The 60057-nt window shown below is 43.4% G+C and overlaps 1 protein-coding gene across 3 annotated transcripts; it reads right to left on the bottom strand.

The window, feature by feature from the left end:
- Positions 1–19010: 19010 nt before the first annotated feature.
- On the bottom strand, positions 19011–56970 carry LOC120298171 (pleckstrin homology domain-containing family M member 1-like). Of its 3 annotated transcripts, none has more exons than XM_039321623.1 (10): positions 55293–56966; positions 46373–46468; positions 43128–43369; positions 41827–42465; positions 40545–40962; positions 38079–38319; positions 36986–37906; positions 35352–35497; positions 28228–28385; positions 19011–19746 (listed from the first exon to the last, which is right to left on the bottom strand). In XM_039321623.1, exons 2-10 carry the CDS (start codon positions 46424–46426, stop codon positions 19632–19634), a joined length of 2934 nt encoding a protein of 977 aa, XP_039177557.1. In that variant the 5' UTR covers positions 46427–46468; positions 55293–56966; the 3' UTR covers positions 19011–19631. The 3 variants fall into 3 exon arrangements, 2 of the variants coding, with proteins under 2 accessions (XP_039177557.1, XP_039177558.1); XR_005553977.1 differs by lacking the exon at positions 19011–19746 and adding an exon at positions 31256–31319 and having other exon boundaries at positions 28249–28385; positions 55293–56969; XM_039321624.1 differs by lacking the exons at positions 19011–19746; positions 28228–28385 and adding an exon at positions 30555–31319 and having other exon boundaries at positions 55293–56970.
- Between the last annotated feature and the right edge of the window lie 3087 nt (positions 56971–60057).

Below are 60057 nucleotides of genomic sequence, written 5' to 3'. Positions count from 1 at the left end.
ATTCAGCACACAACAGAGCAAATCTGTTAGTTAAAGTGCAAGTTACTTAAAGTTATCCCAAGCTACCAATATTCCCTAGAGGGCACAGAGTGAACTTACCAGAAGCATTCACTCACTCAAGCTGAGCACTAAGCTGTTCCAGCTTGAGGGAACTTAGACAGAAGAAATCAAAGCCAAGTCTCTTTGCTTATTATCACAGCTGATGACCCAGGGTCACAGCCTGCACTCAAAGGTAGCCAGACGAGAGTGTGTACCTCTACATTCTCTCAGTGGCCACTAGTAGTAACGTGATAATAGGAAGAATTTGGCTGGCCTTTCTTCAGATGCCCCCTAGTGGTTAAAGGAGGCACTACATGCAAGCCTTTAACTGCCCCAGAGAAGCCCCTCTAGTGGACAAAGGGTGAACCTCGAAGCCAGAGCACCCTGGTAGCTGACCCACAGCAATTGACCCCTAGTGGTGAAGGGGTGAACTGCACTGAAGTACCCACAAACGCAGGAGAACACACCCAGTGGCATCTCCACCCACAGACAGCACCTCAGAAGCTGATCTACAAGTAGCAACCCCTAGTGGTCAAAGAGAGAAGTTCTCCAAATTTTCTTCGAAATCGCTGAGAAGAACACTGAACCTACCCTAACCATGAAGGAGTGACTTATTAATTTGGATGAAGGGGGTCAATTAACCAGCCTAGTTGAGACACCCCAACCAGCCAGTCAAGGAGAGATGCTGCAAACAGCCAACTTTGACCTGCACATAGAAGCTGAAACTCAAGCCTCAACAAAGCCAAAAATGTCTCAGGGTCAATACGATCTTAGACAATGCAGAAAGCTCACAGAAGCCATGCACTCACATCTGATGGAGAAATGGCACACCATCCACAGGCACCATGAAAGAGGCTGGGAGAGATTATACAAACTCTACCATGAACAGAAGGAGGAACTCTCCCCAAAATGGGCACACGCAGTGGAAGGAGATAAGGAAGACGCCTATGTGCAATGGATGGACTCTGAACAGCAACTCAAGGACATTCAGGAACAATTAAGAGACCTAAGAGTCGACAGCGAGATGCAAAGCCTCAAGCTAATAAACGAGAAATGTAAGAAGCTTCTAGTGAGCTCACATGGTTCCCCACAGCCCGAACCTCACCAGAAAGGCAGACCGGTCGACAGAGCAGAGTCCGAAGTCTCCCGCTATTCACATGCACCATCCCAATGGTCGCACGCAGATCCATCCCATGTGTTTGGAAAGGCCTCATCTTTTCGCCACATGTCCAAGGCACACTCCAGCGTGTCCCAACAATCGCATATCACAGGACCCTCCCGCCATTCAAAGGCATCTTCTCACCAGAGCCATGCATCTCGAGCCTCAGGAGCAGAGATCATTGCCGCCCATCTCACGGAAGCACGGATCAATTCCACAATGGCTAACGTTGCTGCACAAGCAGCAGTAGACGACAAGCTACATAGAGAAGACTTGGCCAAAGCTCAGGCCAACTTTGAGATTTTCCAGCGACAACAGAAAGCAAAAGAAGTAGCCGCAATAGAAGCAATCCTGCAGAGAGAGTTAGAAGATGCCATGTCAACGCCCAAGTTGGAAAGTCTAGGAAGGGAAAGTTCTCACAGCCGCGTATAGGCCTATGTGGACGACCAAAGTGCATTCCAGAATGCACAGATGAGAGTGCCACAGCCAGCCACAAGCCCCCCAAGACCGAGTAGACGAACAGAGGAATCTCAACAACCTGATTTGCCGGTCAATCACAGAGCTGATGTCACGACACCTAGGTCATGAGATCCTCCCGCCGTTGCTGCCACATTGAACCTGATGGGATTACCAGCAATGGCAATGACTGCACAGCGGGGAGTGCCACAAGTTCTTTTCACCATTATTACCCCACAGAACCCACCAAACCATACCACTAATGGCAATCGGATGGATCCACCTGTAGCGCCAATGGCCCTACAGCAGAACCAGCCATCGCTCAGGGAAGAGGTTGAAAGAGTTAGAGCCACACTAAAGTCACTAGAGTCCCTGCTGTGCCAACAGGAGGCAGCGTCCGAAGGAACTGCCACCAGTCTTGACTACAGAGGACAGCCTTGAGCATCAGCTCTGCCAGCCTACCAGGGAGCTAGCTACACTCTACCAGAAACACAGACCCTCCAACTCGTAATCAAACAGGAGCCTGGGCTCTCTCAGCTCAATGCCACAGCAGAGGAGTTCAGATCAAGCCAACAATACGCCGGAGGAAGTTACCAGCCAGCCATGGTGCACGCCCCCACTCACGGAAGGGATCCACCACCTCCACCAAGCTACAGCCTACACACGGGATCGATGTATCCCCCAATGTATATTGGAAGAAGGTTGGACTTAGCAGCCAGAGGGGTACGGAAATTCTCCGACAAAGCTGGAAGAGACTACTTGTTGTGGAAACATATCTTCAAGCGCGCCATCAACGAAGAAAAGACTGGGTCAGATGAGGAACTTGTTCAGCTGACAGCATGGTTAGGCCCAGAATCTGTAAACACTGTGAACGACATCTTTGCATCCAATTTGGGCGACCCCAACATCGGCCTTGCAGAGGCTTGGGCCGCATTTGACGAGGACTACGGTGATCCCTCAGTGACGGAGTCTTCGCTTCTGGACCGCGTTCTTAATTTCCCCAATATAAGAATCAATGACCACAAATAGCTGAAGACTTTCTCATCACTCATTACTCAACTACGGTCAGCACAACAGGACCCTACCTTGCCGGGATTAGCTTGCCTCGACCTGCTTAGAATACAAACTTCTATCATCCAAAACCTACCACAGTTGATATGTGAACAATGGATTGAGTTTTCTCAAACTTACGGGGAAGACAATCAAAACAAAATTCCCCCCTTTGCGGTTCTCGCTAAATTTATCAGCAAGAAGGTTAAACTCCACAATGACCCCTGGTACCTTCCCATCAGAGAAGCACACTATCCAACGACTGGGCGAAACAGTCACAGCCCTGATGTAACCAAGGGATCTGGCCAAGCTACGGACAGAACCACCCCTTCAGTATATAAAGCAGACATCACGCCTCCCCCAAAGAATGCTCCAGACGAATGAACACCGAGAAGCGTTCCTTCAAATCCGCATCCAACTACAAAAGGCCTGACTTGCCCAATGCACAAGTCTTCTCACTCTCTAAATCAGTGGTTCTCAACCTTTCTAATGCCGCGACCCCATAATACAGTTCCCCATGTTGTGGTGACCCCCAACCACTTATAGATCACTGGGTGCCAGGGGCGTGGTCAAAGAAAAGGGGGAAAAATGGCAGACAGCCTTGTTTGGCGACCCCCGTGAAATGGTCGTTTGACCCCAAATGGGGTCCCGACCCACAGGTTGAGAACCACTGCTCTAAATGATTGCAGAGAATTTAGGAAGAAATCCCTAGATGACCGAAAGAACCTACTCAAAGAGAATAGGATATGTTTCAAATGCTGTGACTCTATGGATCACACGGCCAAGGACTGCACAGCTAAGGTGAAATGCCACCTGTGCAACAGCAACAGGAACCCAGCAGCCTTACACCTAGAACCTAAGACGCTGTCTAAGGAGTCACGACAAGCAACTAGCTATACACCAGACTAATCACTGACCGAGTCCTTTTGCTAAAGAAGACCAACTTAGACAATTGAATCTCTTCTGCTCAAGCTGTTGTTCCTGATTCTTCAGTTCCAGATGTTTCTGATCCTGATTCTTCAGCTCCAGCTGCTCCTGTATTTCCAGATTCAGCTGTTTATGTCTTTACAGGTTCTTCAGTTCCTGAGTATCCTGTGAATCCAGTTCCCCTCGTTCCAGAGAAGCTTGGGTTCCAGTTTTTTCTGTTCCAGATTTGGTTCCAGTTTCCTTCACTGGAAGAAGAAGACCTTGTCTCACTGGGAGACAAGACTGCACACCAGAACTATTGGCCCACGGTTTTTGCCCACCGGGCCCACCCACTTGATGAACTAGTTTGCCCAGCTGAAGTCCAGATCATGAAGCCACGTGAGTCAGGTCGTGACTCAAAGACACGTGTACCAGGCTGATCACCGATTTGGTCCATTGCTGATGAAGACTGAACCAGAAGATTAAACCTCAAATTATGTATTGTCTTATGCATTATTTGATGTAACACCTGCCTTTTTCATAATCATGCATGTTTTATATTTACCTTATAGTTATGCATGTTTGATACCAAGTTTTTACCTATTTAGTCACAAGTTAGTTAACCTCTATGTTGGAGTGTCTGGCAGTTATTGTGTTGAATGCTAGGTATGTGGATGGGTTAGTGGGAGGAGTTCCAAAGGTCATTGGGAGACTTCCTGGACACAAGCCACATGGGAATCTCTTTGTCTGTAAGAAGCATGGGCCATGGAAGGTCACACTATAAGCATAAAGATGGTATGAAGAGCAGCAACACTTTCTTACCTAAAGGGATGATCTAAAAGATGAACAAAGATGTATTTCCAGCAGCACCAATCACAAATTGAACGCAAGTAATCTTTCTCATTAAAATATATTTTGTTTATTATAAGATCGTTTCTTTTGAGTTAACTATCTGACTGGATTTAAAAGAGAACACTTTAAGTTTGTGTCAGAATACCCACACTTCTTTTTTTTTATTGAAAATTTTTAAGATTTTACAATACAAAAACAAAACAATTTTCCCCATCCCTCCCCAACCCTCCCCTTCCCTCCTCCAACTATCCCAGAACTGGATATAGGCTTAATTAGAGTTTCTTCAAAAAATCTTAAGAAAAGTATAAAATATAAATAAATCTAAATACATTACTTAAACGAATTACTAAATAATTAATAACAATATATATGTAAAAAAAGAAAAACATAAATACCAGAAAAGAAAAAAAAGGAAATACATAAAAAATATGAAAAGAAAACTAACTTTTCAATATAAGTTATAAAACTATAAACAAATCTAAATACATTACTTAAACAAGTTATAAAATAATTAAAGATAAAATATATATAAAAAAAGAGAAATAGAAAAAAGAAAATAATAATAATAATAATAATAAAGAATACCCACACTTCTTGAGTTGTTTTCCCTTTTAGGATTTTTATCCATAAAATTTTGCTTAGGCTCTTTCTGAGTTTGTTAAAATCACCTTTTTAAAGGTTAAGACACTGGTTGGATTATATTCTATTGATTATGTTTGCATTATATTGAATTCCAGTGTGATGTAGTCACTCTCTCCTAAGGTTCGCAACTTCAACTCATTCTATCACTTCTTCTCTATTAGTAAGAATGAGGTCCAGTATAATTCCCTCCTCTATATTTTGGATGACAAAGTTGTTAGCTAAGTTGGTTAGGAATCTGTTAAAACACTGGAGAAGTACCTGAAGATTGGAAAAGGGCTGGGGGTTCCCATCTTCAAGAAAGAGGGGGGGGAAACAGACCCAGTAAACTATAGACCAATCAGTCTAACACCAACACCTGGGAAGATCCTGGAAAAGATAATAAAAAAGAGATCTGCGAACAACTAGAACCAAACAAAGTTATAACTAGTACCCAGCATGCGTTTGTTAAAAACAGATCATGCCAAACCAATCTTATTTCATTCTTTGTTACTAAATTAGCAGACCGACAAAATGCTGTGGACATAGTATACTTAGATTTCATTAAGGCATTTGACAAAGTAGACCACTATCTACTGCTTGGTAAATTACAAATAGGTGGAATATTATCACCCACCAAATGAATTTGTAGCTGGCTGTCAAACCGTACTCAATGAGTAGTCCTCAATGGTACTATATCCACATGGAGAGAAGTAAGCAGTGGGGTACCACAAGGCTTTGTCTTAGGCCCAGTACTCTTCAATACCTTCATTAATGACTTAGATGAGGGAATAGAAAGGGAACTCATCAAATTGCAGATGACACTAAACTGGCAGGAATAGCCAATATCCCAGAAAACAAGCTCAGGATCCAAATAGATCTTGACAAAGTTGAACAATGGGCCCTATCCAATAAAATGAGTTTCAATGTGTAGAAAAGTAAAGTTTTACATTTAGGCAGGAACAATCAAAGGTTTAAGTACAGACTAGGCTAGACTTGGCTCAAAAACAGCAACTGTGAGAGGGACCTTGGAGTCCTAGTGGACAATCACTTGACGATGAGCCAGCTTGTGCAACAGCAGCCAAAACAACTAATACAATCCAGGATTGTATAAGCAGAGGCATAAAATGAAGATCACATCAAGTATTAGTGCCACTTTAGAAAACCCTAGTGCAGTGTTTCTCAACCTTGACCATTTAAAGACATGTGGACTTCAACTCCCAGAATTCCACAGCCAGCAATGCTGGCTGTGGAATTCTGGAAGTTGAAGTCCACATGCCTTAAAATGGTCAAGGTTGAGAAACACTGCCCTAGTGAGACCACAACTGGAGTACTGTAACCAATTTTGGTCACCATACTACAAAAAAGATGTTGAGACTTTGGAAAAAGTACAGAGAAGAGCAACTAAGATGATCAAAGGCCTGGAGACTAAAACATATGAAGAACAGCTGCAGGACTTGAGTTTGGCTAGTCCACAGTTGGCAACCCATGGCTCCAGAGCCACATGCGGCTCTTTGAGCCTTCTGAAGCAGCTCTGAGCCTCCTCCGCCGTTTGCAAAGAGAAAGACAGAGAGAGAAGCACTTGTGCTTCTCTTCTCTCTCTCTCTCTCTCTCTCTCTCTGACTTGCCCTCTCGTGGGGCTCCTGATTGGCCGTGTGCCCTGATGCCCCACCCCCTGGGAGAAGCACAGCCAGGAAGTCCCTTTCCCAAGCTGGCACCATCCAAGGCGCACATGTGGGAAAGCCCTGGGAGCCCCACTAGGAGCAGCCCACCAGAGCTTCCACTGAGCAGGCCAGTCCTCTCACAAGCCACAGCCCTGAGGGAGAGTAGCCCCTGCAATCCCCAGATGGCGTGACCATTGGTCCCGCTGGCCGGGAAGGCGCGCTGGAGTCTCAGCTGCCAGGAAGCAAGAGGGAGACGCAGCAATGTCAGGTCGAAGAAGTGCGGCTCTGCTCTGATGGCTTGCACATCCGGGTGAACACACAGGAACTCGAGCAGCCGCAGGTTCTGCCCTTCTTCATGCTGACGATGATGGCCTGTGGGAACTTCTGGTTGGAGTCGCTGGACATTGGCAGAAGAGCCCTGGCCAGACCTGTGGGGGCACCTCCTCCTCCTGGGCCCCAACACCAGCTTCCTCACCCTCCTCCTCCTCCCCCCTTTTTCCTCCTGCTGCCCCCTCGGCACCTTGGGTGGGTGCTGGGGCAAGAGGGGTGCCAGGGGGCAGCCGAGCCTGTGGAGGGGCTGGCAGGGGCCAGTCAGGCAGAGCAGCCATAGTATCACAGCCAGAGCCAGCAGCCCACACAGCACCAGCCCCCTCAGCAGCCCACCACGGCTATATCCCATGGGCAGAGGGCGAGCCCAGGCAACGCAAAGTCCCAGCTGAAGCATCAGCGGCTTCCTCTTCTTCCTCTTCCTCCTCCCCTTTTTCCTCCTGCTGTCCCCGGGCAGCAGTCCTGGCTGGGGCAGTAGCGGCTTCCTCTTCCTCCTCTTCCTCTTCCCCTTTTTCCTCCTGCTACCGCCAGGCAGCAGTCCCGGCTGGAGCAATGCCGGCTTCCTCGCCCTCACCCTCCCCTTCTTCCTCCTGCTACTCCTGGGCAGCAGTCCTGACTGGGGCGGCGGCTTCCTCACCCTCCTCCTCCTCCCCTTCTTCCTGCTGCCCCCAGGTGGCAGTCCTGGCTGGGGTGGTGGCGGCTTCCTTGCCCTCCTCCTCCTCCGTCCCTTCTTCATCCTGCTGCCTCCTGGGTAGCAGTCCCAGCTGGGGCAGGGGCCGGCAGGAGCATCGCTCCCTGGGCTGTCCCTGGGACACTCCCTGGGCAGCCAAGCTGGCCACATGTCTCTCCAGGTCAGTCCTTGGTGCCCTGAGCGCCGTTCAGTGCCTTCTGCTGCCTCCTGCCCCCTCCCCTCCCCGCCCCGTCGGCACCATCTGCCTTTCATTTTCTCTCTCTTCTCATCTGGAGAGAGAGAGAGAGAGATGGAGGGAGAGGAAAGAGAATGAGGGAAGAGGGAAGAGAGAGAGAGAAAGAGAGAGAGGAAAGAGAAAGAGAAAGAAAGAGAAAGAGAAAGAGAAAGAGAAAGAGAAAGAGAGGGGGGAGGAGAAGGAGAGAGTGAGAGAGAGGAAAGAGAGAGGGAGAGGGAGAGAGAGGAAAGAGAGAGGGGGAGGAAAGAGAGAGAAAGAGAGAGAGAGGAAAGAGAGAAAGAGGGAGAGGGAGAGGAAAGAGAGAGAGAAAGAGAGAGAGAGAAGAGAGAGAGAGGAGGGAGGGAGAGAGTGTGGGGAAATGCAATTGCCTATTTCTCTCACACACACACATACACTGAGTGGGGGAAGACAACTGGCAGACGAAGGGCAGAAAGAGGGACAGGGAGAGGAAGGGAGAGAGAGACTCTTTTGACATCTAAAATGAAGATAACACTGATATAACACAGCCCCCTCAGGAGAAGGGGCTAACAATCAACTTGTGGGTGCCACAAATTCTGGGGAGGATGTTAAAATTACCCCCATTGAAGAGAAAATAGAAAGGGGAGTTAACAAAGCGATACGAAAGATCGGGAAACAGGATGATACGAACACAATGGAATCCTGGGCTACGGAGACGAACAATGAGGATATAGTTGTGAAGGAGGATTGTAGACAGAGAGATAGGGGGAGGAGAACGAAAATAGGAAATACTAAGAGGGAGGATGAGGGGAATAAACAACATAAACACAGACAGTACACATTTAATTACGTAGAATTAAAGCCCCCCCCCCCGACTTACAGTTATACGAAGAAGGGAGGAAGAGCTGTCGTATTGGCACAAGCAAGGAAAGTGAGGAAATTACAGCTTGCAATACAGAAACTACGATCAAAACGCAGGTGGATTGGCTGGGACCTATGACGAGGTCAAGAAGCCGGGTGCAAAGAGCGCCACATTTATAAATAGCTTCTCCCATCGATTGGACGCTACCCTGATGATGCTGGCAGAAGCCAGCGAAAGCTTGGTTTTATTCTATTAAAACTTTTTATAGTTTTATAACTTCCTGGTGTTCATATATTTTATTATTTAACATGACTCTACCCAGGAATCACAGTTTTGTTTTTAATATTCATATTCATATATATATATATATACATATATACACACAAACATATATATAGGTCTTTGGTTGTTCGGGTTTTCTCCCGCGTAAAATTGGAAGTGTCTTGGCAACGTTTCGACGAAGTCACATTCGTCATCTTCAGGCTGGTGTTTTTAGCTTCTTGTTTTGAGCAGCCTGAAGATGACGAATGTGACTTCGTCGAAACGTTGCCAAGACACTTCCAATTTTACGCGGGAGAAAACCCGAACAACCAAAGACCTATATAACATACCCGCGAAAACCTCAGACAAACATATATATATATATTATATATATATATATATATATATATATATATATATATATATATATATATACACATATTCAATAATGATGGTGAAAATGTGACTCCCGGGCATAATTATAAATGGAATGAATAAAGCGTGTTCACCAGGAGAGTTTAAAGTTAAAATACTTTAATTAAAGTATTTTATTATATTAAAAGGTTGCCAAGCTTTCGTTGGGAAAACTCCCCAACATCTTCAGGGCTGAGAGACCGTTTCTAACAAGGTGGTTTAAATGGGTTCCATAGACGTCTGCGCGTGGTTCCTAGACCGTGCTAGCATTCCCCGCTGAACAGCTGATAGGTGGGAGGGGGAATCGGAGTAAAGATTTCTTCCGTCGTTCTCTCGAGCACTTGTGTTCACATCTCCGTTGATCTCAGGGGGTATTGTTAAAGCTATGTTCCGCCCTCTCCCGGCAGCACTGGCTCTTGTTGCAGCGGGGGGATTTAGTTCGATGTCATTGTGTATCCTACCATGGAGGCGGGGCTTCATCGGCTTCAATTTAACATCTTTCCTCTGCTGCGTGCTCCCATATTTATCTTCGCTCGCATGTACAAGCATCAACTGGATGTGGTATTTTTCAATGTTTGAATCATCCTCCTCCATCATGGTGTCCCCCATGCTCATCTTCCCTCATAGGTCAATATTCAAGTTAAATCCCCCCCATTTCTGTGAGCAAAAGTCTGTTGGTATTTGGGCAGATTCTCCGCTCATGTTACTTTCCCTTTTATCAAGCGAACGGGTCGTCATCACATGTTTTTTCTCCCCTCTCTGTATGGGATATCCACCTTTATTATTATTATGGGTAGTGCTAAATTGAGTGGTTCTATCCTCAAATTTCTTAAGCGCTCCAATGTCATTATTGTTGTTTTCTCCAATTAAAGGGGGTGTGGGTTCCCCTTGATATTGTTGGGAGGTTTCTGGGTAGTCTATATCAGATTGTTTCTGGTAGGGAGGAGGTGTAGCTCCTGGTTTAGAATGTTGTGGATGTTGATTGTAAGGTTTGTGATATAAAGGATGATGGTTTGATTTCCATTTTCGTAGCGCTTGTTGTGCTGGGTGCAAGTCAATGTGACGATTGATTGAGTTGTTATTCGAGAACCAGGCTTCTTTTAGCAGCCGACCTCCCTTCGTGGCATCACTGGCTACGATAAGGGTGTTATTGAAGTCAGACTGATGGCCTTGTTGTGCCATATGCATCCAAAGTTGTGAGTGTGGTTCGCCTCGTTTTATGGCCAGTTTGTGTTCGTGGAGGCGAGTTTTCAAGCGTTTGGCTGTTTCTCCCACATAGTTGCCTTCGCAGTTTTTGCAGTTGATATTATAAACAATAGCAGATTTCTCCATGGTAGGTAGGGGGTCCTTTGGACGCATAATTTTTGATCGTAGGGTTTGGTTAGGTTTGTGAGCTACTTCTATACCATGGGGTGCTAGTAGTCTGGCTGTGGCCTCTGAGATGTTACTTATGTATGGGAGGGAGATGCGTGTTTTTGTAGGGGGGAATCCCTTCTTCGTTGGGTGGTCTGGTGCTGGAAAGTTGTACAATGTCGTTTGATAAATTTTAATGGATAACCGTTATATATGCACATACGGAAGAGGTGTCTCCTCTCTTCTTTCTTATATTCATCCATGCTGCAGTGGGAGTCAACGCGTTTAAATAACGTTTTTATGCAGCTGATTTTATGGGAAACAGGATGATTACTCTGGTAATGGAGGATTCTATCCGTGTGGGTTGGTTTACTGAATACCTTCGTATGTAGGTATCCATCTGGTTGACGGTGGATGGAAACATCTAAGAAGGCAAGAGAATTGTGTCTTTCTTCCTCTACAGTAAACCTTATTTCAGAGTAGATGGAATTTAATATTCCCATAAATGTAGTTACATGTTGTCTTTTGACAATAGCAAATGTATCGTCCACGTATCGAACCCAAAATTTGGGTTGGTATAAAGTCATAGCCTTATGTTCAAGCTGTTGAAGGACTACCTCAGCTATAATACTGGAGATGGGGGAGCCCATCGGGGTTCCTTTTATCTGTTCATAGATGGTACCTTGGAATGTGAAATAAATCTGGAGACATATTTCTATCAATTTCACGAGGTCTTCCGTCTGAAGGGAATCTTGGTGATGACCTTCTCTCATAGATGTCAAACATTCTTTCAGATATATATATGAGACTAAAAAATTATTTAAAAACTTAGCTTTCGTCAGCGTCTGCTGACATCGTCAGAGTTCTAGCCAGGATTGAGAATCACGTTCTTATAGTCTTTGTTATGCCACGTGTTTGGCTAATGACCCTGTTACCAATCTATTCAACTCCCTCCCTCCTGTAGTTAATTGCTGTGCTGTTTCTGTTGGGAGGGAGACACGTGGAGCTGTTTCTGGTGGCACACGAGCCATTGCTGGGCCGAGCTGCTCTCTCTTCCTCTCCGCACATGTGCAGTCTGGGAATAGGTGAGAGGCTATAAAAGGAGCAACTTTCTGCAGAAGCAGCATTTGCTGCAGACAGCTTGAGAGTGAGCACAAGTTGCAGTGGACAGCGAGCAAGTGAGCGAGCCGACAGCTTGGTGGCCACGCCCACCCAGCATCTGGCGATGCATAACTAGGTTTTGGGTTGCGGTTTGGTCACTCGGTCTCTAAAAGGTTTGCCACCACTTTTGGGTTGTAGTTTGGTCACTCAGTCTCTAAAAGGTTCTCCTGCTTGAGCAGGGGGCTGGACTAGAAGACCTCCAAGGTCCCTTCCAGCTCTGTTCCATTCTGTTCCATTCCGTTCGGTTCCGTTCTGTTCCATTTCATTCCATTCCATTCTTAGTTCTCAAGGTACGAGCCTAATAGAGTCTGCCCATTAGGCTCATAATTGTCAAATGAATCAGACAACATTTTAAAATCAAATTCATTAATTGAATCAGATGGATTGTTAAATGAACCAAGATTTGATTTATTATTTCCTCCAATGGCTGTCTGAACTGAGAGATGTTTCCCGCTGCTGCTGCAGGCTGTTTCCAGCCACCAAACAGCTGTTTCCAATTTTAGTAACCACAATACTGTAAACTGACTCCCAACCAGGTTTAAAAGCAGTTGCTTTTAAAAAATACATACACACACACTTGCCGGCTATTAGCTTAAGCATCTCCAGCCAGGCATGCAGAAGGAGATGGGGGTGGAGTTTACAGAATTGTTGGCTTGCAACAGTTACTGAGATGGAAGGGACCTTGAGGTCATCTAGTCTAACCCACTGCTCTCATAAGAGAATACAGTACTGTACTGTATTTCTGATAAATGCCTATCCAGTATTTTCTTAAAAGCCTCCAGTGAGGGAACACCCACAAGTTCTGGAGGCAATTTAAATTTAAAACCTTTTTTAAACAATAACAAAAAAAAAACACTGTCCCTGATAGGCACAAGGCTCTCCAGGCAGAATCTCTGGTGGGTCTGTGCTAGGGAGAGGAGATAGCAGCAGCCACATGCTATAGTTTCGGGCAAATGCAAACAAACAATCTTGCAAAGTACTGTACATACAAACACAAAAAAGCAGAGTAGTTTCCAAAATGATTACAGGGTGCCTGGCTGAGGAATTCTGGGAATTGAAGTCCTTGAGTCATAAAAGAATCGAGTTTGAAGACCCCTGCTATAGAGTAACAAAAAAGAATATTTTAAAATACTTACAGAAGTAATTCTAGCTCTCTACAGTACTGTAGTCATCAAGTCCAGCAAGCAGCAGATCTTCCATGCAGCTCCAGGAAAACAAAAGGGGTGTTGTCTTACCTGAATGCCTTTTCTCAGCATGGAGATGGATAATCCACCAATTGGTTTAGATTGTGTTCCTGCCCAATCAGATCAGTCAGTCAAAGTTGCAACACCTGTCGTGGGCTAGCATCTCCCAATCTCGATGCAGGAAAAGCCTTGATTGACAGCAAGATGTGTTGGCTCATAAATCTAGCCCTAGGCCTAAACAACGTACAAGGGTGGGAGTGGATTATTCATCTCTGTGCTGAGAAAAGGCATTCAGGTAAGACAATACCCCTTCTCCAGCACTGGAGATGGATAATCCACCAATGGGACATACCAAAGCCTACTGTCCCTGAGGGAGGGGAGAAGCCCGGTCTGGTGTGGCACTTTGAGTTACGACCTGCTGGGGCAACCTCCTACCAAAGGAGGCTTCTGCAGAGGCGAACCTGTCAATCCTGTAATGCCTTATAAAGGGGGATGGTGATGATCATGTGGCCACTCTGCAAAGGTTCTCAATGACGCCTGAGTGATCCAGGCCACAGAGGTAGCCGTGCTACGGGTCGAGTGTGCTGTTATCCGCCATGGAACCGGCAATAATTCAGCCTGGTACGCCCCCGCAATACATGCCCAAATCCACCTACCAATCGTGGAGGAGGACACCTTCTGACCCTTAGAAGAAGGATGGAAGGAAACAAAGAGGGCCTCAGAGTTGCGGAGGGCAGCTGCCCGTGAGATGTAATAACGAAGTGCTCTGCGGACATCCAGAAGGTGCCATTGCCATTCCAGGGCATGAGATGAGTGAGGACTGAAGTCCAGCAGTATGATTTCTTGAGCCCTGTGGAAGAGAGAATTGACCTTTGGGAGGAAGGTAGCATCCAGACGAAGGACCACTTGGTCCTGATGAAAGAGGCACAAGTCATCCCTAACTGAGAGTGCCACCAGTTCCAATATCCATTGTGCAGAAGTGATTGCCACCAGGAATGCGACCTTGTGTGATACATACCGTATATCACATGTCTTGAGGGGCTCAAAGGGCGGTCTGGTTAGAGCCCAGAGGACTCGCGGTAGGTTCCAAGATGGAAACCTGTGCACTACAGGGGGCTTGAGGTTAGTAGCCCCCTTGATAAAAGATCGGATCAAGGGATGATGACCTAGGGAAACTGCTGAGTCACAGGTAAGTACAGTGGAGAGAGCAGCAACCTGTCTGCATAATGTGTTTGGGGCCAAGCCCCTCTCAAGGCCCTGTAGAAGGTAATCCAATATGTGTGGAATTATCAAGTCTGGACTGGTCAAGTGGTGAGTTGAGCACCACAAACAGAAGTTCCTCCACGTTGCCTCATAAATCCGGGTGGTAGAGGACCGGCGGGAGGCCTGGATTATGGTAATGATCCCAGGTGGGCAGGACTCCTGTGACAGGATCGAGCACTCAAGTGCCAGACGGCTAACTGGAGTCATTGGGGGGTCTGGATGAAGGAGGGTCCCCTGGCTGAGTGAGACCTGCTCTGGGGGAATCCTCCATGGGGCCCCTAAAGAGAGGTTCACTAGGTCGGCAAACCATGGTCTCCGTGGCCAATATGAGGCCACTAGAAGAACCTCTGCCTGCTCCTGAAGAAGCTTGCAGACAACCGCTGGAAGAAGAGGAAGAGGCGGGAAGGCATAAAGCAGTCCCTTCGGCCATGGGCTCCGAAAAGCATCCACTCATTCAGCCCCTGGAGACGGAAAGCAGGAGAAGAATCGCCATAGATGAGCATTTGTTGGGGAGGCAAAGAGGTCTAGAACTGGCAACCCGAAGCGGTGGCAGATCTCCCTGAATATCCTCGGGTGTAGGCGCTATTCTGAATGGTCCACCATCGCCCAGCTCAGGAAGTCAGCCTGAGTGTTTGCCTCCCCTGAAATGTGGTCGGCGTTGATGGAGGCCAGGTTGGCCTCTGCCCAGGACCCTGCAGGAGTGCCTTGGTCAAGAGTGCACAAGATCAGGTGCCCCCTTGCCGGTTCACATGTGCCTTGGAGCCACATTGTCCATGAGAACCAACACATGACGCTTCGCTACTGTGCTGCAAAAGTGGTGCAGGCGAGGTGTACTGCCCTGAGCTCCAGCCAGTTGATATTGTGCCGAAGGTCGGAGCAGGACCAACAGCCCTGGGCCCACTGTGAGCAAAGAAGTGCTCCCCAGCCGAACAGGCTGGCGTCGGTCATAAGGGTGAGTCGATCAGGCTCCTTGAAGTAAGTCACAATCCTCCCACCGCCGCTTTTGCTGCCAGGAGTACTGAAGATCTGGAGGGTTCCCTCCTGCTGTGGAGCCACAGTGCCTGGGCTGATGGGGGAGGGTGTGGGGGGTATTCAGAGCCTTAAAAGTCCTCCAGGACACTCTTGGGGCTGGCCCTCTTTCCCTGGCTGCAGGAGAAGGGGTGGCGCAGGGTCTCCACCCAGGTGGGCGGGCAAGCGAAAACCCGAAACCTTTCGTGTTTGTTTGCAAAGAGAAGCACACCGCTTTAGCTGGCACCGCAGGAAGTGGTCCCATGGCAATGCTGACAGTCCGGGCCGTGCGCCACCGGCATCTTCTCTTTGCAAACAAACGCGAAAGGTTTCAGGGTTTCGTTTGCCCGCCCACCCAGGTGGAGACCAGAGTTGGCAGCTCTAACATCCTACTATCATTGGCTGCAATCCTATCCACCTGTTTTGCCCAACCAATCGCCCAACTGCTGCCTGGTTGCTGGATTAATAGCCACCAGATGGCTCCGTAGTGGCCGCCATCACTGGAGATGAGCAGGCTGTTGCTCCTGCAGTTGCCATCCCACCGCTATGGAAGATAGCCCGGTCCATGCCTTCAGGGGCCTCAGCCTCCAGCAGGCCCGCCATGCTGAAGGCTGGCCTCCTGCTCGCTGCTTCAGCAAAAGAGGGAGAGTGCGGGGCAGGCGGATAGCAGTCTTTTCTGAGAGAAAGAGAAGCTGGATGGGGGCAGGGCCAGTGGATGTGTTGCTTAGGCTCCACTCTTTAATCAAGCCCCATTACGTGCATGCGCACATTTTGCGGCTCCTAGTTTTTTCTTTTGTGAGGGAAATGGGCCCAAGTGGCTCTTTCACCGTTTCACGTTGCCGACCCCTGATCTAGGTAATACAGGCCATGGTCTAGGAAGACAAAAGTTCTGTTGACAACACCAGTTTTTAAGCCAGTGGTTTGTTTCTAAAATTCTTTGCTCCCTCATTGGATGTTGGCCTTTTGTTGGAAGTATAGATGAAAACACCATTTGTGCTCTTAAGTCTTTAACTTTCTTCCCTAGCTGTTCATAATCTCTTGCTATTGTTTTAAGATTTATTGTTGTGTCATTGGTCCCCACGTGTAGGAGAAGAAAGAGGTATTTATCCATGGGGTTGATTATTTTAGTAAGGTAATCAGTTACATCTTTGATTTTTGCTATACCTGCCTAGATTGACTGACCTTTTCTGTTCCCCTATGAATCTCATATCGCTAATATTCGCCTTTTTTTTTTTAGAGAGGAGTCTGGAATACTTTTCTTGTCACAGGAATGCTGGGTTGTGCTTCTTTTTAAGAAACTATTGATGAATGCTCTGTTGTGTCTGTATATTTTCTTCTGGGAAGATACTATGAAAGTGAACATTCAGTTCCAGAAGGGCTTCATTTGAGTGGGTTAGGGTAGATAGTAGGGGCTTTGCTCTTGGTTGTTTTCTTCTAAGAATGACATATTCCCATCAGTCTTGCTCTTTAGGTAGAGAGGCAAAAGTTAGGTCCCAAATACATAGGGCCTTTCCACATCGTCCAGATTGTAAATCTGGTGATGGTGGAGCTGAAGTTTCCTAGAAGCCTCAGGCAAGTTCATCCAGTATTTCATTGCAGCCTTTTAAAACTTTTTCAGGGATCTGGTTTGAGACCAGTCAAAGAACCATGTCCTCCTCTCATCTTAGTAAAGGGAGAGGAACACTACAAGATCAAAAAAATTCTTGACTTCAGATATTACAAGATAAAATTACAGTATCTAGTACTGTGGAAAAGCCATCCATTAGCAAATACTGAGTGGGTGGACAGTGAGGTTAGTTAAGAAATTTCATATTAGGTATTCTCAACAGCCCCATTAAGGGATAAAGCAGTAATTGGGTTGTACATAATAATGTGTATATATGTTTATCGTTGTTCCAGGTCTGCCTTTTTTCCAGGGGGGTTGGTATGTCAAGACAGATTTGCCCTTTCACCTACATTTTCTCACTTTGCTCGTATCTTGACAATGAGATGGAACGCAAAACGGGGAGGAGTGGTATCTAGGCAACCGAGGCTTCTGAGAGAGAAGTCAGTAATGCAGGTGCTTGATGGAGAAGTGGACTATTTCCATCACAAGAAGAAACGTTACTATTGGACAATGTGAACACCCGGTGAGTGGGAATAAGGGAGTCTATTGTTTAACTAAGCAGGCCTTTGAGTGGGAAAATCAGAGCTGGTTTTGCTTTTTCTGTGCCAATGTAGATTTTCAGTAAAGTATTATACTTTTGGTAAAATCATATCCCAGGATTTTTTTTTTCTGGAAATACCAATTGGATAGTTGACAGGATCCTTGAGAAAATTGTACTCCCCAAAGCAAGATGTTGACAGATGCTGAACTGGAACCCCAACTAATACCATGTATCACATGGTATTTCTTCTGCTTCATGACTGAAGCTATATTATGAGCTTTGCTCTATGGAATAAAGGAAGTTTGTAGAAATACAAAAGAAAAATCCTTTTAAAATAAATGGGTGATCATGGAGGAGGGAGCAGAAATGTTGGTATGTCCAATGATGCATGTTAACTATGCTGATGAAATATGTAATCATACTTCAAATATGTGGTGATGTAATTACATCATTGTGAATCTTCATTTTTATTTAATCAGTTTGGTCCTGTACTTTTGTTGGACTTAGAGAATCCTTGGAATGGACATGACCAATATTCCAAGTTCTTCCAGTTTCATAGATTTTAAGAAGCAAAATATGTGCCCTACTCCTCTGGAAACCTTAGACCAGTGGTTCTCAACTGTGGGTCGGGACCTCAATTGGGGTCTAACGACCATTTCACGGGGGTCGCCAAACAACGCAGTCCGCCATTTTTTTCCCCCTTTTCCTTAGCTGTGCTACTTCCTTTTATTCTCTTGGCTTTTGAAAGCCAATAGAATAGATTCTCTTGAATAGAGTCTAATTCTATTGGCTTTCAAAAGCCAATAGGAATTGTCCAGGCTGTCTCTGCCCTGCTGAGCCCGCCAAAAGTCCCATTCTGCAAACGGTGATGCACCAGTTGAGTAGTCCTCGACTTACGACCGGTTGAGTAGTCCTTGACTTATGACCGGTTGGGGGTCGCGGCATTAAAAAGGTTGAGAACCACTGCCTTAGACCAATCTTTTTACTACAATACCCTCTAAGAAAGGCAAGTCCTCCATATTCCAGCTGTAACATCATCATCTACCTGGGGCCCAGCATGTGTAAAGACCTGTTTTTTGGTTGTCCTAGCGATTATAGGATATATTTCTCAACTGCTATTATATATTTTAATTTTTGTATTCCTGCAATTGTTGGTATTTGAAGTATTTTAAATTTGTCCACTGCCCACTTACTGAGAAGTACAGTTGTACAAATTGAATGAATGAATGAATGAATGAATCCAGTTTCTTCCAGCATCCAGGCTCCAACCTTTTCCCCTTAGTATTATTAAGGTTCTCTGTGGCACATATTCCTGAATACAGAATGTTACTGATCTCCGTTTGAACATAAACCCACAAGAAGCCTATAGTCACTTTATAAATAAGCTGCTGTATAGAAGTAATGAATTCATAAAAGACATCTGTTTATTAAATAAAGCTAATTATCTGCATAGGAGAATAAAAGAAAATATTAAAATCAAGGTTGGAATACACTTGGTCACTTTGCTTGAGTAGGACACCAAAGATGGAGTGCCTTTCTAAAGAATTCAGCAGCTATTTTGGCACAAGACATTTTAAGAGTAGTCTGCAAAGTGTAGAAGGCACGAGAAATCTGCTGGAAAGTGCATTTGTTAAAGGTAAAATAAAATTCCTTTTCTCTGGCAATTTAAATCAAGACACATGCATTAATTTCAGTCTTTTTAGGAGTTCTTGCTACATATCCCTTTAATATATCCAGTATTCACCAAATGTCAGGATAAGGATAAATTTGCCTGGGAAGGCAGGAATGCATGAAAATTAATGGCAATAATGAGTGAATTCAAAGAAGTATCTCTGTGGGCTCCTTTCCAAGAGCTGATGGCAAGGTGCACTGGTTGTTGTAGGACTGTAATCCGGACAAAAAGTGTGCAGCTGGCAATGGCCTTCTATTGCTCCTAAGCTTCTGTTTCCCAATTGCCTTCTGGACAATTCCAGAATTTTTATCCAATTCCAGAATCTGATCCAAAGGACTGGCACGGTTGAGATCATTTCCAAAGGAATTCTTGCAGTTCCTGATATTTCTGCCGGCGGACACAACGAGGACAGAAATTGGCATTTGCCTGACAACTGTTGTGGAAGACAGTCTTGCACTCACTACACCTGTAAGGGAAAAGAAGTATATCAATTCTAGAAACAACTCATCATCTGTGAGCAGTTGGCTACTTGAGAAGGTCACATTAGAGCTCAACAGCCAAGTTGGAATTGTAGTCCAATAGACTGGAAGGTATTAGATATTCTCATTCTGTATTATTGGCTTCAAAGGCCAGCCTCCCTCTTATAATAGCTTTACATTTCAAGCATGAAAGTGGAATCACAAATAAAGTCAGTGTGTTCCTTCTACCAGTTCTCCCTAATTGAACTCTTGAAACAATTTTGCACTCAGAGATTCCAATTCTGTAAGAAAACATGGTTTTCTCCCTTGGTACTCAGGTATCATTTCACGAGAGAGAACATCTGTTGCACATACGGTCCCAGTTGCTGTCCCAATTGTTACCAGGTCAAAAGGAACAAGGGGGCAGGTATATAAAGAAGTCCTGGACAGTTGGTGAAAGGGCAAAAAAGAAGAGTGTAGGGCTGTAGAGAATCTGCCAAACCTTTTGGTATGCTATTGAAATCTCCAGATTTATTAAATTGCATTTTTAATATCACTTAAGGGGAATATGTAACTAGAGATTCACCACATTACTTAAAATTCATTTCAATTACATTAGATGTGGAAATGAAATGTGATGAAATTTAATTTTGGTTAGTTTGGGGAGTACAACCTCAGAGAAATATGCACCCTCATGGGTTAGATTAGGTCAGTGTTTTTCAAACTTGCCAACTTTATGATATGTGGACATCAACTTCTAGAATTTCCCAGCCAATATGCTGGGAGCTGAAGTACACATACTTTAAAGTTGGCACATTTGAAAAAAAAACTGTTCGATGGTTAAGTAATTTTACTAGCTATTAGGCAACTTTAAAGCTACTTAACATGTAGAGAGAAAAAAATAGATAGTTACATAGCTGCCTCTTTCTTCACACTTAGACTTACACGTTGCTTTACCTTTTTGCCTCTTGGAACTCTCTCTCTGCCTGACAGCTAAGAAGGGATTATGAGATTACTCCCTGTATCTAAGCTATGTTTATTAAAATAACAGACCATCACTGCCTATTGGTCCAGAAGGGTCCCTCAAATGATGAATAGCATTGGTTGACTCTGCTGGCCACTGAATGTGGGTGAGTGGGAGTGTGCCTCTGGCTAAGGAGGTGGGCATGAGAAAATTATCCCCAGCTGCGCAGGTGGCGATTAAGGAAGTGACTATTGCTGTGCTGCTGCCAGAATCAAAAAACTCCCCAGAAACTTCCAAGAACATCCTGTTTCATAGGTAAATTGTCTGGCTCAGGCAGCAAGTTTGTCTGAGCTTGGAGGCACTTTTCCTGCTCTAATACATAGACAAAGGGAAAAATTGATATGTGTGTCATTGCATTGTTATAGTTTTGGGGAATGAGCAATTATATCTAAAGGCTACTCAAAGATGGATCTGATGAATGAAATCTTTTTTTAGGATTTTGACTGCCTCATGGAAGGTGGATCTCTATGGCACTGAGATCTGCCTTCCCCAACCTCTGGAGGCTCTCTTGATGTGCTTTGTTACTGCATACATAATCTTCACCTAGTGGGCTAAAAACTTGCCAAGCTGGGGAAGGACGTCCTACAGTCACAGATCTGAAAAAATACATGGTGAGCGGACTTCCGGTGGTCAAAGCGGTGGAGATGGCGGCTACTTTGTAGCCGTCCTCCTGAGAAGGTGTCGATCCGCGGACACAGCGTTTATCAGCTGGCCCGCGGCTCGCAATCCCCTTCCCGGCGAAGGGAAGGGGTAGAGATCGCATGAATAGAGGTAGAACCTCTTAACTCTCCTGGATTTTTATTTAGGGGGGTAGAAAGAGGGTTCCCTCGGAGTTCATTGCCTTCTCCGCCTCTCAGCTGTCTTTGTTTCTTCGGAAACAAAGCGAGACGCCGCTACCATCTCCGTACTTAAAGAAACCGTGAGTAATTTTAAACCGGGACAGAACTGTTTAAAGGATTTTATTTATAGTTTAGCTTTATTTTATTTTTTTTTAGTTTATTTAGTTTATTTAGTATCTGCTGATTTTTTTTATTTTTTTGAGCTTTCTCTTTTTTTTTTTTTTTTGGGCGGAAAAGTGAGAGTGAAAGTAAAATGGCGTTTTGAAAGTTTTTTTTTCCTTTAAAAGACGGATCGGCTGAATTGTTTTTAATATTGCTTTTTTTTTTACTTTTTTTACTTTTTATTCTTGGGGACTTTTAGATTGATCTTATCTTATTCTATTTATCTTATTTTTAATTTTTTTTTGGGATTACTTATTTTTATTGGTATTTTTAAGAAGAAAGGAGATAAATTAAAATGGCTTCAAAACGACAACCAGCTACTGCAGCTTCTAAAGTAACTTCTTCTCCTGCTACTTCTACTGTGCAACAACAACTTAAAATAATACCCTCAGTGCAGCAACCTAAATCTACTCCACCTTCACCTCCCCCATCTGGCACATTCAGCACAAGACATTAAGAAATAATGGTAGTGCTGTCTCACAGTTTAGGGAGGAAATGAAACAACTTTTGGATCAGAATAAATCTGAAACTAGGAGGAAATGAAGAAAGAGATGAAGGAGCTTTTAGAACAGAATAATGCTATTTTGAGGGATGATATACTTCTAGCTCTATCTGGAATGCCTCAGTGGTTGTGAAGCTGACTCCAGAGTAGAGGAAATTGAAGAAAACAGTTGAACTTTTGGATTATAAATTTCAAGATATGGAGAAAAAGTGGAGACTTCACAAGATGATATTCTTATGTTCCAGTATAGACAGATGGAATATGCTTTGAGAATAAGGGGTCTGAAAGAAGATAAACTCAAGATTTTGATGGAAATGTTGATTAATGACTTGGCTGTTATTTTGAATATTGATAAAGAAGAGTTCGTGGGGATGTGGAAAGAATTTATAGAGTTAATTCTTGGATTGCAAAACAGAGGAATTTGCTAGAGATGTGGTGATATATTTTGCTAAGAAGTCTTTGCGAAATCAATTCTACAAAACTTTTATAATAAAGATTTCAGATTGCTGCCCAAGATATTATTATTTTAAAGGAAATTCCACCTAAATTTTAAGAAGCAGAAAAGATTTTGCTTTTTTAGTAAATGAACTTAAAGCAAGACACAATGCCATTTAGATGGGAGATTCCGATGGGCATTGTTTTGAGCCATGCGGGGACACGTTATAGACTTATACAGTTGCTAAAGCTAGGAATTTTATAAAACGGTCCTGGGAGCAGGCTCTCCTTTGCCATGATGCATAAAGTCTTGAGTGACAAAGAGATGGAACAGAAATCTGAAGGTACAGGGATGATTGACTGCTGGACAGGTGGTATGGATGTCTCAACCAGAGGTTAAAGAACAGAGAATGACCCGTGCAGCACAAACGAAAAGAAAAGAACAACAGAAAAAAGAAAAAGAAAGAAATTGAAGAATCTACTCAGCAAATTGCTTCAGTGCCGTGGGAGGAGCAAGACCCAAAAGCTCTGCTACATATTCATCAGCAGCAGAATTTGAGCGGATCTTCTCCAGGCTAAGGCCAAGGGATGGCAAGCTCCTGTCCTGGAATGTTAATGGATTAACATTCCTCAAAGAGAAAAAAATTTACCACTATTTGAAACAACACACAATGATATTATTTGCTTGCAAGAAACTCATATTACAGCTAAAGATCAAAAATATTTAAATAATCCTCGCTTGGGATCTCATTTTGTATCTCCCGCCCCTGGGAAAGAAAGGGGGTGTTGGTAATCTATGTAAACAGAATTTATCTGCTACCTTTTAGAATCAGATCCTTATGGAAGAATATGTTATGCTTGAACTTGGTTTATATGGCAAGAAATTCTTATTGTGGGTTGTATGCACCAAACCAGCAACAGAGCAATTTTATAGGTTACTACATTCAGAAAATAACTTGGTGGAACTATAGATCCGTGATTTTAATGGGAGACTGGAATGGTGTCTTAGATATACAATGGACAAAAAAAGCTCTTCTACTTTTTTAAACAGGCTTAAATTACCTAAAGCCTTTTTTGACATGAAAGAAGATTGGGAATTGAGAGACTATTGGCGTGAACGTAATCAGAAGAAAAGGATTTTACGTTTTTTCTCAGATAGACACCAATCTTTCTCAAGAATTGATTTCTTTTTGATCACAACAGATTTATACAACAGGGTGAAGAATGTAAACTTTTTCCTAGGACATTGTCCGATCATAGTCCAGTTTGGATGACTGTTTGTAGAGAAGGAAGATAGGAGATCCTGGAGGTGAATGAGAATTTTTAAACAAGAAAAAAATGTTCATAAATTAAGGAAGTTTAAAGGAATATTTTACTTTAAATATGAACAAGGGAACCTCAATGTCAATGGTCTGGGATGCAAGTAAAGCTTTATGCGTGGTATTTTGATAAAAATGAATATTTGCATAGACAGAAACAGATTCAGAAACGGAAAGACTTGGAAGAGGAGATTAAATTAAAGAGAACTTTTAATTTCAAATCCCTTAGATGAAAAGATTAAGGAGCTTTAAAATTGTTAAAAACACAATTTAACATGCTGATGGCTGATCAAGCTGCAACTAATTTGCTATTTATGAAACAAAATACATTTTGTAATGCTAATAAACCAGGGAGATGGTTGGCTTATCAGTTAAGAAAAAAACAGAAACAGAGGAATATAGATAAAATAAATTATAATGGTAAATGGTTTTCAGAAAGAATTGATTAAGAAATCTTTTTTGAATACATCAAAAATTATATAAGGGTAACCAATATTCAAATTACAGATATAAATAATTATTTAGGCAAAGTCAACTTCCTAAATTAACAGAAGATCAGAAAAAGATTAACGGTTTAATTACTAGGAAAAATTGTACAGCTATTAACACATTGAAATTTGGCAAAGCGCCGGGTCGGATGGGTTGACATCTATTTATTATAAAGCTTTAGTAGAAGAGATGATCCAACCGTTTGTGAACTGTTTAATAATTTATTACAGGGGTTAGAGATCCCTCCATCCTGGCGTAATGCATTTATATCATTGATTCCAAAAGATGTCAAGATCTTACTTTGCCTAAAAATTATAGGCCTATATCTCTTTAAATGTGGATTATAAAATTTTTGCAAAAATTTTAGCTAACAGGCTTATGGGGATCTTGCAGCAGTTTATACATAGGGATCAATCGGGTTTATAACTGGAAGGTATATGAAGAATAACGTTAGACAAATTATTAATTTATTAGAGTATTTAGAAAAGAATAACCAAGTCTCTGCAGGCTTGATATTTTTTGGATGCTGAAAAAGCCTTTGATCAAGTGAATTGGCAGTTTATGCTGTGTTTAATCAAGGAGATGAAGTTGGACAAAATATATTACAAGTATTATCCAATATATATCAAAAACAGACTGCTCAAATTATTGTAAATGGGGGTTTGTCAGAGGCTTTTTGTAATAGAAAAGGAACAGACAGGGATGCCCGTTGTCTCCGTTATTGTTTGTTTTAACACTGGAAATTTTGTTGATTAAAATTCGGGAGTCTCAAGAAATAAAGGAATAGAAATTAATAAAAAAAGAATATAAATTAAGAGCCTTTGCAGATGACTTGGTTGTTACTTTGTCTCAAACCTGTTTCTTCGGTGGTGAAATTATTACAATTGATTCAACAATATGGACGTGTTTCCTGGCTTTAAAATTAATAATATAAGACCAAAATATTAGCTAAAAACATGACTAATGTGATAAACAGGCTCTAGTTAACTTAACAGACTTTGAAATTGTTGATAAGGTAAAATATTTGGGGGTTACATTCTGCTTCTAATGTAAATTGTATAAAAATAATTATGAAAAGCTGTGGATGGAGGTTACAGAAGGATTTAAAAACTGGAATAATTTACAGTTATCCTTATGGGCAGAATTGCAGTTATTAAAATGAATGTCCTGCCAAAGTTTATTTTTTTGTTCCAAATGTTACCTATCTTAAAGAACGAACGTAATTTAGATGAATGGCAAAAAGGTATTAATAATTTGTTTGGGCAGGGAAAAACCAAGGGTGAAACTTAATAATAGGCCAATTTTTCGTGAAGAGGTGGACTCAAGGTACCAAATATGAAATTGTATTATGATGCTGTAGTATTGACATTGATTAGCGATTGGTGAATTTAACAAATACAGAAATACTTTATTTGGAAGGCTGGGACCTATTTTTTGGATGCATGCCTATTTAATATTTAATAAAAAAGTGGATTGGGTTTTTAAGTCTCTCATATTATAAGAAACTCTTTGCTAAGAGTGTGGAAGAAAGTATTATAAAAGTGACTTCAAAATACCATTATGGGCTATACCTCGGCATGCCATAGAAGGTTATAAGGAAAGGGGTAAATATGGACAAGGTCTCTTACGTACAGTTATTAAGATGGGATGGCCAAGACTGGCTAGTTAAAATCTTTGGAAGAATTAACACATGAAACTTAACTTATTCATGGTTCCAATATAGACAAATAGTGGATAGATGGAAGATGGATTGTAAAATGGGCTGGCTTAGAGAGGTGGAATTTTTTTAAAACAAGTAAAGATCAAAGGCCAACCCATATTAAGAGAGTTTATGGGTTTTAGTGGAATTAGATTCAGAACTTGAACTAGTTAAAGATTGTATATTAAATGGGCACAGCTATGGGTGAAACGTTCAATGGATACTTGGGAACTTATTGGATAAGAAATGTTTAAATTCACACAGCGCAAAATTTAAGAGAGAATTTTTATAAGATGTTTTATAGATGGCACCTTGACCCAAAGAAAATGTCCATTATGTACCCTAATCTACAGCCGAAATGCTGGAGAGTGGATATTTGGATGCTACCTATTACCATATTTGGTGGACGTGTGAAGCATATAAAAGCTTTTTGGATTAAGATATGGTGGAATATTCAAAGAATTTTTAAAGAAGGGTAAAATTTACTCCGCAATTATTTTTTACTAGGTTTGTTATGACTGTGATGCTAAGGAGGTTCTATTGATGTTAAATTTGATTACAGCCGCTAGGTTGTTAATAGGACAATATTGGAAGAAGGAATCTTTGCCGACTTTACAAGAATGGTTTCATAAAGTTTCGTATTTGGCAGAAATGGCAAAGATTTCGGCTTTCTTAAAGGAGCAATCTCAAGAAAAATTTTTTGCGGTATGGGAAAAATGGATAAATTTTATACACATAATTTGGATATGGAAAAACTATTATTTAGCCTTTTTATAATTTGTAATGATTGTTTTTTCTTTCTTTCTTTCTTCTTTTTCTTTTTTATATATATACATTTTTAAATGTATTATTATTCATTTTTTTTTTTATATATATATATGCTTTATTTTTCGTCTACTTTCTTTTTTCTTCTTTCTCGCTCTCTCTTCTCTTTTTATTTTTTATTTTTTTTTTTTTAGTATATTATTCATTTTAAAGTTTATGTTATGTATATTATTTCTATATATATTATTACTGTGATTTTTATTATTATTATTAATTATTTTATAAATTTGCAAATGTTATTTTTAAAATATTTGTTAAATAATCCTATATTCAGTTCTGGGAAGTCGGGGGGGGTGGGGTGTTGGGGAGGGGGGTGGTGGATTTTTATTTGTAAAACTTTTGAAAAATTTCAATAAAAAAAAAAAAAAAAAAAAAAATACATGGTGAGCTAAGGCTATTATTTTAATTTTTTGTATCCTCTCAGTAATCTCTCAGTCAAAGGGCCTGACCCCCGACTCGAACAAATAAATGTTTTCTAAGAAGGACATTTATATGTTTATAAGCATTCTGTTACTTATCATTATGATAAGGATTTAAGGATTTCATTAACATTCAATTAATTATCTTGACTCTTACCTGATCTAGTTCTAGTTCTGACTATGCTATGTAAATGAATGAAAGGATGGACTTATTTATTTATTTACAAATATATATGCCCAACCAACCTGGAAATGCCATTGTGGTCAGCTTATTAAAAAAAAGAAAGAACCAAAATAAAACTACAATGAACAACAATAATAGGTAACAGGCAACTTGGCTAACGTTTGTACCCTCTTCCGGTGGGAACTTACACACCGTGGTCCAATGCTTGGGGATATGACCATGTTTTTAAAATTTTCCTAAAGGCCAGTAGGATCCGGGCCAACTTAGCATCCTTTGTGTATGTGGGGGGGGGGGTAAGATCATCCCAAGGCACTGCTACTGAGAAGGAATGCAATCTAGCTCCTATCAGGGGACCCCAAGTCTGCCTATCATATTAGAGCAAAGTGGGACAGGCAGCTGTCTTTAGGGACTGTCATGGGCCACTGTCCTAAGGGAGAGAATAGTGCCACAAATAACTCAGTTTCCTGATGTGCTATCACAGCAAGTTCCAAGATATGGTCAATATATACTGAATACTATATATACTAATTTTATTTTAGTTTCTTTAAAATGTGTATTCAGTTCTAGAGGAAAGGACATGTGTAAAACTTACCTGCTGGTTGTATCAAATTCAAAGGGAAAGATGATGTCATTCTTGTTGCATATTTGGCAGATGAAGCCCCTCTGAGTACAAAGATCACAACTATACACATGGTGGGAGGCAAATTGGATCAGCGACTGAAGAAAAGTTTCAAATATACCATCTGCTATCTAAGAGGAGAGAAGGGCCATGAGCAGTTGGTAAGGAGCAGGGAAACCACTTCTGCTGTCACAGGAATTCTCAAAATTCACATGTCATTCAGCAAAAAATGGCCAAGGCCCTTATGATGCCAGTCTGATTTAAAACATTTGAAGGCATGAAACAGCTGGTTTTGGCTGGTCCATGTCAAAATCAGAATAGGTTGTGTTTCATATGTTTTGGCTTATGCATGAATTTAAACCAACTTGCTTGTAATATATTGTGCATGGCGTGTCTTGGTAGAAGTAGTTCAGAGGAGGTTAGGTAAGGATTATGGAATGGACACAGGCAGCAGCTGATGGCTGGCAGGGAAGTGATGGTGTTGAAAAGATCAGGGAGTGAGTGGCAAGATATGCCATGGTAGGATAAGAAACAGATGGAGAAATAAGTTACATTAGCAAAGATAGCCAAGATGAGGGAGGTAAGAGAAAGCACATGAAGGATCATGGGGGAAGATAGTAGGAGTGGGTCGGAATGATACAACTCGCTGTGGCCATGTTGCCCCGGCCAAGTTGCTGCAGGACAACTCGCACAGGAAACTCATCTTAGGATAGTTCCACATGGGATAACTCAATGCCTTGCTTCGGTTTGGCAAGCCCTCCAGGGTTTTTTTGCATGGAAAAGGAGGCTTAAGGAATTTGGTCCTCCTTTTCATGGAGGTTCCTAGCACCATGGGCATTTTGCCCCTGGAGAGCGGTTGTCGAAATCCCAGGGCTATGTCTGCCTTGGAATCCTTGCCCCTGCCCTACCAGATCACCCGGAGAACCCTGGCCATGCTGAGGCTGTGGGAAAGGACCAAGCCTTCTTCTCCTCTGCTGTAAGTCAAGTCAATCTCTTGATCCAGGGGGACCCCCATCTTCCTCCGCTGTGATCTGGCTTGGAGAGGTGATGCCAGAGATGATAAAGTGCTGCTGCCGTCAGTAGCTAAATGGGCAAATTAATCAAGGATCGAGCCCTCTAGCGAGCATTCCCCAGAAATTGCACTTCACACACCCCAATCAGCTATACTGCCCTCACTCCCTGCTGGTGCCAGATGGATTTCATCAGTTGATTCCCCCAAGCTACCTCACAGAATTGGCAGAGCAATGCCTTCTTTTTCAGCTAGGCAAGGAGTGTCTGGATGGACAGAGTTGGACTTGGGTGTGTGTGTGCAGATCCATCCCCTCCTGGTCTCCTTTACTACTGGTAGCTAGGAGTTCCGCAGGCTCTGGGGAAGGGAGATCCAGTGTTGGCAGGGAGCAAGGGCAGCGTAGCCAGGTGGGCAAAGCTCAATGCCCAGGGAGCGCTTGGGCAGGATGCAATTCTTGATTAATTTACCCATCTAGACAGTGGTGGCAGTTTATTGGCTCTGGCATCACCTCTCTGAGCCAGATTGCATTGGGGGAAGATGGGGTAACCCTGGATCCAGGGACTGACCTACTCAGAGTGGAGGAGGAAGAGGTTCAATGCTTTCCCACAGCCTCAGCATGGCCAAGGCTCTCAGGTTGATCTGATAGGCCACAGACGAGGGGGGTTCCAAGGTTGGGATAGCCTCTGGGTCTTGATACCCCCCTCCAGATGCACAATGCTCCCAGGGCTGGGGGCTTCCATGAAAAGGAGGACCAAATTCTCCAAGCCTCTTTTCCATGCAAAGAAACCGGGAAGGCTTGCCAGGTAGAAGCAAGGCGTTGAGTTATCCGCATGGAATTGTCCCCCAGCAAATTGTTCCGCAGTGAGTTGGCTGTAGTGACATGGCCACGGCGAATTGTCCTAGACCTGGAATGGGGAGATTAATGGGACATGCGGAACTTGGGACACTTCCAGCAGCAGTAGGGAAGGCAGGCTAGGGAAGGTGCTGGAAAGATGAGAGGGGTTGAGGGTATGCGACATACTATACAGAAAATTAACAAAGGAAAAAAAGGAGTGAATGCATCCTTCTTGCCCTGTAAAAAGAATCTGGCATCTCTTCAGATTTTATTTCATCCAAACCCTCCAATTGCTTTGGAGGGCGGTGCAGTGGCTCAGTGGTTACGACACTGGGCTTGTCGGCAGGAAAGCCGGCAACCCAGGTTCAAGACCTGAGTGCCATGTCATGGGGTGAGCCCCCATGCTCGCTCCAGTTCCTTGCCAACCTAGAAGATCGAAAGCATGCACATGTGAGTAAATAGGTTTACATTTGATGGGAAGGTAACACAGCTCTGTGATGTCAAGCTAGCCACAAGACTGCGGCAACATCTTCGGACAGTGCTGGTTTAACGGCTAGAAACAGACATGAACAGTGCCCCCTATAGTGGGCAACAACTAGTGGAATAAAATCTGCAGGAACTCCTAAAACCCCTCAAACAACTAAAACAAATACTCTGGGTTTTGTTTTTGCTGAACTGAAGCTGATCCAAAATGGCTTGGCAGAACTTCTAGAACACAGCAAATTGTTCTAAAATTGTAACAACTTAGATTTTCCATTTTGTGCATACTTATTTTTAAAACCGTTTCAGCAGCTGTTAATGCAGATCCAGTGCAGGTAACAAAAATTTTGCAACATACAGTACTAGGGGAAAAAAATTGGTAAGCAGAAGCAAATGGGCCAGAGAATTCCTGGAGAGCTTAGCTGTCTATCTGCTATACTCTTCAGAGGAAAAGATTGCATCTGAACATGCACAGACCAACTCTGAAAAGTTTCTTGCTTCCTGCTCTACACTGAGTGATGCAACAATTCATGGTGTGTCAAATAATTTGTAGGGAAGTCTGCTAGGCTGTGATTTGGGGGAATCCAGCTTAGAGGATGAAGGAATGGTAATATTTTCTTGAACTGAAATTCTACCTGCCTCTAGATTGAAACATTTCTTTTTTCCAGATTTCCTACCTGCCTCAGGTCAGCCACACTGTATTTATGGGGACATTCCAGGAGATAGTGCCGGTGGTCAAGCCTTCAAAGAACAACATCATTAGTATATTAAAATTTGTTCTCCACAGTATCCCAGGAGTTTTATACAATATAAAATAAAACCTCTTGCTCCATTTCTCGCTCTTGTGCTCATTTCTGCACACAAGCTGATCTCTTTAGGCTTTTTCCTTCGTTCTGCTTTTATTGTGTGCCTCTCCTCCCAATCCTTGCTTTCATCAAGCCGTTGTGTCACAAGATACTTTTTACTTGACCCATATTTCTTGATTTCAGGTAAACCAACTTCGCTTGTTCATGCTGTGTAGGCGTTTTTCTATCTCGATGGCTTCTCTGATTATTCTGTTATTAAAATGTTCACTTTTGGCAATGGTTCTGGTATTTTTAAAGTCAATTTCATGTCCTGTGGCTTTAAGGTGTTGGACCAGGGAAGCTGTTGGTTCCTCTTTTTTGACTGAGTTCTTATGTTCTTCAATGCGTGCACTTATTCTTCTGTTGGTTTGTCCGATGTATGTGGTGGGACAAGTGGTGCATGGGATTTCGTATACTCCGTGATTTTCTAATTCAATTTTATCTTTGGGGTTTCTAAGGATGGTGGATATTTTTCTGTTTGTGCAGAATGCTGTTTTGATTTTGTGTTTATGGAGGATCTTACTGATTCTGTCTGTGGTGCCTTTTATGTATGGGAGGAGGGCTTTGCCGTTTTCTTGTTCTTTGTCTTGGATTTTAGTGGGGGTTTCTGTTTGGATTAGGTTTGTAATCTTATTTCTATGGAATCCATTGGATGTTAGTACATTGGTGAGAGTGTGTAGTTCGGGTTTTAGGTGTTGTTCGTCAGCTAAGCGTTTTGTTCTGGAGATGAGTGTCTTGGCTAGAGTTGATCTGTGCTGGGTGGTGGTGTGAGAGAGCGTGCAGGTAGCGGTTTGTGTGTGTTTTCTTCTGGTAGATGGTGTGTCCTAGGGAGCCATTGGATTTCTTGTAGACTAAAACATCCAGGAAGGGAAGTTGGTTGTTAGCTTCTGTTTCCATGGTGAACTGTATTTTGGGGTGTAGGCTGTTGAGTGTGTGAGGAAGTTGTCCAGTTTTTCTTTCCCATGTGGCCAGATTATGAAGGTGTCGTCTACGTATCTGAGCCAGAGTTTGGGTTTGTGATCCGATTTTTCTAGAGCTTGGGTTTCAAAGTGTTCCATGTAGAGGTTGGCAATGACAGGTGAGAGGGGTGATCCCATGGGTGCTCCTTCTATTTGTTTGTATTTTTGTCCATTATAGATGAAGTATGTGTTGGACATATACTACCCGAACAACCAAAGACCTACATACAAATACCCGCGAAAACCTCAGAAAACAAATATATATATACACACATACATACATACATACATACATACATACATACATACATACATACAGTAGCAGTTCACAAATTGAAAAATCCTAATCAGAATGCTACCTTGCCCATAGATTTCATACTTTATGGTCCCTTATTATTCAAGGACACTTTCCCCTGCGGAAAGAAATTGCGCACAAATTGACAAGGAAGCATTAGCAATAGTAGCTGGAATAAAAAAAATCCACGATTTCCTTTATGGTCGCCCATTTATGGTCTTTACAGACCACAAGCCTCTTCTAGGTCTGTTTACTGCAGACAAGCAAACCCCTCAGATCCTTTCCTCTAGAATGCTGAGATGGTCAATTTTTATGACAGCCTACAATTACAGGCTAGTCCATAAGCCTGGCAAGGAAATGGGCCACGCTGATGCACTCAGCAGGCTGCCCCTGCCAAATCAGAGCCAGACCCTGCACTTGCTGCACGTATCCTGGCAATCCAGGATCTGCCAGAGTCTCCCCTTCACGCTGGGGATGTGGCTGCTGAAACAGCCACTGACAAAACACTCAGTCGTATTTTGAACTGGGTGCTGAGGGGGTGGCCTGAAGTCAGTCCTGGGACAGAATTTCACAGCTTCATCGGAAGATAAGATGAGCTATCAGCTTACAAGGGCTGCCTTCTATGGGGAAGTCGGGTTATAGTCCCACACAAATTAAGAGCAAGGATCTTAGAATCTCTGCATGAGGGACATCCTGGAATAGTCAGGATGAATGCACTCACGAGAAGCTACCTGTGGTGGCCAGGGTTGGATAAGGATATAGAGGCTCAAGTAAAAGGATGCCAGGTTTGCCAGCAGATCAGACCTGAAATGCCTCAAACCCCAGTACATCACTGGGAGACCACGCAAACTCCCTGGTCTAGAATTCATATAGACTTTGCAGGACCTTTCCAAGGACAGGTGTTCCTCATTGTAGTGGACAGTTACTCTAAATGGCTTGAGGTAGCACCTGTCCCTAATATGACTACTGGCAGGACCATACAGGAACTGCGCAGAATCTTTGCCACGCATGATGTGATTGTGTCCGATAACGGGACACAATTCGCTGCTGCTGAGTTTCAGTCTTTCTTATGGACTAACATGATTACACATGCTACCTCTGCCCCTTTTCACCCGGCTTCTAATGGTCAAGCAGAACGTATGGTCAGGACGACCAAAGAAGCGCTAAAAAGAACAACGACTGGTGATTGGCATCATCGGCAGGGAGACTTTTTGCTCTGCCAACACACAATTCCATGCACTTCAATGGGCCTGAGATGGGAACACTGGCTAACCATGAAGCTGGACCGCCTCCATCCAGACCGGGCAGCTGCAGAAATAGCACAACCCAAGCCCCCCACACAATCAGCAAATCGGTGACAAAGTTTGGGCGAGGAACTATGGTCAAGGGGCACCATGGGTGGTAGCTGTGGTTTGTAAGGTATCGGGGCCACAGTTGTATGAGGTGGCCCTGGAAGATGGTCATGTGGTTCGGTGCCACATCAACCAATTGCAACAGCAGCAGGCTAATCAAACCCTGACCGCTGACAGTGAGGAGAACCGGCGAGTGCCAGGTGACTGCAACACACCTGAGTCCCGATTCTTGTGAGACTCACAGGGAGAGGCAAGGTGACTTACGCGTGTCCGAGTCACCACAAACTTCAGAGACTATGTCAACAGAAAGAGATTTGTTGACGGACTTGTTTCCCAGACTGTCAATGGGTGATGCAAGCACCAGTCTATCCAGCCAGGACATCCCGAGAGGCACCGGTCTACCCAGCCAGAACGTCCAGGAAGGCACCAGTCTACCCAAGGCGAGCAGCTCTAGGAACCCTGATATACCCGGCTTATCAAAGGGACTGGTAGACCGGGAGCCTCCAACGGCACTACAACGATTGGGGCAGGCGCAATATCCGCCTGCCTACTTACAAGACTATATACATTATTGTGATATGTGATTACCTAGGGGGAAGGGGTGTTGTGTATTGAACCATTTTACAATGGCAGTTATAAAGCAGTTAAATGATTATGTTTAAACAAGTCTCTAACCGTTTGTGTATTGTTACAAGCCAGCATTTGAGGTGGCAAATAGTGCTTTAAATTCATTGGCTGCCACCTAGCAGCAGTCCAATATAAATAGAAGCCAAGCGGTTGTTAGAATCGCTTCTGTGTTGATTCAAATAAAGAGTTGTTAACCTTCCGACTACTCAATGCTTCACCAATCCCAGTATACAACAGAATGTATATTAAAAAAAACAGTAGCAGCTCGCAAATTGAAAAATCCTAATCAGAATACTACCTTGCTCATAGACTTCATACTTTATGGTCCTTGACATCTTAAGCTAAATCAGTGTTTCTCAACCTCAACAAATTTAAAATGTGTATATTCTGATTTCCCAAATTCCCAAGCCAGCACTGGGGAATCCACTTGTTAAGGAGGAGAAACACTCAGAGGGAGGAAGGGAGGTCAAATTTTGCTAATCTGCTTTTTAAAACCTGCACCTATCTGAGCTAACTTGCAATGCAGGTACGACACAAAGGAAGGAGATCCTTACAGATACTCTCAAGCTTCTCTCTTTCATAATGAAAACAACAGTCATTTTGTGACTATAGTTATGCAGCTGGGATTTAAAAGAGACAATTTCACAAACAGAGCTTATATACTCTATGTCCCCTCCCACCATAACTGGGCGTACCGGATATCTGGAAAGATCCCAGTTATGAATTAGACGTGAAGGTATCACAGACTCTTCATCTTGGTGGCAATTGTCACAGAAATAGAGGCCAGTGAATGAACACAGCTTAGGTTTCACAAAGTAGAAGCCAATCTGCCTGGAGCAGCCTGGAAAGGAAAGACAAAATGTTAGGGATATCTTAAAATGCCAGAATCTGACTCCATTTGCTGATTAGGCCACTGCCTATAATAACAGGAAGATATTAGAGTTGAACCAAAGTTGTCAAATCAGCTATTGCTCAGCCTTAGTCTCTAGATCTGTGTTTCTCAAGTATGGATGTGCCTGTGTGTGTAATATGTGTACACACACACACACACATACACACGCACGCCTCCTGCCTTTATTACACATCAATATATTTTTATCTATTGCTCTTTATTTTTAGCAGAAAGAAAGGTCAAGACCAAAACTGTTTTAGAACAGAAGTATTTGTTATTCTGATTTTAGTGGATAGAAATATAATAACTGTTCTACTCTGTGGCTGGAAAGAAAGATAGATCTCTTCAGAAATCAGGAAATGTGGCCTGATCTTTGGCTTTATTATCAGATTTACTACGAAAGGTATAATCTTTAGCTTTCCTTTGGTTCACAAAACTATCTTAGGAGTAAAATGGATTCCCGTATTTTCTGGCTAATAGAAATTCCTGCATTTCATTGTGAGAAGCTCACAGGCACTATCTTGTTTCTAGACTGAACTCTATACTGAAGGATTCTTGGACATTTCCCAGTTATTCAAATTGCAAAAATTGGATATTTTTGAATAATTACAGATACAGGAATAGCCCAATGTAAGCAAGGAAATTCATTATTCATTCATTCAAACAAACAGAGAAAAGTGCAGTCAAGTCAACAAGTAGATTAGTCTATGGTCTATTTAGAGATGACAATGAAGATTATGAATTAGAGAACGATATCAGCAGCTGGCTTCACAAACTGCATTTGCTCATAAGACCTGCCTGTCACACATTGTCTGACCTTCCTACATCTTTCTTCCTGTCTACTTGCAACCTCTGAACATTTAATAGACCAGCTTTTCACTGAGCCAGAGATGAATTTATGCTAATTAGAGATTCACAAACAAAATCACTTCCAATAATCTATGCATGCGCCTCTAAAATTTTTCAAGCTTTACTTTACCATCTTCTTGGGCAAATAGCCCTGAAAATAAAGTGTGGTTTTGGCATTCAAAATGAATCAATTACAAAAAAAACAGAACAATCAGACATTTAAGGATTGCCCCCCTCCCCTTCAGTTATTCCAGCTTAAGAATTTCTTGTTATTTCTATTAGTTAAATTAATATTTAGTCATTAGAAGACTGAAGAGATCTAGTGAAACAAAGGCTTATGGTAATAATGACTTGTTTAAGACTTACGTTTTTCAATGACTTACCACTGCACAATTAATCTGAACTTATGTTAACACTGTAATAACAATGACCACCAACATCTTGTGTTCTAAAATCACATTAAACTACAAATGAACACATGGAGAAGTAAAATCCTCAATCTTAGTTGTTTAACTGGAAGGGAAAATACATTATTTAAAAAAGGCTTGACATAAGTTATCTTTTTGCAAGCATCCCATACGTGCCTACCTGCACATATGAAACTTTGGCAGTCCAGGCCTTTCTCCATGGGGATGGCAACCAGATACTGCAGCAAATATCCATTTTCCTTAACAGTATTCTTCAGGATTGCCTGTGAACTGCCATCCAGATGGCCTCCAAGTGTGAGGGCCTCCTCAGCCACTTCCAGGTAGGACATGAGCACCCGGCGGACCAGGTCTCTCCAATCAGTTGCCTCCTCTGTGTTCTCAGCTCTCAACTTCAGCACTGCTTTTGAAGTGATGATCTTGAAGAATGAAGGTCCACCCAAGTTCACATCTGGCAGGATATCTTGGATGGTCTCAATTCCAAAGCTGTTGCTCAGTATCTTTTTATCATTTCTGGCTTTGAAGCATTTCAAGGCTTCTAAGGACAGGGAGAACACCAAAGGGACCCATGCTTTCTCAACCTCCAAGTACAGGACAGATTCCTTGACTGCATCTAGCTCGGGTTTCAAGGCACATGACCAGTCCAACTCAGTTGGGCCAGTTCTACTGTACACCGAGAAGGAAGGCAAGTCACCAGGTGGTCCACCTCCGAAGAAATCCTCAGAATCCTCTGCAGCCTCAGGGCACTCTAGAGTTTTCCACCCTTCATCCTTCTGTAACCTAAACTTTTTTAGGGCTTCATGCAGCCGGTCCAACCAGTCCTCTGCTTCATCCCGGGAGGAAGCCCGAAGACACAATCGTTTGTTGGAAAAGACCAGCTCAAAGCGCCCATCACTGTGAGCCCGTCCTAAGGACTCACATCTCAGCAGAGAATAGTTTTCTACACATACTCGCTCCTCACAGTCTACAAATAGCCGCAATTCTAGAGGTGAGAGCTCACAGAAAAACTCCTTCCAAATGCCCAGAGCTCCTCGACGTTCCAGAGTCCCCAATTTCAGCAGACCCCGAAATGGATTGGAAAGACCTACAAGTGGGACAAGAGAGGAATAGCTTTATGCACTCTCTAGCACAAGTGACATTTCTGTAAAGCAGCAAAATGGATGACGCTTCCATTACTATAAATTCTTCAAACCGCCATAGAAATCTCTCCTCCCATTCCACTTCCTCTTTCCTCCCTTAGTCAAAACACAAGTTACCTATTTCTCTCCGATGAACAACACTAAAGCCCTTCAGCTCCCTCCTAGGAGACAGTTTGAGTTTGCTGAGCTCTGCTGAGGATACAGAAAGCTTGCCTCGATCTGGGGCTCTCAATGGCATAGCAGGTTGGGTACTGGTAAGCCTCTCTCGTGAGGTACTGGGAGAACTGGAGAAGCTTTTTTCTGTTTCCTCGGGAGGGGAAGGAAGGTAAAAATCATCCTCAGTGATCCAGCTTCTTTTCTGTTGGGAAATAACAAAAGATAACATTTGTGCTATTACCCAAACAAGCTATTCTTCTGGCTCTGAGTTTACTGAATTCAAGCAGCTGGGCTGATGCGAGAAAATAATAAATTGTCCTTAGCAGGACAGCCTTCTCTTATGGCTGTCATGCATTTACTTTTGACATAGCTCAGATCTAATGGAGCCCAGGCCAAGATGGGAAGCAAGAATAAATGAAAAGAAGGGCGGTGATTAAGAAATGTGGAAAGCGTGGCGGGATGATTCTGAGCTTTACTAGATTTAAATAGAAATAAAATTCAAATTCGATAATAGCAATATTCTTTTGAGAGCTTTTTCTTGCAAGTGACCAGCAAAGCAGCCATCTTCTAATTGAGTATTATATTGAATGACTTGATCTGAGACCTTGCACTCTAACTACAGATCATTATCATTACTGTCTTTGGTTGAACTGATCAGGTTAAAAAAAAAAAAGATCCAATCATACAATTTAAAGCACCAAGAAAAATGGTCAACTAATTTAAACAATCTGATTTAAAAAATTCAGCCTGTGACAAATCAGATGTCACCACTGTGACAATTAAGAAATTGCAGCCATTTTACCTTTTACTTTATTTGTGCTTTTTCTGTTGCTTGGGATTCTCAGATGTAGAAGGGGTGGGTGGGAGGAATGCTTGAGCTTTTTAAATTAGCCTAAACCAGGGGTAGGCAACCTTGGCTCTTTTATGACTTGTGGACTTCAACTCCCAGAATTCCTGAGCCAGCATAAAAGAGCCAAGGTTGCCTATCCCTGGCCTAAACAATTGCAGTTAGGTGAGCTTTAAGGTCAATTCTAGATAAAGTTTTGGAGGGCTGTAAAGTGGGGAGGATTTTAGATTAATTGGTGAATGTGATTTATGACGGCCTTTCTGGGGTGGGAATTGCAGCTTGTTACTTTGTAACAGAGGGAGGGAACTTTAGTCTTGAGTTCAACTATGTAAGTGCCAATACTTTGTTTCCTGAATAAAATGATCTTTAAGGAAGAAATCCTTGCCTTGAAGTTCTTTTAATTGGTTTCATCTATCGGAACCATGACATCAGCATTTAATTTTTTAAAATTCTATTAATTTTGAACAATTTAAACACACACATATATACACAGAAATATAAGCAAACCGGAAATTTTGTTTTTTTTTTCCCTTTAAATTTTCATATTATCAGGAGTCATTTTTAGAGAAATTTGGAAATGGCTGGGAAAATATTAGACACTGTTTTACAAAGGTATTCCATAGTCTTTCTTCTGGATGTGAATGGACTAGATAGGTGATATTTGGGAAAAGTGATCTGGGAAAGGTGACATCACTTATTAAATATGACATACAGATTAGCTCAAAGCCAGGAATAAGGCACTGTAGCTAGAGGAAATGAAGTCAAGGACAGGAAGTTTCAGTGAAGTTGCAGGAAAAGCATTTCTGGAGCTGTAAAGGAACTTCTTGATCAACATCATACATTCGTTGTGAGGCCCATAGCTGTGAATGTGACAGGATTTGCTATTTCTCATCTTTATAAAAAAGTGATATTAACAGTATGATAATACTTTACATGTATGATAAATCTGTACAGGTATAGCAAGTGTCTATTTGCATTTTAGTAGATTTGTTTGTAGTTTTCTTTTTTATCTTGGATTTATGTTAATTTAATTACCTGATAGTGTTTGTTAATCATAGCTCAATAAATACAAATTAAAAAAAAAAATATGTAGGAGTTCTCAGATCCCCAAACATTGAGTTAGTATCCCATGATAAACAACTTCCAAAGGGCTGCTTCAGGGAGATTCCCCAAAAAATTAAAAAAAAATTAATGCTTTTAGGAGGGTACTGAAAATTAAGGTCTATTTGGCATGCCTCGTGTACAAATTTTGGCAACATAAATAGCCTTCCAGAACTTACTAAACTATGGCAGAAATACAAAGGATGGCCAAGGACCACTTTATTATTTGAGGAGAGCCAAAAGCCTCATTAGACAAAGCAAGCCAGACAAGCCAAGATTTCTCTTTGCTATATTAAGCTTATTTTTTAAAAACCATCCTAAGCTTGTTCTAGAATTACACTAATTCAGGTTCCCCACTTCAAAACAATAGAGAACTAGACTGACTCTTTTGGCAGTTTTATTGCCAATTTTTGGCAATGTGGCCAGAAAGAGTTCCAGAAGCTGCAAAAACACAACAGAACGAAACAAGTAATTCTTACAGGGCAGACCACTGGTGAGATTGGTGAAAGAAGCTGGTCTGTTCCTGGGAGGCTTCCTTCATAACCACTGACTTCATCAGTCCGACTTTTAGCTCCTCTCTTGTTGCAAGGAATTTGGGACACATCCACAGGTTTTTTGGTCACAATTATTGTGGTTAGCATAGAGGTCTGTTGGACACTGGTACTACTAACAGATTCTCCAGTCTTAGGTAAATTGGGAAGCTGTGAATTTATCATTATTGCAGGTAGCATGATGTCAACAGGGCCTTTTTCCAGTACAGTATGAGGACGGTGCACAGTGCAGAAACTGGTAGCAGGGCAGGGGCACTCTGGTGGGGAAGACTGAGAGATGATGTGTGCTTCATGAACTCCTACAGTTTCCAACTTTCTCTGTGTCCTGGTAAATTCTGCTAACACCCTAGAAAGAAATAGAAAAATTTAAAACATTTGCAAGAGAGAGATCATCTCCAGTAATTCTATCTCTTAATGTACCACATGGAGTCCAAAGATAAGGTATCAAAGATGACTGAGGTTAGTCACATATTATTCAGCACATTCAATAACTGTTAACTTGCTCTTTCAAGCATAAAAATAAACTGTTTTAATACATGAATAGAATTGATACATTTTATACTATGTGTTAAGTTGGTCTAAAAGATTAGAACTGACAAGGTAAATATCCATTATACACAGTATTTTGAGAGTGAAGTTTCTAATTGCAGATAAAATATATAGGAAACTGGCCACGAATTCAAATTGCTCCTTAGTTGTGGATTTACTGAGTGAATCATCCAGACAAGACTACAGCTTTCTCAAGCTCTGAAAAGGGTGCCACTGTCAAACCTATAACTGATAAACTCTTATTGTCATATATAAACATTAAACACTTTCAATGTTTAAGTTTGTAGATAATGTAACATGCGGTGAAAAACCCACAAACTACTGATTATACTTCTGTGATGTAACACAAATGCTGAAAAGAAAATCAGAACACTTGCATGAATGAAATGGAAAGATTGTTTGATCAAGACAGCATCTCACATATGGTCAAAGAAAAATCGCAAAAACAGGACTAATGATAGGAGAAGCAACATTCTATTTTAGGCTTGGAAAAAAGGCAGAAAAGATATGCAGGTTGATTTCCCTTATTGACATGCCAACCACATTATTAAGAATCCAGGAATTATTATTTTAGTGTTATGCTGAATTTCACTAAAATTCTGCTTTAATACTTGCAGAGTTAAAATATTGTGTGGTATATCACTTTCACTATCATACTCACTCTTGGAGGTCCTGGTCCAAGTCTGCTGTTGCTGTTGTCATCTCCACTTCAGAGTCATTGGAGATTGGCTCTTTCTCCTGAGCAGGGCTGTGAGTGCTGGTAGAATTGGCTGGGAGAAGAATGTCAGAATCCAGGCTGGAAGAGAGCTGTGAGGAACCAGTTGTGCTGATGCTCAAGTTGGAAGCTGTGAGTTTATCTGCCTGGTCACTTTTAGGGGCAGGCAGGATGGCTGGGTGAGCTTCAACTTCATCAGAGCCAGAAGATTGTGAGAGAGAACTAAGTGACTCCTTTCTTTGAGGTTCCAGTCCCACAAGAGGGTCCAACAGTTCCCAGGCAGGGCAAAGGCCTGACAAGGATAAAGGTGTGATGGTCCACTCGTTCAATACTGCTGACTTATACGAGAGGTCAAAGGCCAAAGAAGACAAGCCCTGCAAATAGCTGAGGAGAAATTCAACCTCCTCAGTATCCAGAAGCAGAGCAGATGAATGATAATATTCAAAGAGTTGAGACTTTTCATGAAGCAAGAGTTTTAGATAACACTCCATCAGGCCATCATTCAAAGCCAGCCTCAACCATGCACGACAACGCCCCACATCTGTATTGATGAAGATCAAGTTTTCCAGTTCAGAAATTATGTTTCTGAAAAAGGAGAAATAACCAGGAAGGGGAAAACACAACATCCATTAAAAGGACAGCTCACAAAGGCAAGGGAAAGCAAGGTTATGACTGGTGGTAAAAGTTGGGTTTGATGCATTCTTGTCTGATGAAAACATCAGGAGGTAAAAAGATAAAGGAGACCCTGTAGATTTTACTCCGCTAATCATTGCCAACAATAACGGGCATCCTTATCTCCATTTCAAGGGCTATTGAGCTAGTCCTGTCAAAAAAACGTTTCTGTGGTCTTGTGGCCAGCATGATGTCATGGAGTGCTGTTACCTTCCCACTGAAGTAGTACCTATTTATCTAAGCACATCTGCATGCTTTTGAATGACTAGGTGAGGATGGGAGCTCATTCTATCACACAACGCGCATGTCTCAAACCTGTCTTTACTGAACTATGGCTGAAATACCATTGTTAACATCTTAACCTATGAACCATTTTGCTGCCACATCAAGAGGTAACTGAGACACATACAATTACAACCTGGGGCTTTTTTATCTACTAAATCTAGACAAGAAGAGACAAGTTCTCTAGCATTCCACACATCATATGATTTTCTGCAGCCAAAAATCTCACTCTTGCATCATACTGTATACTCAGTAACTTCCCAAATCAAAATTGTAGCATTTCTTAGTCTCACCTGTGTGTGACAGATTTTAGCAGAGTCCAAAACACTGGCTGAGGAAGGCGCCCTCCATGTTTTCTCCCTTTTGCTCCAATTTCTGCTTTGATGTGCTTAGTTTTCAAACCATGTACAAATACAGCCTCCAATACACAACAAAGAGTATTAGCATCTTGATCATCACTTGGTACAAGAGCATCAGAGGTCACGTAATGTTTCTGCAGGGCCTTGATGGAGTTCACCAGCTGCTTCTTGATCAACTAAAGTAACATAAATACAGGTTGTCTTAGGTTGCACCAACATTAAATAAAGCACCCTACTTCCAAATTACTATTAATACTATGCAAACACTGGCAGATCTCAATGGGCAAATATATTAGTAACGTCTGGGCAATGCAGTTCAAGAAAGATGCTAAAAAAAATAGAAAATATATGAAAAATAATAATGCAGCAAATAAACTAAGTCTTGTTTGAAACAGATCATTTGTTTTAACATTGATGCAGCATAGGCTTGGACACATTCAAAATTTTGGTCTCAGATAATAAAAATACTTTTAAAAAATATTATATTATGAATTATCCCTTGAAGCAAAAGACAGGAGGCTGATTAAAGACATTTCAATAAGAGCCAGAATCCCTGGCTCTTATTATCTTAAGGTTGATGTAGCCTAAAAGCACTATTTCCAATATTTATACTTTCAAGTTATGCAAAATGCTTTACTTGATTTGACTTTTAAAATACCCCCTTGCGCAACATGTTTTAAGGAGCTTCTGCTTCTTTCCTAAGTTTCAGTACAATCCATAAATTTTCTGCTATTGGAAAACCAGTTACCAGTTATTGACAGGCAATAAATGAAAAAAAAAGTGGCAGGAGAGGGAAGATAAATTTTGTAATTGTACCTAATTTTCCCTGTTCACACTGTAACCTCATATTGAAGTTTTCCTCTGTCATAATCTTGAAGTCCAGGAACATAATAGTGTTGCACCAATAAAGGAGAATATTTGTAGCTCAGGGTTGGAGTAAGGGGCCTTGGTGCTCTCTGAATTTGGTTGTTTTCTTTCGTTTCATTACCCAAACTAGCTAACATTATCAATGCTAGTAAGGCTTTCGCTCAATTTATAGCAGCCCCGCTGAAGCATCCCCTGGCCTTTCTGGGTGACAGTGGCCCGGAAAAGGCCTCCGACGTCCGGATCGGGCCTTCGGAACCCCGCTGAAGCGTCCCCTGGTTTCATTTCCAGGTGTCGGAGGCCTTTTCTGGACTGCTGCCACCCAGAAAGGACACCAGGGAACATTTCAGAGGGCCCAATCTGGGCCTTGGAGGCCTTTTCTGGGCACTGTCCCCCAGAAAGGAGGCCAAGGGATGCTTCAGCAGGGCTTCAAAGACCTGATCTGGACCTCGGAGGCCTTTTCTGGGCCACTGTCACCCAGAAAGGAGGCCGAGGGATCCTTCAGCAGGGCTTCGGAGGCCTGATCCAGGCCTTAGAGGACTTTTCCAGGCTGCTATCACCCAGAAAGGATGTCGGGAGACACTTCAGCATGGCTCCAAAGGTCTGATCTGGGCGTCGGAAGCTTTTCCCAAGCTGCTGCTGCCTGGAAATGACACTGGGGGATGCTTCAGCGGGGCTCTGAAGGCCTGTTCTGGGCCTCAGAAGCCTCCTCCGAGCCTCCAAGGCCCAGTACAGAGGCCGGGAGGCGGCCACGTGTTTCCGGAGGTCCATTCTGGGCCTCAGAGGCCTCCCTCTGTTCTTGCCGGGAGCAGAGAAAGAAATAGAGAGGCTGGAGAGGAGTCATATCTTCACAAGGTAAGTAACCCGGTGCAGCAAGATGGGGGGAGCAATTGTGGGCTCCCAGGGAAGGGAGCATGAGATATTTCAGTGGGTCCGGGGAGACCTTGGGTAATCAGAAGCACTAGGTCCCCGCCATGGCCTTCCCCACCCTGAAATACCTCATATTCACTTAACAAGCCATGCATTTGCCCATGCATTAAATTAGCGAATTTATGGGCGGAAGCTGGGAGTGAATCGCATTCACGGTACGAGATTTATTACTACAAATCCTCGAGTTACAAATAGAATGGATAGGCTCCGTTACATTTATAACTTGAGGACTATCTGTACTATTCAAAAGAGACAATCAACAAGCCAAAAAAGGAACAAAAAGACCGAAACATCTCCCCACCAGCAATCAGCACCCAAATGAGCATAGGTTAACTCCAAGATTAACATCAGACCAACAATCAAGTAAACGATACCTCAATCAAGGAACTGCAAACAAGCGAACAGTAAACAGCTCAACAAAAGAACCTCCAAGACCATCCCCCAGCAACACTGACAGGATAAGCCACTAGAATGAGAGCAAGCCCCACTCCTTATTAGCACAGATGTTATCTAGATGAAACGTCCGCAAGAAAACAACCAAACTCAGAAAGCACCAAGAACCCCTAATAATAGCGTTGTAAAAAGGTGGTTTAGATAATGAGGATGGGTTTTAGAGGAAAATAAATGAAGATACTAATTGGAACATAAAAAAATTAAAGAATAGTTACCAATTATCGATACCAATTTGCACCAATCGTATTAATAAGTACCAATACTGTTAAGCTTTGCTCTGAAAAATCGAAGGTGACCCCATGTGCCGTGTCAGAATAAATCCCAGAGCAGAACTCCAAAATTGAATTAAGTATAGAAAGAGTATGCTGTTTTGATAGGGCAGAAAGGAATTATACTATAGTATAATAGATAGTGCTTGACTTATGACCACATTTGAGCCCATAGTTTCTGTTGCTAAGCAATATATTAGTTAAGTGAGTTGCACATCATTCTACAATTTTTTTTGCCATAGTTGTTAAGTGACTCAGTGTGGTTTTTTAAAGCAAATCTGACTTTCCCCACAGATTTTGCTTGTCAGAAGCCAGCTGGGAAGGTTACAAGCAGTGATCATATGAACTCAGGACAACACAACTGTCATAAGGACATGCCAGTCACCAAGTGCCCAAATCTTGATCATGTGACCATGGGGATGCTGCAATGCTGCAATTTAAATGTGAAAACCATTCATTGGTCACATTTTCAGTACTATTGTAATTTTGAATGTTTACTTAACAAATGGTTGTAAGTTGAGAACTAACTATCCATAGAAATTATACCATTTCCATGTTAAACTCAGCTCTTTAACCGGACAACTTTCTTCCACCTATTGGATATGAGTTCCTACACCCAAAGCAGCCTTATTTCCAGATATCAGTTCAGGAATCTGTATTCACCTGCATAACTTCCTGTACTCGGCAGCCATTCCTAGTTGTGTGGTTGGACTGCATGTTTATCTTTGCTTCCGTCTCACACTTACATCACATGATAACCTGAGGAAAAATAAACATAAAGTAGAATTTTTACCATAGCCCCACATAAGCAAATCAGAATTGCTGATAAGTAGTCTAGGCTATCTGTCACTTTCCTACTTATTTACTCAAAAGTAGATATTGGTGGGTGAATATACATTTGAGTATGGATGGGGAGTGAACAGTTTGCAAGATCTTTCCAACTGTCCTTCCAGCAATTTTTCTTCCCCAAGAACCCTACGAGTTAGGTTTGCTGAGCAATGACAAGAGGCATCTCTATTTGTGAGGAATATAAAAAGAAATATTTTCCATGATGGTAGTGACTAAAAAAAACCTGGCTTATTACTGACCACTTCATTAGACAACCTTTTGGGTCCTCTTAATAAAGCCTTTAATGGTCAATAATAATTCCTCTCTCCCTTAAGAAGAACAAAAGAAACTGGCCTAAAAACATGCAGGTGCCACAACATTATAAGCAGAACACAAGTTAGCCACGGAAACACATTTATGAAGCAATAATTTATGAAGGTGACTCAAGCAAATGCCCTATATAGCTTATCCCAAAATCCAACCAGTAATAAAATTGTTTCACCACCCCAAATTTCATCACTTGCCTAGATTTGGATATGTGTAAATATACTTCCAAAGACTTCCCCAAAGTTCCTGGGAACTTGATTCCCCACAACACTTAGCAAAGTGTTACATTTCTTATTATATTGCAATTCCCATCCTTCTTTTCCTCCCTTTATTTCATTTCCTCTGAAGTCCACTTACCAGTAACCACAGGTTCACCCCAGGACATTAGCAACTCCTTTCCACCATAAAGCAAACACAAACTGATACAATTAATGCTTAAACACCATGTACTCCATTGAGGTGGGTAGGTGTCTGAATAGGGTCATGGAAGCTCAGGAGACCAAGGGCAAAAGCTGCATTGCTCCTCTGAAGTAGGGGTAGAATGGAGAAAATAAGCCCCTGGTTTTGAGGCTGATCTTGTCACAAGACTTCCTGAACTCTGAACACTACAGTTTTAAAAGCAGAACACAGCAACCACAGGGTGAATTTCTTTTAAACTCTGACCTCCTATTGATGGAGAGAACCTTCACCTCTTCATATGTGTACAGACTAGATTTCCTTCCATGGACAACAAAATTATAATGTAGCATAGTGGTCACATCTTTGGAACCTCACAAATCCAAATTAAAATCCTATCCTAGTTGAGTCACTGGATGGGCTTTTAGGAGTATTCCCCCTCCCTTTTCCTAAAATATATCCACAGTAGAATTAACTGGTGATAGGTTGATTTTCCAGCATTATGGGAAAAATTAGGGCCATAGTCCAGTGGCAGAATGCTACTTTGCAAACAGAAAGCTGAGTTCAATACTTAGCATCCCCAGTCATAATGCTATGAAAATCTCTGAATGAAATGGGGCGTTGGTCTTACCTGAACGCCTTTTCTCAGTACGGAGATGGATAATCCACTGATGGGTTTTCTCTGTCTGCCTGCTCTTGAGACCAAGTAGCCAAAACTTGACACGCCCCCACTTCCTGTGGAGTCCATTCTTAACGAGGGCGAATTGGCTGATGATTGACGAGGTATTGGCTCTCAGCTTCCTATTAGCGGCCTGCTGGCCTTGGGGTGGGTGTAGATTATCCATCTCCGTACTGAGAAAAGGCGTTCAGGTAAGACCAACGCCCCTTCTCCAGTACAGGAGATGGATAATCCACCGATGGGACGTACCAAAGCCTCACTGTCCCAAGGGGTGGGAAACAGATAAGGCCGGTAGATTGATCTCTGAGACAACTTGCTGGAGGACCCTCCTAACAAAGGAGGCGTCCGCCGATGCAAAGCGGTCTATCTTGTAGTGTCGTATAAACGGGGAAGGCGAGGACCATGTCGCGGCCCTGCAAACTTCCTCGATTGATGCCTGGGTAGCCCATGCCGCCGAAGTTGCAGCGCTTCGGTGGAATGGGCTGTGAGATGACTTGGGGGCGGCAGGGATGATACATTGTAAGCTTCTGCAATACAACTTCGGATCCACCTTCCAATGGTGCCTGCGGAAACTTTCCGCCCCAAGGTGCCCGCTTGGAAGGACACAAATAGGGCCTCCGACTTGCGGAAAGGTTCTGTACGCTTTATATAACGCCGCAAGGCTCTGCGGATGTCCAATGTATGCCACTGCTGCTCCCGGTCATGTGTTGGATTTGGACAGAAGTTTGGGAGAATTACTTCCTGTGTCCTGTGAAAGAGTGAATTCACCTTCGGTATGAAGGAAGGATCTAACCTAAGGACCACCCTGTCCTTGTGGAAAATGCATAGGTCGTTTCTGACTGACAGTGCGGCCAGTTCCGAAATTCGTCTGGCCGATGTGAGGGCAATCAGGAACGCCACCTTTAGCGACAGGTGTCGCAAGGAAACGGTCGCCAATGGTTCAAATGGTGACCGAATGAGTGCGTGAAGGACTCGTGGTAGTTCCCAGGACGGGTACCTGTGAACTACTGGAGGTCTGGTGTTATAGGCGCCCTTGATAAAGGCGCGGATCCTGGGGTGGTGAGCTAAGGGAACCGAATCCGTGCAGGTGAGGAGGGTGGACAAGGCCGCCACTTGCCTGCGGATGGTGACGGGGGTGAGGCCTCTGTCTAGTCCCTCCAAGAGGTAATCTACTATCTGAGGAATGTAGAGTTTGTGTAAGTCAAACTGCCGTTCCCTGCACCAAAGGCAAAATTTTTTCCAAGTGGAGTCGTAAATGTGATTTGTTGCCGGACGGCGTGAAGCTTGAATTATGGTAATGGCCCCGGGAGAGAATAGTTCCTGTGCCATTATCTGGCGCTCAAGTGCCAGGCGGTCAGTTGTAACCATTGGGGTTCCGGGTGACTGATGGTTCCCTGGTGTAGGGACACTCGATGAGGGGGAATGTTCCATGGGGGCGACTGAGACAGGTTCATCAGGTCGGCGAACCATGAACTCTGTGGCCAATATGGTGCTACTAGGATCACTTCTGCCCACTCGTGAATCAGCTTGCGGATGACCGCCGGTATGAGTGGGAGTGGGGGAAAGGCATAAAGCAGACCCTGAGGCCACTGAGTTCTCAGGGCGTCCGTCCCCTCTGCTCGCGGGTTGAAGTAACGAGAGTAAAATCTGGGGAGCTGGGCATTGTCTGACGATGCGAACAGATCGAGGATCGGGTACCCGAACCTGCGGGAGATGTCTAGGAACAAGTTCGGGTATAGCCCCCACTCCGAAGGGTCCACTATGGTGCGACTTAGGAAGTCCGCTTGCTGGTTGTTGACCCCCGATATGTGTTATGCTTTTAGTGACTTCAGATTGGGCTCTACCCAGCTGAATAGGAGTCGTGCCTCTGTCATCAGGGTTTTTGATCTGGTCCCCCCCTGCCGATTGATATGCGCCTTGGCTGCTACATTGTCTGTTAGGACTAGAACGTGGCGGCCTCTGATTCTGTCTTTGAATTGTTGCAAGGCTAGGTGGATAGCCCTGAGTTCTAGCCAGTTGATGTTGTTTCTCAGATCCGCGGCGGACCAACGTCCCTGTATAAACTGAGGGTCCAGATGGGCTCCCCACCGTACAGACTGGTGTCTGTAGTGATGGTAACTCTGACTGGTTCCTTGAAGGGTGACCCCTTGGTCACAGCCCGAGAGCACCACCAGCGTAGCGCCCCGCGGATTTGTGGCGTGACCCTGCCTAGGTGGTTGGATGCGCTGGTGTTCTGCCGTTGGTAAGGGAGCAGAAACCACTGTACTTCCCGTAGGTGGATCCTGGCCCAGGGTACAATGGCTATGGCCGATACCATCTTGCCCAATAATTGGGAAAGTGTTAGTATCAGAACTGAATGCTGCCTGTGAACCCAGCGAGCCAGTTCCCTGATGCCGGCCACTCGCTCCTGGGAGAGATAGACCATACAGTTGGTTGTGTCTATCGTGGCCCCCAGATGCAGCAGCCTGGACGAGGGAACTGTCTGGCTCTTCTGAAAGTTTACTGAGAATCCGTGTAATTGGAGGACGCGAATGACGGTCCTTACGTCCGCCTGAGCTGTCTGTAGGGATGTTGCTTGGATTAGTATGTCGTCTAGGTAACATTGGACGCGTATTGGGATTTTTCTCAGTTTGGCGGCTACCACAAATGGTATCTTGGTAAATACCCTGGGTGCCAAAGATAGACCGAAAGAGAGAGCTCTGTATTGGAAGTGTTTCCCCCCGTAACAGAAACGTAGGAACCGACGGTGGTTTGGGTGGATGGGGATGTGAAGGTAGGCTTCCGTGAGGTCTATTGACGCCAGGAAGTCTCCTTCTCTGATGCTTCCCAGGATGGACTGAAGGGATTGCATCTTGAATTTTTTGTATGTTATGTAGCAGTTGAGGTTTTTGAGGTCCAGGATTGCCCTCCATCCTCCTGAAGTCTTTGGAACCACGAAGAGGATGGAGTAAAATCCTCTGCCTCTGTATTCCGCTCGGACCGGTTCTATGGCTTGAATGTCCAACAGGTGTTGGATGGCCTCCTGCATGAGTTTGCGTTTGGTGGGGTTCCTGGAGACCGAGCAGTTGATGAGTCGGTTTGGGGGTGTGACCAGGAACTCCAGGGACAGCCCGGACTGGATGGTTTGTAGTACCCAGTTGTCCGTGGAGGTCTGCTCCCACTGGTGGAAGAAGTGAGCTAGTCTTCCTCCAATGGGTAGGTCTATGTAGGAGTCATTTTGTCTTCCGGTACGGACGACCCGTTCCACGAAAGGTCGTCTCAACTGGTTTTGTTGTCTGGGCTGGAACCCCGGTCTGTCGTAGGGGCGGCCGTATGGTTTGTTCTGCCTGGGAGTGAATGGCTTGGGTGCCTGACTGATAGGCGTGGTTGTCGGTTGGCGAAAGGACTGCCTACGAAAGTAATGTGTGGTACGTTTGTCTGACCTTTTGTTCAAGTGTGCCATGACCTTCCACTTGTCTTTGCTCTCTACAAGATAGGGGCCCAAGGCCTCCCCAAACAGACCGTTGCTTGAGTAAGGGGCGGTCGCTAGCCGCCATTTAGCCTTGGTGTCAGCTTGCCAGTGTTTTAGCCATAGCATTCTCCTGGCAATTATGTTGGATGCTATGGATCTGGATGAAAAAATGGCCGATTGGAGCGTTGCGTCTGCAGCGTATTCCGTGGCTGCTACCATCGTAGCCAGGTCCTGGTGTGTTTGTATGTCATCCATAGGAACTATGGCTTGTAGTTGTTGCAACCAGATGAGGGTGGCCCGGACAAAAAAGGAGGCCGAGGTGGCTGCTTTGATGGCCCATGCCGCTGTCTGGTGGGTTTTGCGAAAGGCGTGTTCCCACTTTTTGTCATCTGCCTTAAGGGCCTCCACTAGGTCCCCAGCCATGGCTGTCTGGGAGACCAAGGGGGTCCAGGCTTCATCTACTTTAGGTATTTCTAAGGCCTCATTGAGGTCTGCGGCAGTGCTGTATAATTTTTTGTCCATACCACTCACTGATGGGAAGGAAGCAGGAGAGTCCCATGGCTTCTTGATCCCTTTCAGGAAAATGGCGGGGCAAGGTATATGGTGCTGCGTTGTCACCTTTTCTACAAATACGGGTCTGGATGTGGTGGCCGGTGTCGCTTGCGGCTGAGAAAACTGATCCGTCTCCATGTCCGCAATGGCTGTGGCCTTGCGTAGTATCGTGAGGAAGCGGTTGTGATTAAATAATCCCCCTGAGGGGGGCTCAGGGGGAAGTTCCTCATCCTCTGACATAGAGATCTCAGGTTGATCCTCCTCTTGTGGTGAAGAATAACCACTCATGGAGGACTGGGCCGGGGAGGTGGGTTCCTGAATGCCTGAGGATTCTGAGGGGAGTTCCGAGTGTGGCATGGCTGAGGTGGAGGGCCCCTGGTCGTGGTGGGCGGAGCGCTGTGCTAGGGCTCGGTCCACCACTTTGGTTAATAGGGCCTCTAGCCGTCCATCTGCCCAGATGTCCCCTATGTCATTACCTTTGGGTGTGGTGACCGCAGGTGGAGAGGTGGACTCAGTGGTTGTGCCTACCGCCATGGTGTTTGTTGGGCCGATGTGGATGGCGAATCCAGTGGTTGCGGTGTTCCTGGAATGGACCACACACTCTGGGTTGATGTGGATGGACCCAATGGTAATTCCATCTCGGTGGCTGCCATTTGAACCAATTCCAATTGGGCCTGCCCCTGCACTCTGAAGAACTCCTTCTCCAGGGCCTGGTACCTATGGCTGGCTTGCTTTTCCGCCAACTTGGAGGGCCTCTTGAGCGAGTGTTTTGTCTTCGCTTTGCACTTGCCTGCCGCCTTCTGGTCAGAAGGTGTGTTGCAGCCGTAATTGGGAGATGGAGGGGTCGTGCTCATGGATTGAGGCAACGAGGGTCCCTCCATTCCGCTTGAGCCGTCCCAGAAAAACTGAGAAGACGCTCAGGCAGGCAAGTATTGGCGGGAGCGAAATTGGAACTAGTACCAGGACTGTTCCCCTGATCACCCGACCACAACAAAAATATTCTCTCTGGGCTAAGGTCACGGTAGCTGAGGGAGGTACCGAAGGCACGTTTGGAACCACTCTTTGGGTTCCGCCCGGAGGCCTTAGGTGATCAGGCAACGTGCACCAGTAGGCAAAAGAAATGGGAGGCAAAAAATATCAGTGGCGACCTCAAAAGGGTCTGTAGGCCTGACCTAATCCACAACAAGGTATCAAATGGCGGTCACCAAGAGCGGAATTTATTCTTATTAATATTATTACTATTATAATAGTAATAGGAACAACAATAATAATAATAAAATAATAATAATAATAACAACAACAATAATGATGATGATGATGATGATATTGTGTGTTCTGCCTTTAGGCCTGTTGGCCTTGCAGTAGCTTAATTTTTAGCTTTAATCTTTTTTTTTAATTATTTATTTTTATTATTATTATATTTTATTCTATTATTATATAAGTATATCGGGGGTGGAGCACTGACTGTGCACTCCTATTCCATCGCTATCAGGGCTTCCAGGTATGTGGTGGAGCTTCCTTAATCTCCGTTTGACTTCCTCTGGTAGGAAATGGCGGCCGCTGCTCGTTTCTCTCTGAAAACGAGCTCCGCGGTTCCCAGGAAGGTTCTCTAGCCCCCAGTTCTTAGTTGGGGCTTACTCCCTTCCCTTCGGCTTTTTTTTAAAAAAGGAGGGTGGCCGCAGCTCGTTTCCCTCTGAAAATGAGCTCCGCGGCCTCCCAGAAGCTGCTTGTGCCCGGGGATTTAAATTTAGCGCACTGGTGACGTTTTAGGGGGATCCCAGCCGGGGATTGCCTTTGTTGCCTGAAAGCGGCAACTAAAATGGCGCCCGCGGTTGCCCTGGGCTGCTAGGTAATCTTCGACGGTCCGAATTCAAGTTTGAATCCGGACCTGGAGATTGTTATTTTTTCCCCAAATTGAGGAAAAAAACAAAATCCCTTGGAAGGTTGGGGAGAAAAGCTCAGCAAGTGGTCTCTGCTGATGCCTTCTTCCCCCCTTTTCCACCCCCAGAGCCCTGGGGCTGGCTGGGATCCATCGGGAGTTTCCCCCCCCCCACACCCCCTTTTTTAATTTTAGATATGAGATCAGGGATGATCCCAAGGAAAAATTAGTGGTTGGGGAAAAGGTTCAGCAAGTGGTCTCTGCTGATACCTTCTCCCCCCCCCCTTTCCACCCCCAGAGCCCTGGGGCTGGCTGATATCTGTGGGGAAGTTACCCCCCCCCACCAATCCCCTTTTAAGTTTTAGGTTTGAGATCAGAACTGATCTCCAGAAAATTTTTTGGTTAAACTCCTATAGGTGGCAATTTTTTGGAAGGGGAAGCCAATTATTAAGGGATAATCAATCAATGGATTTCTTTGTCTAACCTGATAAGCTGAGAGCCACGCCAAAACGAGTCTTCTCGAGCAGAGACCAAGTTAAGAATGGACTCCACAGGAAGTGGGGGCGTGTCAAGTTTTGGCTACTTGGTCTCAAGAGCAGGCAGACAAAGAAAACCCATCGGTGGATTATCCATCTCCTGTACTGGAGAACTAGTGATTTTCTGCACAGATAGGCACCTTGGCAATTGCCAGATATTTTAAACTTCAACTCCTATCAAACTGCTCAGCCCAGTCAATGGCAAAGGAATCTGGGAATCATTCATACTAAATAGCAGGAACCACCCAGCCACGCCTGGCCAGTATTAATCTATAGACTATAGGCAAAAAGCAACACAATTTTTTCTTTATTATTCTCAAGAACTGAGTCTGGATACTTATAATTAGTATTATGTTATTATAAAGTGGCCAACATCTAGGGAAATGTAGGGAAATCCATTTGGAAGAAAGGACACTGAATGCCCATAGATCTAGATATGTGCATATGTTACTTGGAAGAAATGGCATTCAGTTACTCAGATAAGTTGCAAACTCACAAAAACTAAGCAGAATCAAACATGTTTAACACCGAGATGACAGACTAAGACAGGTTATGAAAACTGAAGCAACATCCCAGAATAAAGCTCTGAGCTAGCCATCTCCAAACTGTTGCCAACACTGTGAATCCTGAGACTTCAATTTGAGAGAGACTATGTTTTAAGATTGAGGTACAAAACACACAAACACAAAAAAACTCTGTCCTGGAATACATAAGCAATAAGCAAACCAGTACCTTTCCTCCATTATTTCACAGATATTATCACACATAAAAAGCTTGTTTTCAGGATGCACTTCAGTCCTATCTACACACTCCAGAAACATGTGGAGGCCTTCTTAAAAGTTTACACATGAAAGGGATGAAAGCATATGCTGTTTGACACAAACACTTGGAGTCTGTGAATTGCTGAATGTATTGACAAATCTGAAACTGCTTACTGTTGTCTTGTGCTTCTCGTAACAGAATTCTGAAAAACACCAGGCAAAGTGCCAGCATGAGCAACTCCAAGGCACTGTTGGAAATATAAGCAGACATTGAAAGAAAAAGTATTGGGGAATGGGGAGGGGGAGCAGAAAGAATCTTGCTGAAGAGCTATGTAGCACATCAATATTAAAGCACAAAGCAGTGCAAGCTCTCACTATAATGGAGCCCCAGCTCTCTGGAACCAACACAATAGCAAATATATACTCTATCTCAATGGACACTAATAATAATGCTTGATGGGACTGGATGGGAGACACAATGCCATCTGGCTCAACATCTGTCTATCTAAACAGTTACATTAAAACCAGTGCATGAGAGTTTAAAGATGCTTACGCTTATCTGATATAACCCTCTGATTTAAAAGCAGAAATTTTCCAACTGGTATCATGTTTATCTTTAAAAATAAAATAGTCCAAATCATGAGAGGCAAAACTGCATCCAAATGTACAAAGTGAATACAATCAGTCCTGTAGATCTTGTACTGCAAGTATAGATTCTGGCATGACCACTAATCGTAGTGACACCATTCCACTTACCTTAATTTCACAGACTATAAAACAGTATTAGCTGTACCTACTAGTCATGTCTCAAAATTAATACTTTGAAACAACAAAGATGGTCCAGTTCCTCCTCTTGTGGATCAGCTCTCTGTAAATGGGAGTAGATGATAGATACCAAATCAGCATTTCGGGGCAGAAAACTTTTAAACAATAAAGCCAAATCACTCAGTGACTAACTCAGATCCTGGAAATGGTTAAGCGTGATCTCCCAGGCATGATTGTATTGTTCCACATAACATGATGACAAAGCTTTTTCCCATCATCTGACTGAAGCTGCCGTCTTGCATTTTAAGTTGTAATTTAATATGCTGAAAGGTGAAGTTTATCAGATGTCGAGAGCTTGACCTTTATGATGATGGGGAAGAGTTTAAGAAATCTTTTCTTTTTCTTTTTAATCTATATTTTTATTTTATTCAAGACAAGGTTAAAATACAAAATAGAAAACCCCAAAGAAAAAATCCCACAGAAAACAAAAAAAGAAAAAGAAAAAAACAAGACAAAAAACAAAAACAATCAAAACATTTTAAAAAGGTGCATCAAAACAATACATATAGACAGATTATCCCCTCTAGTTGAATACTGATCTACATTACTACATTAGCTCCCACCCTGTAATAAATCCATCCAGTCTCTCTCAATCTTCATAGAAGAAAAGAATTTGTCACTTCCCTTTTCAGTCAGAGGCTGGATATTGTAGTAGAAACATATAGGCTTGAGCTTTGGGACAACAGATGAAATCCATTTTGTTAGTTCTCCAGCTGCAAAAATATCTCTTTGATCTCAAACTGGATCAAAGTCCTTCTGTGTGTCTTCATCCAAAGTTCCATGCCCTAACATTTCTTGCAAAAAGATTATAGTCTCGTCCAGTTTTTTAAAGAGAAATTCAGCTAAAGGCTGAGTATTTCCTCACTCTCCTTTCTTAGATTTCAGCCACTCTTCAGCTATTTTAATCTGTGAAACTTGACCAGGGAACAAGAACAGTCAAGATATGTTTTCCTCTATATTTCAGTTATAAGAAGGTTATAAGAAAAAATCAATAAAAATAAATTCCAGATATTTTGCAAATTCAAAAAATACAGAATCTAGTGGTGAGAGTCTGAGAGCTCTTCACCCACGCAAATGCTGCCTTGCTTCCAGATGGAAGGGACAGAGGTTATCTAGAATAATATATCAAAAAGTAAAAAGAAAAAAGCAATTAGAATCCAACAAGGGGTTGAGATAAATCAGCATTCAACCACTAATCAACTTTTAAAGCAAAATAAAATAAATCCAAAAAGTGAAAGTTAATACTCAGGCATGCTTAGAAAATGAAACTGCTTCACTGGAAGATGTATATGCCAAGTGACTTCAATTGCTTCCAGAGAGAATTAGAATCTTTGGAAGTGAAATCAAGATATCATTGGTAAATGGAAGAAGAAACTCTTACTGTGCAGCAGCCATCTTGAGAGGAAGTTGTAAGGTCCTACTTCAACTAATCCTCCCAAGAAAGCAGAATTCTTGAAACAGGCATTGTTTCAAAAAGAACTTTTATTGAGAGGCAATGATAGCAAGAAAATAAAGCAAGATCTGATATTTTCCCACACAAAACATTATACTAAAGCATCCCATTCGAACCCCACCCCAACGGCCAAATGTCCAGTTTAATTTCATCCAATCCCCAGGTGTGAGGTTGTTATGGGAACCAAGGTGATAAGCAGAGTTCCCAGGCGTAATCCTCTAGGTTTCATTTCATGACATCCTGCTCCTACCAGAGCAGAGTGGAGATAAGGCAGATGACCCATGGCACATTCCTTCCTCCATTCACACCCTAATGCATCAAAAGAATAAAGAATAAAGCAGAGGAAACACAGAGCCTCCCCCCTTCCATCAACAGAACAGATCCTCCTCCATCCCAAGCAACGAGCAACCCCAAAAAGAATTTAAAAAATGTTTTCAATTCACATAATTAGTGATGTTAAAATGTTCCTCTCCCTTTTACACAAAAAAGACTGACAATGCTCCTCCAGCCACAGCAGCTCCTACTCCTGTTGAGTGCTGGGGTGAAAGGGCCAGAATCGGTGCTGGGAGAAGAGCTGAGCCCCCTCGGGGGTCTAGGATCCAGCCATGGGACCAGCTCTCCTTCTTGGACCTCTAGGCTGCTAAACTTCTACCTCAGTTGCTCCACTGATTGGCTGCCACACCTTGGCAAGTAGCGGTCCTTAGGTGCTGTCCACTCTGAAGCTTCTCGCTCCCACCACTTCAGCTTTCTGCTCCATTCAGGCCAATGGTAGTACAACAAGAATTCAGCTTCAGCAGCTTTCCACAGCCCCTTTCGCCACTCCTCCAACTTGAGTTGGTTGAACACTACTGCTCCACCCATCCATTCTGGGGCCTGGGTTGGCTCCTTGTGTTCAATTTGCTCCTTGGGGCATGTCGAGGCCAATCAGGTTACGAACTGCTTTCGGCCCCAGCCAGAGTCCCGCTGGTTGAGCCCAACCTGGCTGTAGCCGGCTGCTCCATTTCAGGCATCTTCTCCTGAGTCTTCACTACCCCTTTGAAGGCTACCAGAAGGGCATAGGGGCTCAGGACCCCTTAATGAAATTGGAAATGTTTAGAGAGCTAGCTCAGTGTCAAAGTCCAGCTGAGAAGCCCAATAACGCAAAACCCCACAGACACTGCATTCTCTAATGTATTAGGCATTAACAAACCAATAAGATAGAAAGGACGCTAGCTCTGAGAATATGGCAGGAAACAGATAATTGAAAGAGTAAAACTTTCCCTCCCCTCTCTGACAGTTCAGGTCACATTGTCCAATTAATCTTTTAGCAATTTTTATGAGAAGAAATTTCAATCTGCTAAAACATCTCCTCAGCAGTTTTGGTTCTCACATCGATAAGGAGCACCTATGGATCCCAAACTCTCCCTCCCCCCAGTAACTGTAAACAAGCCTAGAAACACAATGGCAGTCCTAAAGACAGTAGGGCTTGTAGCTTGAAACCAACAACCCCAGAAGAAAAACAGGGGTCATCTACAACAGGGCTTTTCAACTGGTAGTACACGTACCACCAATGGTACATTGGCACCTGGCAGGTACACGACCATCATAGAGAAGTGGTAGCAGGGGAAGGGAATGAGCTGAACTGGTGGCAGCATCGCACAAGCCTGAGAGAGACGGCTGGAGCTGCTGGGCTGCCAAGCTCAGCAGAAGCGCCAGGATCAGCGCCGCTTTCCAGCTGATCAGTGCTTCTTTGGGACTGAAAGGGCTCGGCGGAAGCGCCAGGATCAACACAGCTTTCCAGCTGATCAGTGCTTCTTCCGGGCTGTCAGGACTCAATGGAAGCACCAAGATCAGCACCACTTTCCAACTGATCAGCGCTTCTTCGGGGCTGTCAGGCATTGATCCTGGTGCTTCTGCGGAGCCCAAAAGAAGCGCTGATCAGCTGGAACCCTGCCACTACTCCGCAGAAGGTAGATCCTCATCATCCCCAGCCCAGCAGGGGTCTTCCTGATGCACCATTGCAAACAAAGGGGAGCTCTGGTGAGGAGGAAGTGGAGGCAGAGTTTAGCAACCGGAGTGGGGATCCCCCCCCCAAAAAACAAACGTGCTTCGTGGGTAACTTCCCAGTATGACAGAAGTGACCAAAACCTGACTTCCACTTCCGGATTGTGGCACCTCAGTCGTACAAAGAGACCTCTCTCTGTCGGCTGTTTTCCCTCTGCCGGTAGACCCTTATGTGGGTCTTAAATCGCCCTGGAAGGGCGACTACCATTGAGGAGGCTTTGCTTGGCTGCAGTGGAACGGCGGCTCCCCCTGCAGTCCGAACTAACTCCGTAGGGCCGACGGAGAAGAAGATCGGCCAATAAAATGGCGATCACTTAGCTGCGCCAGTCGAAGTCAGAAAATCATCTAAGCATAAAGAACCACCATGGTGAATCCGGGTGAGACCTTTCTTCCCTCTCTCTGTCCTGACTATTTGCCTGTAAAAAGTTTTTGATCACTTCCCTGTCTTAAGAGAGCTTCTATCTACTTGGGAAAGAAAGTTTTAAAAGAACTAAAATAATTAAAGCTTTATTGACTACTTGATTTTTCTTTCTGGATACCTAGGGGCCTTGAAAAAAATAAAATAAAAAAGAAACACTATATTTTTTACTCTATCTATTAGATTGGAGATATTGGCTT

Source organism: Crotalus tigris, unplaced genomic scaffold (assembly GCF_016545835.1).
Source record: "Crotalus tigris isolate CLP2741 ecotype Arizona unplaced genomic scaffold, ASM1654583v1 scf7180000023760.60057, whole genome shotgun sequence".
Taxonomy (NCBI): domain Eukaryota; kingdom Metazoa; phylum Chordata; class Lepidosauria; order Squamata; family Viperidae; genus Crotalus; species Crotalus tigris.
The sequence above is the reverse complement of the archived record's forward strand: the minus strand, read 5'-3'. Positions and strand labels throughout refer to the sequence as shown.

Bases quoted from the DNA above. Each gene is read 5' to 3' on its own strand.
- LOC120298171 (XM_039321623.1), bottom strand. From the start codon at position 46,426: ATGCAGTCCAACCACACAACTAGGAATGGCTGCCGAGTACAGGAAGTT. The intron at 40,963-41,826 runs GTGAGTATGATA...ATTTCTTTCTAG, and splicing joins TTGGACCAGGACCTCCAAGA to GGTGTTAGCAGAATTTACCA. The intron at 19,747-28,227 runs GTAAGTTTTACA...TTTCCCTTACAG, and splicing joins GAATTTGATACAACCAGCAG to GTGTAGTGAGTGCAAGACTG.